This window comes from Suncus etruscus, chromosome 10, assembly GCF_024139225.1.
Source record: "Suncus etruscus isolate mSunEtr1 chromosome 10, mSunEtr1.pri.cur, whole genome shotgun sequence".
Taxonomy (NCBI): domain Eukaryota; kingdom Metazoa; phylum Chordata; class Mammalia; order Eulipotyphla; family Soricidae; genus Suncus; species Suncus etruscus.
The window spans coordinates 18,246,017-18,318,105 of NC_064857.1; the positions used below are offsets into that span (position 1 = coordinate 18,246,017).

Genomic DNA, 72,089 nt, shown 5'->3' on the forward strand with positions numbered 1-72,089 from the left:
CTACATGCCAGGATACCTGCTCCTCTCCTACGGGTATGGCCAATGGCCTCTTGGGCTGACCACCTAGTCCAGGAGACTAATATCTCCCCGTGCCAAACTGGTCTTCAGGGCCAGGTCTGCCAACTGGGCTCTAGGTGGAGGGGGCAGGAGGAAAACTCCCGTATTCATACTGGATTCCCTGCAACGGTGTCTTTTCTTACTAATACTCATTTTCATAACAAATATACTTTTAAGCATTATCTATAAATGTTCTTCATTCTAGACAGTTCCTAGGAAAGGAAATGGAATACCAAAGATTTGGATGATAACACTCAAATAGATCTTTAAAGTCAGTCTTTATGGACGTGACTTTCCGAACTGACTCCAAGCAGAAATCCCAAACAATTCATATATATGTATTGTATATAGCCCCTGTCATGTATTGCCTCTCCCCTATCCCTGTGTCCCTGTATCCCTCATTTTTCAATCCTGATCCATTATATTCCCCTAATTTAACCCTCTTTACCCTCAGTTCCTAACTCGGTAGGCATCAAGATTTACCTCCTGCCCCAACAGACCACCTTCCAGCTCCTCAGTGAAAGACACCCTCTGGGTCCTTGTTCTCATGCATTGGCAAAAAACTACAACCAGCACGCCTGCTGACTCATGCTTGATGGCCCCTCTCACCCCACCAAAGCGTGGACTGTTACACGATACAGGAATCGGCCTCAGCAAAACTCCCAGCTCAAAAACACTATATGGTCTCGTAATGCAGCAAAGCATCTCTCAAACTCAATTCCAAGGCCTGTGAATCGAAAAGTACCTTGGCTTTTACACCCCACAAGAATATATCAAAAGACTTAATTGGGAGTCTTATATTGCCTATGAAAGCTCAATACCTGTATAACAACACATCTTAAGATGTATATTCCTAAATATACAAGTAGCCTCCTCCACCACTTGTTTTATTCGAATACATTTTCTTTTTAACTCAGTTTTATTTATTTGTTCTATTTTAATATATACATTTTTTCTCTATCCTTACCATTTTTGGTGCTGCTTGGTACAAAAAGCCTTGACTGGGATAAAAGCTCAGAACAAAACCAGACGACAGAGACTGTGTGTGCAGCCTGTCATCATTACCCAGAATAGCACCAGCAACACAGTATGACACCATACGTTTTTGTATGGGCACAGTAAAAAAGGGGAAACCATAAACACAGAAATAAGATCTTATCTTCTAGGGATAAGAACTCACTTTTTTTTTAATTTTTTTTGGTTTTGGGGCCACACCTGGCAGTGCTCAGAGGTTACTCCTGGCTGTCTGCTCAGAAATAGCTCCTGGCAGGCACGGGGGACCATACGGGACACCGGGATTCGAACCAACCACCTTTGGTCCTGGATCGGCTGCTTGCAAGGCCAACGCCGCTGTACTATCTCTCCGGGCCCATAAGAACTCACTTTTTATAGCAGAAGGGTGCCTCCCATCCTGAACATGTGTCATGTGGATACAACCAGTCCCCAGGAGATTGGACAGTGTTAGTCCAATCCGAAACCCCAGATCCCCAACGTAGAAATGATACAGCTCCGGGCAACACCACCAGGAACTAAGCTCCACTGGGAGATTTAGAACATACTCTGACACCAACTTGTGCCAGTTTTGATATGACAACAGAGGAAAGGAAAACTTGACCTAAGACCAGGCTGTCCTATCACATCACCTAACACTAAATGGCAATCAGAAGAGCTATCGTCTTTTGAACGGTGAAAAATAAGAGCACCAACAACAGAAAACTGACTTTGACAACTGTGACTGAACAGAGCCTACCTTGGGACTAATAAGGAAAATCCTACCCTAGGCTGTAGTCCAGGACACATAAAAAACAACAACAACAACAAGATGTCTTATTGCAGAGGTCCAACTTGGACAACAGAGACTGAGCAGAACCTTTGGATCCATAATATCCTAGGCTTCGGCTTAGAGACTGAATGAAAACAGAAAGCAAGTGTTACAGAAGACTGAACACCACAACAATGATAGATAGGAACCTCTAGAACCTAGAGACTCTATCCTAGACCCTGAGCTATAACCTGCGCAAATACCAAAATTACTAGCTACTGGCTTGATTTTCTCACACACAACCTAGAGGAAACTTTCCTGGCATCACAAAAAAGCCTTTGGGATGGGGTAATGAGTATATATGGAGCCAGTATATATGGGTTGATCCCATGATGGTATGCTTCAAGGATGAAGAAACCCTGAATCTCTGAGGCCACGGGAATTCACTTTCTTCCCCAATGCTTACTGTGCCTATGCAAAAAAAAAAAAAAAAAAAAAAAAGTGGGGGGAATGCCAAACCCTACCACTCCAGCACCCATACTTTTTCTTGTTTTCTTTTGATTTGTTAATTTTTGACTTTATTTTCCTTCTCTTTTTTCTTCCACTCTTCTCTTTCTTTTTCACGCTTGTGGTTATTATTTAGAGATTTACTTTTATTTTTATTGCCGGGTCCATTTTTTTTTCTTTTTTTCTTCCATTTTTATTTCTTTTGTTTTTTCTCTCTCTTCTTTCTTTTTTTGGTAGTTGTCACCAAATTTTTTTCTCCCCTTTTTCTTATCCTTTTTATCTCCAATGACGGTGGAATGGATGCTCAATCTACAACAAGCTGTAAAGTGGAGACCAGTTGCACTAGCATACTGGGGGAGTAGAGGAGGAAGATATGGTATGCATACTGGGAACAGGGGTGGAGAGAGGACAGCACTGGTGGTGGGAATGCCCCTCATTCATTGTCACTATGTACCATAAATGATGCAGTGAAATATTTGTAATGCACTTTCATCACAATACAAATTAAAATAATAATAATAATTTAAAAACCTAGAGGGTTCGAGATAGAAGTAGAAATTTTCCTTGCATGAAGCCAGTAGGTTCAAAGAACTATATGTGGTTCTTTGAGCATGGCCAGAGTGATCCCTGAACATAGAATCAGGAGGAAGCCTGCACAATAATCAGGTTTGGTCCAAAATTGAAAGAAAATAAATTTTCTTTCTGAAATATTATGTCTTTCTTTTTTTTTTTTTTTTTTTTTTGGTTTTTGGGCCACACCCGGTAACGCTCAGGGGTTACTCCTAGCTATGCGCTCAGAAGTCGCTCCTGGCTTGGGGGACCATATGGGACGCCGGGGGATCGAACCGCGGTCCGTCTCCTAGGCTAGCGCAGGTAAGGCAGGCACCTTATCTCCAGCGCCACCGCCCGGCCCCATATTATGTCTTTCTAAAGGACTCTAAATATTATTTTCTAGGGAAATATGACCTTTGAGAGTTACATTGGAAAAGAAATTAGAATAGCAGGGAGTACTATAGTAATAATAATAAGTTATGGGAGTAAGAAAAAATGTTTGTGCTAGAGAGCAGACTTCCTAAATCATGATTTTACACTAGTATTTGTAACTTACATTTAGTCAACTAACACCTTCTAAGTTATAGGGAAAATCCCTGCTTTTAAGAAATGATGCAGAGCACAACCCAAAAAGTGGGTGAGGAGAGACCTAAATCAACAGAGATATGCAAGTAGAAAAGGAACATTTACTCTATTTCTGTCTCTTTGTCTCTGTTCCAAGTCTTTCACTTCCCCAATAATAGACAATGATGTAATACAAATAAGACATCACGTCCTATGCAAAAACAGAGAAGGATTCGTTATTGTTTCATAATGAAAACTCTAGTAACCACTCCTATTTTTAAAGGAGTGGCTAAAAAGTTGGACCCTTACTGCATCTAATAATACATTTGTATGGTCTTTTAACTGTGCGTTCATCATCTGAATAGCCCAATAAATTTTAAATCCTGTACCTATAGTATGAGGATTCCATACTAATAGACCCTCCAGTAATCTGGCAAAAGCAAATAAAAGTCTTCATTGGAGGAGGATGCCTATTATTCTAGATTTTTTTTCCTCTTTTGTTCTTTTAGGTTTTAGAGCCACACATAGCTGTATTCAGGTTTACTCCTGGCTCAGGGGTCCATACATGGTACAAGCCCTTCTGGGCTGTGTGCAAGATAATTACATTAACTGCACTACTATTTCTGCAGCTTCTAGTTGGATTTTAAATTATTCTTACTAATGGAATTTTTTTGGCCACACCCGGTGACGCTCAGGGGTTACTTCTGGCTATGCGCTCAGAAGTCGCTCCTGGCTTGGGGGACATTATGGGACGCCGGGGGATCGAACCGCAGTCCATCCAAGGCTAGTGCAGGCATGGCAGGCACCTTACCTCCAGTGCCACTGCCCAGCCCCACTAATGGAATTTTTAACTTTATGCCTATCACACATTTTATGACCATACAAATGCAGTAAGGACAAAAATTACATGTATTAAAACAAGTATAACTAAGAGAGAATAAGAATATCAACAAATATTTGATGTACAACACTCTGATCTTATCATAAATAAGTAAAATATGTCTATGAAACAAGCCTGTTTATTTTTTTAATAGACATAAAATATAATGCTTAAGTATTTAACAAGATACTATGTACCATAAACAGTGACAAGCACATTGGAAATAAATAAATGAAATAAAATGATCAAGACAAGAAAAAAAACTTAGTAACTTTAAGAAAAATGAAGGTCCTTTGGCACATATAATATTTTGATTGTAGAATGAGCAGGAATAGCACCCTACAAGTAGAACATAGAACAAGGCAGAAAAATTATTGAAGGAATAGAAAGATTTTCTAGAACTAATAAAACATCTCAAATCATATTTTTAAGAAGTTCCATTTTTTTCATGTGTTTTTTTGTCATTTGTATTTCTTCTTTGAGAAAGTGTTAATTTTTTCTCCCCATTTTTTGATGGGATTAGATTTTTCTCTTGTAAAGTTCTGTCAGTACCTTGTACATCATAAGTTTTTCTATAACCAAATAATTCCCAAAAATCTAAATAATGCAAATAAAAACAAGTATATGTGGAATAATTTTCTTATTTTAAAATTATTTGGAAGTAATAGGAGGTAAGAGAACTGTGGTAAAATCCTCAGTGCAACATTTTCAATGCAATACTATTAGTTAAATAAAAATGTATAAGAAATGTTTGACATACGAAATTGTTTTGTGTTTTAACCGAGTCACTTTTTTAAGTTGCTATTTCCTTATGTTTATAAATTATATAGCTTACACAATACAACTGCTATATATATCAATTGTATATAATGTATGCATATATGTATGTATGACTATAAATATACATGCAGTAAATAAACAATGCATGTACATATTTACTGTATATCTGGAAACTTAAAAACCTTATTTTAATTTTATAGTGTTATATATCTAGGTTATATGCGGTTAGTAATTCAGGTAAACTTCCCCAGACAGGAACTGTCCCTATACCCTTATATTACCTCTGCAACATGGCTATATTATATTAGACTATTGATATCAGATACATATAATTTAATCACAATAGTGCATTTTCTGTTCTGTATCTAAATTTCCGAGCGAGTCATTCCTCTGTATCTTAGTCATCCATTGTTAAGTATATATCTTTTTAAAAGATTAGAGAGTACATATGATGTTGAATAAGTGTGCTAAATTATTAGAAGTAAAGGCAGGACAGTTATCTGCTTTTTAGAAACTGAAAGCCTAGTACAACAGTCAAAGTAGTCTTCCATTTACTTGACTAACTCACATCGATCACCCAAAGCAAAATTAAGAATGTGGTGGACCCAAAAGAGAAACAATTCTGTTCCTAAGGGTCACATATTGTGGAGAGACAAATAATCAAAATAATTACAATATGTCTGGTAAACATCCCAAAGGAAATAAAATCTGAACTTAATTTGAAGGATGTGTTGAGAAAGAACACTTTAGGCTGACTTGTTCTTCAAGCCTGTGTTCTGCTTTGAACATATATCATACTTGCTTGTTTCTATGTTTTTTGGTTTGCTTATTTCCATTCTAGAGAAGCCCTACTTGCCTTTGGAACACACTACTTCTTCTTTTTTCTCCCCTTACATATTTCTAAATAAATCTCAAGTAAAAACTATCTTGCAGGACCAGAGTGTTAGTACAGTGGGGGTAGGGTCTGTGCCTCACATGCAACTGACCCAGGTTCAATCTCTTGTGGTCCCCCTGAGTCTGCTAGGAGTAACCCCTGAGAGCAGAGCCAATAGTGATCTCTGGGCACAGTGGGGTGTGGAAAAAAGAACACTTTAGGCTCAAAGGACAGAATGTACTAAGACAGCTGAGTTTGGAAATCTGAATGATTACAGGGTTCTTGATGCCTGTGGGATGTCTATGAAACTAGATGCAGGAGATGACATTAAATCAGGAAAACCTCATGGTCTCTGTAATCTGTCCATAGAGTCTCTCTCTCCATGACTAGAGGAAATAGGAAGCCACTGAAAACCTTTAAATACAGAAATGACATGATCTTCATAATACATTGTAAGATGTTGTAGTATAAAAATTGCAAACCTACTCTTTTTGTAGTCAGAAAGAGGAGCCAAATATATTCAGTAGCAATGAAATGAGTGAGGTCAGGTACAAGCAAGTAAATAAATTCAGTAGGATTTATTGATTCATGTTGTTATTCCTGTATTTCTAGTTTGTAAAATAAAAATCTTTAATTAAAGTACATATTCTGGAAAAAGAATGGAGAGACTATGACAGAAAATGAGCATGTATTTGCACATGCTGAGTTTGAGATTATCCTGAGAAACTTGGGTAAAGCTGCACAATAGTGTGACTACAGGATTGGAATTTAAGGTCAGGTAGGATGAAGATGGAAAGACCTATTGAAAACTGAGCATAAACTAGTGATTAAACATCTCAGCATGGAAAGGGACTCAGGAATTGAGTGTAGCACAGAGAAGGGAATCAGGGGCAAAACCATGAGGGATAGAAATATTCCAATGGACAGGCAGAGGAAGAAAATATAAAGAGTGAGATGGAAAAATTTGTCTGCAAACTAAAATTATGAGAATGATGTCAGTGGAAATGCAGAAGGGGAAAAATAAAGTAAGAAAGAGTGATTAAGTGTTAAATGAATAGCATGTCAAGTAGATTGTGATCCCTTGTGCCCAAAGTATCTTTGCAATACTTTGTCCAAACAAAGTAGGAAAAGAATATTGGTTGGGAAAAATATGGGTCATGTATATGTAATATAGCTGTTACATGACAAACAAAAACAGAAATAAAGGGTTTTCTTCTAGTATAAAGACATACCGTATTTGCCAGCATATAAGATGACCCTTCAACCCATGAAAAACTTCCTAAAAGTCTTAAAAGTAAGTTACTTCTTAAAAGTAAGAGGGGTGCGGATCACTCGTCCCTGAAGCTGGAACAAGTTTCAGCATGCCCTATACCAGCAAATAATATGACTCCCGACTTTTAGGAAGTTTTTCATGGGTTGAAGGGTCGTCTTACATACTTATTAGGCAAAGTGGCCTAAGAGAGGTAGAAGGGATAGAAATATTAGATGTAAAATTTCTGCATTGAAGTGTGGTAGGTTTTTTTATAGTTAAATTTAAAAATACCATTAAGGTCCAGAGGAATAAGCTTTGCAAGCTTGCATATAGTCATAAGGTCAAATCCCTGGAGTCCCATATGTGCTTAAGCATGATTCAGGTAACTGTCATTTGTGCTTGGTTTTCTGTGAATCCTTGTGCTAGAAGTGGGGGGAGGGCAATAGAAAGCTGAACCTACCATCTATTCACTTAGCAAAATAATGATGAAGGTTTTATGATTAGAAAAAACTTCATTTAAGTCACTTTAGAATATATTTTGATTTTATGAATCTCCTGAGAGGGATGCATTTAAGAAATAGAAATATGAAGATCATTTAAAGGTTTTTTTTTTTTTTAGAAATTACAGTGTTCATTCTCCATTGAACATGTGACTCACTTGCTTATCTCTGTTTTTCCATTCTGAAGAAGCATGTTTTTCTCTTGAAAGTGTACTTGTTCTTTTTCTGTCTCCTCACACATTTCTCAGTAATTTTTGTTCAATAAAACTATTTTCCTAAACAAAGAAAAATTATAGTGTCCACAATAATATTAATATTAATCTTTTGGAAAAACTTTTTTAAATGTGCATTTTAAATGTTAGTGGTATTAGGATTCAAAAATTTTAGTAAAAAAAACCCACAAAATTATACACTTAGAAATAAGAAATGAAGTGAAAAATGTCAAATTACAAAAATATAACTAAAAGGATCAAAATAAACCACTGCATTGCAAGGATCAATGAACACTTAATACCCTGATTTTGTTCTCTCGTATGCCAATATACAAAGGGAATCAAAGATCTCATGACATGAATAATTGGGGGTTGGTTTTGAATTAGATAAAAAAAATGCTTCTCCATTTTAGATAAGAGATAGAAATGTACTGAAATAAAATATTCACTGAAAATATAGTAAGAACAAGACATTATGTGTAATATAATCTCATTCAAGTCATATATCTATATAGACATTTGTACTTGTAGAGATAAATACAGACTGCTACTATGAAAAGTGTAGAGAGTAGATGGAGTCTTAATTTTCTTAATTTTGCCTCCATCATTAAATTTTGTTTCCATTATTAACTTTACAATTTTATAATTATAAAGGCAGTTTAAGAAATAATATCAATAACAACTAGTCAATGCACATACTGATGACCTAGGATATTGCAAGACAGAATCCTAAATGCAGTAGGGTGTCAAATTGGTGAAAGGAAACTAATTGTAAGCCACCCAAATGAGTCAAATTCATAAGAAAGGAAGGAGAAGAGAGAATAATCAAATGCAGATGACTCACATTTCTGCACATGTTTGTGCCACAGGGCTTTGGCACTGGATTTCCTCTCTAGAAGATACCAAAATATTGATATCATTCATTTAATCAACTCCTTCTAGTTTTTATTCAAATTTCTCATTCCAACTGAAGCCTATTTGTACTCATAGTATTCTGATTCATCTTTATATTCCCCTCCCTACATACGAATCCAATATCTTGATCCTACTCCTTCCAGAGAACTTAATAAAAATCTTAGATTTCATAAAACATATATATATGCATATGTTTTGGGGCCACATCTGGTGATGCTCAGGGGTTATTCCTGGCTATGCACTTTGAAATCGGTCCTGGTTTGGGAACCATATGGGACACCAGGGGTCGAATCCAGGTCTATCCTGGTTCAGCCATATGCAAGGCAAACAACCTACCACTATACTAGCACTCTGACCCCAGTAACTTATATTTTTAATATTATCTACTTCCTACACTACAGAATAAACTCAAATGAACAGAAATTAATTTTGTGTGCTTTTGTAGGCATGCATCTCAAGCACCTAAAACAACATTAATGATAATTTTGTATGAAGTTAAGAAAAGGGTTGGGAGATGATGGAGTATAATTATGGGATAACTTTATATTCCAGAAACACAAAGCAAACATTGTTTCTAGATTGTTATTATAAAATTTTATTTGTGTATGTGCATATATATGTTATATTTATTTATTTATTTTTTGGTTTTTGGGTCACATCTGATGGAGCTCAGGGGTTACTCCAGGCTCTGTGCTCAGAAATCGCTCCTGGCAGGCACAGGGGACCATACAGGATGCCGGGATTTGAACCATCATCCATCCTGGATTGGTTGCTTGCAAGGCAAACGTCTTACTGCTGTACTATCTCCAGCCTCTGTTATACGTTATTAATATACAAACAAAACCTGCTCAAGAAACTTTATAAGACAAATAAAAGACTGCAACTGATTACCTTTGTATACCTGTTGTTTGGCCTGCATCCCTAGTAATATAAGAAGTACAAAAGAGTAAACACCTATAAAAAGTTTTGTTGATCCAATTTTGGAGGAAGAAATGTATTGCCTTAGGAAAAAATATATATCAAAAATACCGTTAAGGGACTGGAGAGATAGCACAGCAGTAGGGCATTTGCCTTGCATGTGGCTGAGCTGGAATGAACCGGTTCAATTCCTGGTATCCCATATGGTCCCCCAAGCCAGGAGCTATTTCTGAGCACAGAGCTAGGAGTAAGCCTTGAGCATCGCTGGGTGTGGTCCAAATACCATTCAATTAATAAATAAATAATAAACTGCTAAAAATAGTTTAAGTTGATACTTTCTACCATGAAAAAGGTAAAAATCTAGTTAATACATTTATGGATACTGGGCTAAAGTATGAGCTGCTTTCAACTGCCCTCTCAGCAAACCCATTTCCACTCCTCAGATCCTCTGTTCGCTCTGCCAAGCAATTGTTTATATACTAAATCCTGAAGTCGGGTATTCATTCGTCACACCTCATGCTGCATGCATTCATATTTCCTGTCATTAGTGAAGACCAGGAAAACAAATAAAGGAGTAACAACCCACTCAGAGAATGAAAGCATAAAAGGAATTTCCTTCAGAAAAAAAGGAACGTGAACAAAAAATAAAAAAGCACCACTCATTGATAAAAAACTAAGCTATACTTAGAAGAAATAAAGGGGGGAAAGTCGGGCAAAAAATATCATTGACAATGAAATATGTTTTGCATGCAGAAGTCCCAGTTTGAATACTAAGCATCACCCAGGAATAAATATTGAGAAACAAGCCAGAAGAAGACTGACACCAAACAAAATGCACCTCATGAATTAAAAGTTATTACACATAAGTTATAATGTTTTTATTTGTTTTGGGCCACACCTGGCAGTGCTCAGGAATCATTCCTGGCAGTGCTTAAATGACCATATGGGACACCAGGAATGGAACCTGGGTCAACCGCATGCAAGGCAAATACTCTCCAACTTGTGTTATCTGTCAGGCCTCATAATTGTTAATATAATTATATAAACAAAACAAAACAAAAGGATAAATCTGCCATTTCTTAGAGAATATTACATAAGGAAATAGATATTTGATCATCTCCTTCTTCAATTGTCATAGGAAATAATTGTCAGATACTCCAAACTCAATAACTTAGTGCTTTATTTCTTGAAAACTTCCATTTTTATTCTCTTCTCACTGAGATTCAGATGGTTTATTTTGAGGTGAACATATTAAAGATAGTTCCAGGCATTTAGGTGAACATATATACATATACATATATATATACTTTTTATATATCAATAATAATTACAAATTTTGAGGATGCCAAGGAACTGGCACACTATCAGAATAAAGCTATGACTGATAACGTAGGAATTCAGGGAAGCAAAAATTTTAGACTGCTACTCATTGACTTCATTTCTATTCCAAGAAACTTCATGTCATATATGAGTTAATGGCTATTCTGAAAGTCTAATAATATTTCAAGCAATGATAAGTGTGCTTGAACAAGCTCAAACTTGCCTGAAGGAAAGCAGGCTGATCTAATTCTCTAACAAATATAAAAGGACTTAAATAGCCAACACAGACCTTCATGTTAGTTAAAGACATCTAAATATATACTAAAGGTGAGACTATGATAACATTACTATAATGTTAGACATATCAATGCCAGTCAGTATGTGGTATTGTAACATAGGTTCACCAGTAGTACTGGTTCTCTGGAATAACAGCAAGTCTAGACATGTGTACATGTGAAGACTTATTCGCAAGTCAATGAGTAGAATTTATAACTTGAATTCTTTGGCCTCTTAGAATCCCAGGCTCCTAAGAACAACTCAGTATCCTAAAATGGTACCTGGAAAATCTTACTATCTAGGCATTTTAAGTTGGTAAAGGAAAATATCTGTACAAATTCTTCAAATGATTTTCATAAAAAAATAGCCATTTCTGCTTATCTTCTCTCTTTAGCCTTCTTAAAAGAGAGAAGTTGAAAACATTATCCCTGCAGAATTGAATATATCAAAGAAACCCAATAACCACATATCTATTAACATACAGATGACTTAGATGATGAAGATTACATAAGCTCTCACTTAGAAAGGATGACTTGGAAAATAGTTTTTTAGGCTACCTATTACATAATTTTATGTATTAGAAATAGATCAGTGAGTGTCATAGGAAACATTTTATATGGGACATAGGCACAATCATAAGGAACATAAAATTGGTTAGAAAATAAGGGCTGAAATAAAAAAGGAGCAAGAAATTAAAAAATATATTAGATTATTTGATTGAATCTTTTCTTATTTCTTCAGAGGTGCCTAGTTTTATCACTTATCACAGAAAATGCACTTATATCTCATATTTTATTTATTTGTTTGTTTATTTATTTAATTTTCTTTTGGGGGGGCAACATCTGGTGATGCTCAGGGGTTACTCCTGGCTATGGGCTCAGAAATTGCTCCTGGCTTGGGGACCTTATGGGACACTGTTCTGTCCTAGGTTAGTACATGTAAGGCAAATGGCCTACCACTTGCACTACCACTCCTGCCACACCAGTTCCCTTAGAGCTTAGACCTAGCCAGGAAATTTCCCTAAGGACAGGGCCAGGATGAAACAAAAGTATTTTAGTTTGGGCTTTTACTTATTTCCATGAGTAAAGTAATCACTGGCGTGCTGTCATTAATATCTCTGAAAGGGTTACAGACTGATGTTTTGATATGATTATTTTGATAGTTATATACAATAGGGTTATTTTAACTTATAACGGTTAAAAGTATCAGCACCAGGTGGTTGTAGGGATAGAATAGCCCCAGGGAGGTAGAAAAACTATTGAGCACCTAAGGCTCTTGTCATGCACAAAGCCAACCTGGGCTCCTCATTAAGGTTCCCTTGGCCCAGCCAAGATTAAGCCCTGAACACTGCGGGGTGTGCCCTAATCCCTTAAAATAAACTATAAAAAGTAAGAGTCCATTTCATTCCTGAACTTCATCTTGTGAAATTAAATATGTTTCACTACTGACCTTTAGCCAGTCATCCGAATCAATATTTATGACGTTTACACATTAGAAAATACTAAAATTTTAAAAATTCTTTATGAAATGAAGATAATCTGGCAAAAAACAGTTCAAGCTTGGTTGAGAATAATATGAAGAATAAACATAAACCAACTGTAAATATAATTGCAAAACACTAAGTTAAATATTAGCTGCCTGAATTTGACATTATTGCAAATTTGAGCTTTTGTAGGAATGCCAGAAGGAAAGCATGACTTTGCACACAAGGATTCCACGATCATGTGATACAATTAAAAAAAAATCATTCTCAAACTCAGTTTTGAAAATTTAACACATATTTTTTAGGATTTAAAGTTTTTCACATAACTATTTTCCCAGTAAGTAAATAAATTAACACTTTTTGGATCCTACTTTCAGTAACTCTTAAGATCAGTCTAGAATTCCTTAAATCAATGATTTGAAATACAATTTATTCTTATAATATTCTTAATACTTGAAATGACACATATATTTTTATTTTTAAATTTTAAAATGATTTTTTGGCCACACCTGACAGTGCTCAGGGGTTACTTCTGTCTCTGCACTCAGAAATCGCTGCTGGCAGGATCAGGCACCCATTGAATCCTGGTTGACTGCATGCAAGACAAACTCCCTATTCGCTGTGTTATCACTCTGGTCCCCAAAATAACACATTTAATATTAATTTTACATACAAGAGTAAACCTATTTGAAGACTTGTATTGTTATCTATGATGCATAGACTAAGATACATGTGGGTGAAAATGGCCAATTACAGAACTTGAGGCTGAGTGCAAAGTAAAAATGAAAGTCGTATTATCAAAGAAGAAATAAAACATGAGTGGCGGCAGAAAATAAAACTAAGGATTGAGGCCATCAGGTTTCAGGCCATAATGAATATAGGCACTTGCCCTGCACATGACCAACTCAGTTTGTTCCCAACAACCCATATTGTCTTTCATGCTCAAACAGGATTAATCCCTAAGCACAAAGCCAAGAATAAACCCCGAGCAATGCTGGATGTGGCCTGGCCACAAAAATGAAAGAAAATTTGATGTAATAACTGAATAAAAGTTTCTGATTACTGATAATTACTTAAAGAATTAAAAAGAACAATAAAAGGAATAATAAAAATAAAAATAACAGTTAATTTTCTACATTTGACAGTGCTTTGTTCATTTATCCTGGCATATCAGTTGGGATTGTGTTTTATTCATTTTTCTATTGTATTCATTATAAATTCTCTCTTGATAATGGTGGCTTTATAATTCAAAAATACTCTATAAGCTATAACATCTGAATCTTATTTTTTTCACAATTCATTGAGTTTAAAGTTGAACATAATAGTAACCACCCTCTCTCCCTAATTCTCAAATATTAGCATGTGCAAATTCATAAAAGTGTTTTATTCTTGTCATTTGTCATGAAAATAAAATGCTCTTTATAAAAATATCAGCCAATAACTTAATATTTCCTCTTGTAATTTTTCCAAATGGCCTAAATTCTGTCATTAAAAGGAAAGAATAACTTGATGTACTTAAAATGTGCATATGGGATAAACATATTCAAAATTTCTCATGAATATTTTCTTCAGGGGGAGTCTTCATATCATATATGGGTCAAAGTTCATTGGGGAATTTGCTTCCTCTTCCACTAGTATAATGAGTAACTGTCCCGTAGGCGTCCCAAATGCTTGCTATGCATTTTTCTGTCAGGTTTTATGGTGATAACATGAAAAGGAAAATGGAGAATTTCCTCCTGTGCGTATCATTTGTAAATGTTCTTTTTTTGGTGAAGGGAGTAATTTCAGCCACTGCATTGCTATGCATTTAGAACAAGGACCATTCCAGAGTCATCCACATGCAGGGCAATCTCCTTAACCTCCTGTACTATTTCTACCCCTGGCTGCTTTCTTATATGTACTCCCCAATTTGTTAATGCAGTCTTCATGCTTACGGTAGTGCCACATATTTCAATTTTCAGAGTTGTGCTTAGTTCCACATCTCTTTCCTAGTTCAAGTCAAATGAAATATTTAGCCTTCAAACCAACCCTATTCTCTCACTTCATTTACTTCCTTCATTCTTTTCCTTTCTCCTGTTTCCTTTATGCCTTCGCATACTTTCACTCATGTGCTCACTCAGCCTTCTCAGTTGTTTTTTCCTTCGATCATTCAGCAGTACTTGAATCTTCACTGAAAGAGTCTTCACATATGGGTCCACTGTTTTATATGAAAGAAAGTTTGGGAGGACAGAGATCAAGATAGGATACAAGAGCTAGGCAGGGCACCAGAATCCTGATCAAGATCAGAAGACCTTGAAGGGCTGGTACAGAGTGGGAGTGACAAAAGGGTGAACACAAATAAACTGATACTCTGAGGAGAATGGCAGAGCTGTGCATATGAATGGAAGAAAGGTATTAGATCTCTTAGTAAAACTACAAATGTAATTTACCAAAGGCAATAGAGTAGATGCCTTTGATTCAATATTTATCTTATTTTAGTTCTAATTAATTAATTTTAATTGAATCACTGTGAGGTTCTGTTATAAAGTTGTTCATAATTGAGTTTCAGCCATATAATGTTCTAACACCCATTCCTTCACCAGTGCACATTTCCTGCCACCAAAGTCCCCAATTTCTGTAGTTTTCTTAACCAGAATTGACAGGACTAGCCTATGAAGGTGGAGTGAGACTAAAAAGAGACAGACAATTTGGGCTTGAATAACTCTCCGACTCTATTTCATTGTTCTCTTTTTAATGTCTGTCTCCCGACTCTGGATTTCTTCCTTTGCTTCAAAAGAATCAGAAAAACTCTACCTGTCCTCAACAGTTCCTGTTTGTTACTCGATGTAGAAGTCACACCTTCCAGCATCTTTCCTGTTGTTCTCATACTAGGGCAAGGGCCACACCCACATCACACACGTCACCGCTTTCCTCTTGGTATTAATTCTCCCAATCCTGCCTTTCTCACAAGGACTTTCAACACAGGAATTTCAAGCACGGCCTCTAAAGTAAAGCTAGCAGATTTTTTTTTATCCAGCCTCTGCTGTTACTTAGCCCAGGGAAACTTCAGCACATTACCTAGGTTTCACTCTTCACCTTCATCAAGTAAATAAGCCAACCACAGACCATTTTGCATGCATTACTTTATATAATCTGCTTAGCAAAACAAAACAAAACAAAAACGAGTGCAGATCCAGTGTTAGCTGGTAATACCTAAATCAATCGGTCTAGAAAAAAGTGAACTTCTCAGTAACACTGCCCAAAAGACTAGTTGGATTTATTAGCCACGTCGGGTAACGGCGCACTTGGCTAATTTAGTCAATCAGCGATTACAACTGGCCTCCATTTCTTTCACCCAATTTGGATTTTGATTTGGGAATAAAAAAAAAAGCCCCCCAAAAAAACAAAAAACAAAACACCACCACTTAACCCAATTGCATCCACCCACAGGTGCATATTTTCTTTTGCAGTCTCCCCTGAGCAGGCGCTTGTACAGAAAACACCTCAGGAAACTGAGTAATCCCAGCTGGTTGCAGGGGCGTGCCTATCTTAAATATTATTTACTTAAAAAAAAAAAAAGACAATTTGGCATCATCCACCATTCGCCGAGGAAACAATCCGACGCCTCTTCCATGCCTCTTTTTTTTGCAATCGCTTGTCTGACTCCCTAATAGTACATTTGTGGCTTCTAAGGGCTCTAACAGCTCCTAGAAATTGGAGTTGCCAGAAGCCTAGAAAGTCCCAAAAGAACTTCTAAAAAGTCTAGAAAACCTCCCAGGCCTGATTCCCGGTGGATTTGCATTGCAATTCCTACCTGCCTTCCTTCCAGGCTGCAGGTGGGCCCAGGTGTGCAGGAGGCTGCGAGGAGACGGGCGGCCTTGCAGAAAGGCGCAGACGGCGCAGACACCCCTTGGGCAGCGCCCGGGAGCCCCGAACTTGCGGACCAGGCTTGAAGGAGAAACTGAAAGTAAGCGGCGGGACGGTTCATCCCTACGGAAGTCATGGCCAAGGCGAAGAGCCCGGCCGGGCCGTGGAGTGTGCCGCCCCCATTCGGGATGGATGAGGCGCCAGGCGCGCCTTGAGCCACTGGGCACAGAGGCCGGGCAGCCTTGCACGGCGCACACAGCGGCCCCTCGGTGGCACAGCCGATGCTGGCAGAGGCGATGGGCATCCAGGACTCGAACCCGCGGCCTTAGCGACCACCATGCCCACGCCCGCCTCCTGCGGACCATGTTCCATGGTAAGCGCTCAGTGCCAACCCGGAGGCGCACCGGGTTGGCACTCTGGGGCAACTCATTCCAGGGGGTCCCCGTGCCCGGTGGCGCGTCCGGGAACCAATCTGGTTCTTTGCACTTTGGACTGACCCTGGCACAGAGCCCTGATATTGCACCTGGGGTGGCTGCACGCCTCCTTTGCCGGTTCCCAGATTTCAGTTCTGCAGCCTGCACTCCCCACTGCACACCCCACTGAAGTGCTGATTTGCAAGCTGGGCTCAGTCCTGAGTCTGCCCCTCTCTCCCCGGTGGACCTCCGGTGGCCTCTATCCATCACCTTGGCGTCCCTGACAACTTTTCCACCCAGGTTGCTGCTTGGCTGTTGCTGCTGCTACTGTGGCTGCTGGTGGCCTCTCCAGGTTGCTTGTCCATCTTGCAGCTCCCAAGTGCGCAGGGAATAATGAAAGCAAGCTCCCAACGGGAGCCCTTTTTAAACCCTTAGGGGAAGAGAATCTCCCTGGAAAATCCCGGTCCTTTTCTTTCAATCAACACCCCCATCATGCTGGAGTTTCCCTATGGAGCCCCATAGGAATTTTCTTATTTATTTATTTTGTTGCTGGGAACCCAGGTCTATCGACTGGTACTGGGAAAAGCCAGCTGGGTTTGTGCGCTCCTCAAGTGTTTCCTGGAAGGGTACTGCTTGATGCACATGGGAATAAATAGAATTAGAGCTCTCTGCAAGACTCTGCCTGAGACTTAAGGTGTTATCTGTGTGCGGAATAGGGATTTAAAACGGATCAAGGCAGAGTCGCGGTGAGTTGGATTCCCTTGGCAGAATTCTGGCCCGCATAAAACGAGTCAGCAAGGTTACTGGAGGTAAAAAGTGGGGAAAGGAGATATGAGAGAACAGGATGTGCTGGAGGAAATAATAATGTCACAATACATCCTTCCTCAAGTAAATGTGTGTGTAAGAGAATGGGGAGAAATATGGTTATTCCTTTGTTTGTTTATTTGATCTGGGCCACACCTGGCTGCGGTCCCGGTTACGCTTGGCTCTCTGTTGAGGAATCACACCTGGCAGTCTGGTGGGACCGTATGCGATCTCTGTATTAGCTAATATTGTCTGTATTATCTCTCTGGTCTTTGGGTTATTCATTTTTATGCTGGTCTTTATGCCTTTCCGGCTATCCCTTTAGGTCTAAAAGGCCCCCTCCCATCTCTTAAGCATTGAAGGATCAAGAATTGAGGTAGTTGGGGCCAGAGAGATGGCATGGAGGTAAGGCGTTTGCCTTGCGTGCAGAGGGTCAGTGGTTCGAATCCCGACATCCCATATCCCATATGGTCCCTCGAGCCTGCCAGGAGCGATTTCTGAGCACAGAGCCAGGAGAAGCTCCTGAGCGCTGCCGGGTGTGACCCAAAAACCAAAAACCAAAAAAAAAAAAAAAGAATTGAGGTAGTCAAGAAGCAACCCAATAACAAAATAAGGGGGTTTTAGAGGTTGTGATGGGAAATATTTGGAGTAGGCTCTATGTCCAAGAGATAGAGAATTAGAACTTAAAAAATTCTCATCCCCTTTTCCTTACACTGTGCCTTGGTCTCCTGCAATTTTTTTCTTGCATAACTCCAGGTTCTAGTCCTTGCATCACTTCTGATATACTCTGAAGTGGTAGAACCAGTAATGGAAGCTAATGTGTGTAATATTAGCAAAAGATTTTTATTTTCATAAGTGGATAGATAGGTGATAATGTTATCAATCAACACAAGAGTAGTCCTCCAAATTTTTTATAATAGTGATCGCAATAAATTGGTTTCTTTTGTTTTGTTCCAAATGTTCTAACTAGAAGTTTAATTAAGGATAAGGTTACTTAGTATTTTAGCTTTTTTCTCTTTTTTGCTTCTCTTGGAGGTTGAAGTAGTTTAATCTACTCTATGTCTAGATTGAGTAATTGATTCATATTTGAGAACAAAAATAAAGAATAGTCATAAAAACAGAATTAGAAACCATGAGTAAATCTAAAAATTACACATGTCACCATATCAATGTTAAAGAGCTTAAAATACAATTGAAAAACTACAATGAAATACAATTGAAATACTTCTTTCATGCCATATGTGCATGAGGTTATTTTATCCCTGCTTTTTCCTGTGATATACAACTTAGAAGAATAAGAACAGACATTAATGTGTCTCCTCCTCCTCCCTCGAAACAAGAGCCTGAGGTAGCTGATTTGATGCTTGGTCAGGCGGCTTATACCTAAGTGAGTTCCCTTTTGGGAGGCTTGTGTGTGTGTGTGTGTGTGTGTGTGTGTGTGTGTGTGTGTGTGTGTGTGTGTTTGTATGTGTGCGTGCGCTACAGAACACATACAGTTATGATATTTTTGTTTTGGGCCACACCTGGTGTACTCAGGAGTTACTACTCTTAGCTCTGCACTCAGGAATCACTCCCGGTAGGTTCCAGGGACCATATGGGATGTGGAAATCAAACTCAGGTTGGTTATGTACGTGCTGTCCTATCACTCTGAACCCTTCTGTTATGTTTTGTAGGAAGCAATGAAGTTCAGTAGCTAAACAACTGTTTCTAAATCTTTATTATAATTTTAAATTTTTACTTTGGAGCTCTCCTAAGCAATGTTCAGGGGGAAATACTGAGAAAACCAGGCCCTGCATTATTCAGTACTGTAGCTCTCCATCCAATGGTGCTGAGAGTCTTTGGGATCTTTCCCTGTAATATTGGGGAGAGGCCTTTACTATTAGGGTGCCAAGGCTTACTCAGAGATCTAATTGAGCTCACTAATCATTTCCTTGAATTCACTGGTCCCTGAATTATCTCTTCAACCCACTGAGTTTCTAAGCTTTTAATATGACAGCTGAAATTTAATCCTGGATTTTATTTTAGGCACTTTTTTTTTTCTCCTTTGGGCCACATTTAGTGGCACTCAGGGCAAATCCTGGCTCTCTGCTCGGAATCACTCCAGGCAGTGCTTGAGGGACTATACAAGATGTACAGAACTGAATACAGATTGACAGAATGCAAAGCAAACACCCTGACCACAGTACTATTTCCAACCCTTCTATGCATATTTTATATGGGAAAATTTCTTTATGTCTCAGACTCTCCATCTGCAGAGATATAACAGTATTTACCTCAGTAAGTAGGAATTTATTGTTAGTTGTTTTTTGTTTTTGTTTTGAGGGGTCACACTCAGTGGAGTTTTGGGTTTATTCCTGGCTCTGGACTCAGAGATCATTGCTGGCTATGTTAAAGGAACCTTTTACATTGCCAGGAAACGAAACCAGGCCTACCCTGTGCAAAGGCAAGCATCCTTCTTATGTACTATCCTCTTTAGTAGTTAGGAGATTAAATAAAATATATGCAAAATCACAGAGAAGGCTGAATAAATGTCCTCAGGTGTTCATTATTGGGATCTGTGAATAAAATTCACTCTTCATATTATTTGAGGCAGATATTAGATTACTTTAATCATGGTCAACATTTTGTAACCTTACAACTGATTTTTGTATATGTTTATTGTCCACTGTTTATTCATTTAACTTTTTCATTAGTCATCCATTTACTTATGCCAAGTGTTTATACTAAAGTCAAGTTTTATAGATTCAAATGTCTTCATCCTGAATGCCTCAAGCATGTTTGTAATATTTTAATTCCCAGAGAAATTAGACCTTAGCAATATTTAGAATATACACTCAATAAATACTTGTTGGTCTTGAAAGACTGATGAAAAAGTTGATAGACTATAAAAATAATATATTTATATTCACTTTGACCCCATAACTTGCACAGCAGAGGGTTGAGTGTATTATTTGGCTGAAAGTAAAAAACCAAAAGGAATTTTTAAACAGTCATCATTCTAGTTTAACCATATTCCCTACTGAAAACAAATCCTCCGGTTTCAATTCCTTCAGGACACATAAAGACAAGTTCATCTTTATGATTTGGGGGGATTGTTGTATTGGGGGAAGGGTGAGAGTATAATCTGAAACAAAAGTAAAAGCTGTGGCTTTTTCCACTGTGATTACAATGTCAAAAGCACTTTCTAGTCTATCAATTAATATCTTACTCTCTATCTTGCATGCAGTAGACTCAGGCTCCCTCCCTGGCCTGTGACCTCCAGTACTGATCTAGAGTTAAGTCCTAAACACCCTTTGGGACTCAAACCACTGTCCAGTGCTCCCTCAAGCAAGCAAACAAACAAAAATAATCAACAGTAATAAAATAATGTGCTTGAAATTGGAGAAACACTAATTTAAAAATTTGATTTTATGGAACAAACTTAATGAAGCTTAAAAGATGATCTATCCATTCAATCACAGTTTTTACTAACATAGATGTCTCCTTCATAAAAGCTGTAGCTGCAATTTCCTTAACTAATGGCAGATATATAGATGCATCTCACACAATTAAGTTCTCTCATGTACAAGTCGAATTTTATTTTAGAATTCAAAAATTAATTGGAACACACAGACACACAGACCCTTACACATAAGACTGAATTCCAACCAGACCATCAGTTGAGAGTATTAACAATATATGTATGTATGTATAAATATATATATAAATATATGTATGTATATATATATACACATTTTGTTTTGTGTGTATATATATACACATTTTGTTTGATGCTTAGGGTTTACTCCTGGCTCTGCACTCAGAAATCGCTCTTGACTTGAGGGACCATATGGGATGCCGGGGAATTGAACTTCAGTCTGTCCTAGGTTAGCATGTGCAAGGCAAATGCCCTACTGCTTGCACCACCGCTCCTGCCCCAGTGCTCATAGTATATTGAATAATTTAATTTACTAAACACTTAAAGGGTGGATGTTGGGAAAATATTCATGAATTTTTAAATAATGTCTCTATTTTCAGTCCTATATTTAATTTTATTTTATTCTCCTGAAAGCTTACTTAAAATATTATTCTGTACAGTTTTCACTTTTCAGTTGTTTTGTTTTGTTTTTTCCTAAATATCCCTTTCTGGACACCTGTTACAGTGACTGAGAAAATAAAGGGATTGTATCTATATTATCTGTGGAGATCTTTTTACAAAGTAGAGATTTAGTAAACAAGTAGCAACTGATCATTGTTTGGATGCTTAAGGAGAAAGGAATAATTATAATAGAGGATTGCAGAGTTCTGTAAAATTGTGTAGTGAGACATTTATTGGGAAGACCACTGTAGTATCAGAGCCCTTTGGATGCGCTTGGATGGAGGTGAATGGTGATGGAGGCCTTTGTCCTCCAACTCAGGACCATGTGGCTTCACCTTCTCCATCAGCCCTGGTGGGTCTGCCAGTTCAGGTGATTGTGGCAGGCAGAAAACTCACATATAGTTAGGCTTTCAGAGAGATAACATCTTTATTTGCCCTGGGCAACATGTGTGGCCTATAGTAACCATTTACGCTGCATTCTATTCAGCCCTGCATTGTACCTAGTCCCTCAGTCATCTCTTCTCCTGCCTCCTTCTCCATTCAGGTAAATCCTCCTTTTGACCTTGAGGCCAAACCTTTTATAACCTTCCAAAGACCCCCCCAATAAATGGGAGGGTCTTGCAGGTAAAGTTACATGTAGTATACAGGGTGGGGTCAAAGACCACTATGCTTACGTATTGCCAAAAATTATGGCCATTTGTAAAAAGAATAAATCCTGGTAAAGGATATTTCAAGCTCATAATAGAATACAAACATGACATCTAATATCTGTTTTACCAATAAATAAACAAATAAAAACCTTCAGGGCTCATTTTATAGTTTTGTATGGTACGAATAAGGCATCTACTAGTGTGTGGCACATATTTAAAAACTTAAAATTAAGTCTTATCTTCATCATTATTAATTGCCTGCACATTATGCATATAGACTTTAGTGGCAAGTTTATGAAACTATGAACAAACAGCTTTTCCATCTTAATCCTGGACTTTTGTTTCTATTACCTGCATCAGAGCTCACCAAAATAAGAAGATGTAGGACTTGACTTTGTTTTCATATCTGGTACCCAACCTGTCTTCTTTGTTTGTAAATGTAGCAGTTATCCATAGCACATAGTTTATTATGGGGAGTTACTAATTTTTAAGTGATAGATGATATTCAATGACAGTACACCAGGTGTTTAGCAGTCTTTGTGCTATTGTTGCAATGATAGTTATTTGATGTGTAAAGTTTGCTCTTAGTATGAGAAGGCATTTGAAAGAAATAACTTGTGGTGTGGGGGAAAATAGAAAGGGCATGCACTCAGCCCCAGTTTGATACCAGGTATCACATGGTACCCAGAGCACTTATTGCTTAGTATTGGTGAGTACTGAGTACTGAGTACTGATGGGGTAGTTCTGGTAGTTCCTGATACCATAGCTCCCAAACAACACTGCATTCATCAATTCTTTTTTTAATAATTTTTATTGTGACCAATGTGAATTACAAGTCTTTCATAGTTATATTTAAGGTACATATGACAGTGAATTAGGGCCATTCCCACTAGCAGTGTTGTCCTTCCTCCACCCTTGTTCTCATTATGCATCCCATACCTCACCCCCTTTCATCCTGGACTGCTAGTATAACAGGTCCCCTTTGTGTATAGCTTGTTGTAGATTGGATATCTTGATTCTGTTGTCGTTGACTTTGGTGTTTATGTTTGATCATTTTTTATTTCCACTCAATGTTCATGAGACTGTTTGCTCCTGGTATCATTCACTTTTTTCCCCTCTCAATTTATGAGGCAGAACAAGATAATTAGAGTTCTGTGGTTGTTGAAGAAAAAAGAACACACAAGCAATGACAAAAACAAAAACAAAAACAAACAAACAAAACAGAAACAAAAACAACAAGCTCTTATATTGAACCACTGGCCATTTGGCTAAGAATGACCAGGAGTGGCTCCTTTGCCCCCTGAGCAGAACTTGGTAGGATCTCCTTCAATAAAAATTTAATAATATAGGGGTCAGAGCGTTGGTACAGTGGTAGGGCGTTTGCCTTGCACATGGCTGACCCAGAAGGAACCTCGGTTTCATCCCCCTCAGTCCCATATGGTCCCCAAGCCAGGAGCTATCTCTGTGCAAATAGCCAGGAGTAACCTTTAAGTGTCACCAGGTGTGGCCCTCAAATAAAAAATATTAATAATATGCATTTAACCAGTATACTAAAAATTGATTTGGGAAATTCACAGGAAATATATTGTTACTGTAACTCAATAGTCTAGAGAAAAATTTATATGTGGTAGTTAATGAAGAAATTGATGCATAGGGCCGGAGTGATAGCACGCAGCTGATCCAGGACGGATCTCGGTTCAATTCCCGATATCCCATATGGTCCCTCAAGCCAGGAGTGATTCTAGCACATAGCCAGGAGTAACCCCTGAGCATCACAGGGTGTGGCCCAAAAACCAAAAACAAAAAACAAAAAAAGCAAAGAATGTGATGCCTAGATATTCAAGTGTTAATATCTCTGGAAATCTCTGGCTGACTTGCTTCCAGTATATTTTTTCTGTCCCATTTATCATTTCACTTTTTTGATTACAAAACTCCTAATTGATAGGCATTATGGGAAAATGTATAAACCATATAATTTATGTTGAATAAATTAATTTATTGTGTTTTTGTAACATCAAGATGATGGACAGAGCTATATTTTAAATTATGGAATCTTGGACTTTAGAGAGAGAGAGAAGATACTGAAAGGAAAGGTAAAGGAGTCACAAAAGAGCTTTGTCATGGTTTTGGAAAGAGTAAACCCTTTATGAATCATTACTAAAATTAAAAAAAATAATGGATGAAGAGAGTACAGGGACTCAAGGGCATACCTTGCACATACCCAACTCTGATTCCACTCCCAATATCACAGTTCCCTGCCCCCTTATTATTACAACATCACCATGTACAGCTCTAGGTCCCCAGAGCACTGTAGGTGTGGCCCTTAGGGCACTGAGCATTGCAGTATGTAGCTCTGAAGACCCATAGCACTGGCATCACAGAATTCATGTACCCCAACATCTGGTCCATTAAACCTTCAACCTTGAACGGTCTAGCATCTAGGGAACTTCCCCCTCATATTATGAAAATAAATGAACTTAATCACAGTACCACATCAAAGAGAAACTTGCAATGCTACATCCAGTATCTATCTGACTAGAGTCTCGGGGGAGGGGTGAATCACATTCTACACTAATATACAATCATATGCCATAGATGATAAAACCAAAATTAAGCAAATTTTCTTCAGCTGTAATTTTCCTGTTAACCTATACGTTCCTTTTCTTACAGATATCTGAAATACAAGTAAAACACTAAATAAACTATGTGGAGAAATCTATTAAAATAAATCAATTTCTTTTGGTTCAAAAAAAAAAAAAACTAAATAAACTGTAATGCATTGAAAAAAGCCTAAAGTGCAGGTGTATTTTAGAAGCAAGGAGATGGCTCTCATTGTACCTTGTCTATCCTTTCCTAAAGAATAATTTCCAAATACAAAGTGGAAAAATCTGAGTTGTAAAACACAACTCCATTTGGTTTATAGAATAGTGGCTATTTTTAGAATTTTTCCCCAAACTAAAAACTGAAATGCTTTTTAAAATGTATTAGAAATAAGCCAATTGAAACACCATAACCTCGTATGATATTACTTATAATATTATGCTTTTCTTACTTATTCTTAAATTTAGTTTCTTTTAGGTACATCTTTGGAATTCCTTCCTTGATCCTTGTTCTGTTGCCAGTTGCATCATCTGATTGTGAAATTAAAGGTAAAGGCGGAAAAGAATATGTGAATATTCTAAGAGTCAGCTTCGATTACGTGGTATGTTTTTGTTTTGTTTTACACACATTTTATTAACTGAGAAAAGATTCTCTATTCAGATGGTATGCGATTTTATATTTAAACGCAATCCATATTCCTTTAAAGGAAAGTGAAATAAGAATAAAAGGTGGGAGACCTAAGAGATAGTACAGCGGGTAGGGCATTTCCCTTGTACATGTCTGGCCCTAGTTTGAAACGTGGTATCTTACCTATATGGTTCCTTGTGCATTGTCAGGAGTGATTCCTGCCCCCAAACAAACCAATTTTGATCAGCCACTCACTATTTGTTATAGATAGCATCATAATATCTTTTAGAAAAGTATTTCTTATTAGATTTTATTTCAGTCCTGGTTCTCTCCACCATCACATTCCTGTATGCATAATTTAACATAACTATCTGTGTTTCCTCTTGTCCTATTGATAGTCTCTATTAAAAAAGCATTATATCAATAGAGGAAAGAAATTTTTTCAAAATTTTGAAAATGGATGTAAAGTTATTTTACCTGAATATGAGTGCATAATTAAAAGTGTGTTTAGGGCCGGAGAGGTGGTGCAGCAGTAGGGTGTTTGCCTTGCAGGCATCTAGCCCAGGACTGACTTCTGTTATCCTCATTGTCCCATATGGTTTCCCGAGCCTGCCAGGAGTGATTTCTGAGTGCATATCCAGGAGTAACCCCTGAGCATCACTGGGGGTGACCCAAAACCCTAAAAATAAAGCGTGTTTAGTGTTTAGACGTATATGTATGTATATAATTTGCTGAGATTATTTTTATTTACTAAAGCATTTATGATAATGAATGCATTCTATAAGTTATTCTGAAAGAATAATTTAGCAAAAAAATATAGAGCATTCTCATACAGTTCCCTCACGGTTCAGTTCCTTTTATTATTAATATTTTGCATTTGAATGTCACACGTGTTACATTTGATGGGCCAACATTGATATGTTATCAAGGTAGACATTAAAGTTTTCTTTTTTGTGCTATATAATTCAATGAGTTTTTGATAAATGTGAATGTCATGTATTCACTAGTAGAATATCCTAAGAATAATTTCATTAAATCTAACCATTTCCAGTGTTCCACTGGTTCTTCTCTTCCTTTTGTCCCTGAACTCATGGTAGCCACTCAAATTAGTTTACAGTCTCTTTAGTTTTGCCTTTCAAGAATGTCATCAATTGAATGTAATAATGTAGATTTTCAGATTGCATTCTTTCTTACAAATGTGTGTAAGTTTCCTCTGACTTTTCTATAATTTTATCACGTATAATCTATAAAATTACAATTTTATAGATTTTATAATTTCACTTCTCATGCCAAATAATGTTCCCCTGAATGAATTAACCACACTTGTTTATCCATTCATTGCTTGAAGGGTCTCTTTGTTCTAATTTTGGAACAATTATAAATAAAGCATTTAAAATATTCATGTGCAAGTTTTTGTTTGTCCATGCATTTTCAATTTATTTTGATAGAATTATAAATCTAAATTATGTGTAATGCTGCATTTAGTTTTTGGTAGCTTTCTAACAAATGCCACTGGCTTCCAAAATGAATGTGTCATTTTGCATTCTTACCTGTAGTGAATGAGAGTTCCTGATGTATTTTAGCTTCCTTTTTTTATTAATAATTTTTATTTTGACCAAAGTGGATTACAAATCATTCACAGTGGTATTTCAGGTAAATAGTGACATTGAATCATGGGCATTCCCACCACCAATGTTGTCCTCCCTCTGCCCCAGTTTCCAGCATGCATCCCATATAGCCCCTCCTTTGCCCCCCAGGCTGCTAGTATAAGTGGCCCCTCCTGTGTCTAGCCTGTTGTAGATTGGGTATCTGTTGTAGTTGGTTTTGGATTTGGTGTTCAAGTCTGATCATTTTTTAATTTTACTCAATGTTCATAGAACTGTTTGGTCTTGGTGCCCTCCATTATTTCCCCCTCAGTTTGTGAGGCAGAACAAGATGGTTCAAGTACTTCCTTTTGCCTTCTCTCAAGTTATTTACAAATAACTTTCTTGAGATTGCCATTGTACTGTTCAGTTGGATTAATGAGGTCATACACACAGCTCTTCAGAATCTCCTTTAGAAAACTAATCATTTTTTCTTTGATTTAATTGATGCTGATTTTGCTGTTCTTGCTCTTCTGTGTTTTATTACAAAATGTCCTCCATAGTTATATAAGAAATGTACACTTTATTTCCACTGCTCGGTTTTTATCTCCAAAGCATAAAAATACTAATCAGAAAAGACATATTTACATATGTTCACTTGTGTTTATTTCCAATAAGCAAAATCTGGAAACAACCTACTCACTGTATACTATCCTCAGCCCCTGTATATTTCTTCTTGTGCTTGTCACATGTGTTTGTGAAATATTTAAATATATGTAGTTGGTATCAAACAGAATAGAGATATTCCTCAGACAATAGTTTTCCTTGAAATATATTTCTAGATAGCTAGAGAATCAGGTGACATTGTGTTGTTACACTGTGATAGTTAGTACAAAGAACTTCTCAAATTTTTCTTAGGCACCAGGAAGTCATTGAGGAGTTTGAAGGGAAACGAAGATATCATTAAGTATAATTAAGATATAAGTACCCAAAGGATATAAATATTTTGGCTCTGTCTTCATTATTGTACCCAAAAGGGTCATATGAATAAAGCTCTCAACTGTTCGATTAACAAATAAAGAATGCTGACACCATAAAGGAAAATGAACTAAGTACTGAAGATGTAAATAGTTATTACCTTTGTTTTAGCAAGAACTTTGATTTTAGGTATCTTATTTGTCCTCCTTAGTCCTCTTCAATAAACTCAAATGTAAAAGTAGAATCACTGTGGTGTTTCCAATAGCAATCACATTTTCTGAGAGATAGGAAATATTTCATGTCTTCTGTCAATTTTTTCTCTCTGACTTTCTTCAGTGTCAGCCTGTATTACATATTTTTCTTCTTATATAAATATTTATTCATTCTGACTATGAGCAATGCTATTTGTCATACAAGAGGAAGAGCGAGAAGATGAAGGAAGAAAAAGAGGAAGAAAGAAGAGGAAGAAGCAGCAGAGAAAGAAAGAGGGAGGTAGAAAAAGGAGAGGCATGTATAAAGAAGAAAAAGAGAAATATAAAGGAAAGAAGGGAAAAGGAAGAGAGAAAGGAAGAGGGAAAAAGAAACAGGAAACTAATATTCACATTTAAACAAGGAAATTTACTTTAATATTTAAGTGAGTAAGCAAGTGTTATAATACCTTTTCATCTATTGAATTATATTTCGGTTCTTGTGAAAAATATGAGCTTAGGTGATATGGTTTAATTCTGGACTCATCAATTCTATTCCATTCCCAAAAATCCTGACAGTGCCATACTGTCTTTATTATCTTTGCTTTGGGGTTTGGAAAGCAAGAAATGGGCCTTTTTCTTTTTTTTGGTTTTTGGGCCACACCCGGCAGTGCTCAGGGGTTACTCCTGGCTGTCTGCTCAGAAATAGCTCCTGGCAGGCACGGGGGACCATGTGGGACACCGGGATTTGAACCAACCACCTTTGGTCCTTGATAGGCTGCTTGCAAGGCAAACGCCGCTGTGCTATCTCTCCGGCCCAATGAGCCTTTTTCTTAAGGTGGCGAGTTTTTTGGAGTGTTTGGGGCACAGCTAGTGGTGCTCAGGATTTCCTCCTTGCTTTGCATTTAGGAATCACTCCTCATGGGCTCAGGAGACCATATGGGATCCTGGGGGTTGAAGTCAAATCGATCACTTGAAGGGGAAGCAACATACTAAATTTTATTGAGGTGTGGCCCCAAATGTAATTCCTTTCATTTGATCATTTATTTTATTAACTATTTCACCTCCTTGTAATTCTATCATAAATTTTAGAATTAGGATATAAATTTCAAGGGAGCAAGGTTGGACATTTGATAGAAATACTTATGTTCCTAATATCAACTAGAAAATGTTTTTTTCAACATAGCAATGCTTTTGATCCATGAATATCATAAAAATTGCATTTATTTAGGTTCTACAGTGATGGTTTGTAGTTTTCAGGCTCTTAAATTTTACAATTCTTTTGTTAGTTTGTTCCTAAGCGTAATATGTGTGTTTGATGATATTACAAATATATTATCTTTTTTAAAAATCTTTATTTAAGCACCATAATTACAAGCATGATTGTAGTTGGGTTTCAGGCATAAATAGAACACCCCCCCTACAGCAGTGCAACATTCCCACAAAGATATTATCTTAATTTAACTGTAAGGATTTCTTTTATTTTTAACTTTGTAGTATTTATTTTATACTATATTAATCTATAATCATCTTTTTATGGTTAGGGTTAGAGCTAGGGCTTAATGAGTTAGGCTTAGGTTAGGTTAGTGTTAGTATTAAGGTTAGAGTTAGGTTTAGGGTTAATTTTAGAGTTAGTATTAGATTAGGGTTAGTGTAAGTGTTACTATTAGGTTTAGGGTTACTATTAGGTTAGAGTAAGATATAGGGTTCGTGTTAAATTTAGTGTTAGGTTAGGGATTGGGGTAGGATTAGGATTTTTAAATTTATTTGATTTTATTTATTATTTAAACACCGAGTTTACAAACATTTTCCTAATGAGGTTTCAGTCATAGAATATACACCACCCTTTACCAGTGCAATTTTCCCATTTCCCACCTTCACTCCAACACCCTGCCTGCCTCTCTCATCCCACTATCATTTTTATGGTAGATTTTATTGTGGTTTGTGTTCCAGCTGCACTCACCACTATCTGTGCTAAGCTTTAATTCATGATCTAGTCCTCCCAGCATTCAGCATTATTGACTCTGGATATAATTTTAATACTATTTTATTTGTCTTTTATCCTGCAGGTGAGTGAGACTATGCTAATCTTTTCTCTCTCCCTCTGGCTCATTTCACTCAGCATTAAAATCTCCATATCCATCCATGTATAGGCAAATTTTATGACTTTATTTTTTTCTATTAGTTGCGTAGTATTCCATTGTGTAAATGTACTACAGTTTCTTTATCTGCTAATCTATTGGGCATCTGAGTTGTTTCTAAATTCTGACCATTGTAAATAGTGGTGGAATAAACAGGTGTACAGAGGCTATTTTGTGCTGTATTTTTGTTTTCCTAGGGTATATCCCTAGGCATGATATTACTGGATTATATGCGAGCTAAATTTCAAGATCTTTGAGGAATATCTGTATTGTTTACCAGAAAGGTGGAATTAGACAGAATTACCATAAGCAATGAGTGAGAGTTCCTTTCTCCCTGTATCCTTGCCAGCATTATTTGTTCTTGTTCTTTGTGATGTGTGCCAGTCTCTGTGGCTTTAGATGATACCACATTGTTTAGATTTGCATCTCCCCAATGATTATTGAGATGAAGCATTTTTATGTGTGCCTTTTGGTCATCTGCATTTTTGAGAAAATGTCTGTTCTTTTCTTCTCCTCATTTTTGATGGGGTTAGATGATTTGTTTTCTTGTTAAATTTTGTTAGCACATTGTATATCTTGAATATTAGCCCCTTCTCAGTTAGGTTTTGAGTGAATAGATTTTCCCATTCCATGGATGGAGTTTGTATTCAAGTCAGTGTTTCCTTTGTGGTGCAGAAGCTTCTCAATTTAATGTAGTCCCATTTGTTTGTAACTGCTTCCACTTTTTTTGGACAGTGGTATTTCCTTTTTGAAGATGCCTTTAAGCTCAATGTCATGGAGTGTTTTGAAAATGTTTCCTTGTTGTCTTCAATGTACATTATTGTTTCAGATATATATCATGGTCTTTAATACAATTTGGTTTGATATGCTTTCATGGTGTTAGATAATAGTCTGAAATCTCTGATTTTGCATGTGGTTAACCAGTTGTCCCAAAAACATTTGTTGGAGAGGCTTTACTTGCTCTATTTTTTTTCTTTTTTGCCCTATGCCAAAGATTGACTATATGTCTGGGGCTCATTTATTGAATACTCAAGTATATTCCATAGATCTGAGGTCTGTTTTTATTCCAAAATCATTCTGTTTGGATGACTATTGCTTTGTAATACAGTTTAAAGTTTGGAAATTTTATGCCTCCCATCTTTTTTCTAAAGGATTGTGTTAGCAATTCTTCAGAATTTTTTCTTCGAAATGAATTTCAGGAGTGTTTGATTCAGTTCTTTGTAGAATATCATGGGTATTCTCAGAGGCATTGCATTAAACATGTACAATACTTTGGGGGGTATTGCCATTTTAATAATGTTGATCCATGAGCAGCCTATATTCCTCCATTTCCTTGTGCCTTTTTTTCTTGTAGTGTTTTCTAGTATATTTCTTTGTATAGGTCATTCACTTCTTTAGTTAAATTGACACCATTGAAGAGGGGTGTTCTTTACATGACAGAAACCCAATTACAATCGTATTTGTAATCAAGGTGTTTAAGATATTAATATATATTAAAAATAAAAAGTGAAATAATGTAACAATTATAATTTAGTTTCTATTTAGCTAAATATAATACCCAATTTTGTTGAATATAAAGCTCTTTAAATATAAATACATGCATATACTAAAATTAAATATGACTTTTATATATGTTAATAGTGATCAAAAATTGGAATAGCAATATTTATAAGACGATGCTCATTTTAAAGAAAGGGAGGGGGGCGGGCGGTGGCGCTAGAGGTAAGGTGCCTGCCTTGCCTGCGCTAGCCTAGGACGGACCGCGGTTCGATCCCCCGGTGTCCCATATGGTCCCCCAAGCCAGGAGCAACTTCTGAGCGCATAGCCAGGAGTAACCCTTGAGCGTCACCGGGTGTGGCCCAAAAACCAAAAAAAAAAAAAAAAAAAAAGAAAGGGAGATCACTAATGTTAGGAAGAATATTTATAATAATAATAAAAGGGTCAATTTTCCTAGAAGCATAAAAATCTTCATTGTATATGTATCTAAAAACTTTAGAATCTGAAGAGAAAGCTGGAAAAAAATCTACAGTTACAATTGGAAACTTAAATGTCCTTCTCAGTAAGTAATACATAGATTTGTAAGCTAGAAAATGAATAAGGATGTCATTGATTCAGTAAACACCGAATTTTTAACTGAACTAAAATATTTTAAAATACTTTTTTATAATGAATAATTTTTTCTTTATTTAAACATCTTGATTACAAATATAATTGTGATTAGGTTTCAGTCATGTAAAGAACACCCCCGGTTTACCAGTGCAACATTCCCACCACCAATGTCCCAAATCTCCCTCCATCCCACCCCACCCCCACCTGTACTCCAGACAGGCTTTCCAGTTTCCTCGTTCATTCACATGATTATGGTATGCCTGGCTGTGCTCTAGTGTGACCAAAACAATGATATGGAATGTCAAAAGATCCATAGCACCATAGCAAGATCATAGCAATGAGCTACTGGAAAAAAAAAAAAACCAAATGCAAAGTACATAAATTATTTAAACTTATGGTTTATTATAAAACTAGATTAATACAAACAGCTGGATATTAGTGTGAAAAAAATCAGAGGAGAATGGAGACTAAATAGACCAATACAGATCTCTAATCATTGATTAACAAAAGTTAAAAACTAATTTATTCGGATGGGGCCTGAGCGATAGTACAGCAGTAGGCATTTGCCTTACAAGCAGCTGACCCAGGATGAACCTCATTCGATTCCTGGCATCCAGAATGGTCCCCATGCCAGGAGCGATTTCTGAGCACATAGTCAGGAGTAACCCCTGAGCATCACTGGGTGGAGCCCCCCCAAAAAACTAATTTATTGTAGAAAATAATCTTTTCAACAAATAAAGTGAAACATAACCCCCTCAAAATAGGCCCACAACTTTCACAAAATGATTAAAAAATATGCAAAATACCTATAATATAAAATACAAAATATATGCAAAATATAAAACTATAAATCTTGTATTAAAAATGGAGAGAATATAAGTAACCCTAAGTATATTTATATACTAACCAATAATAGTATAATTCATTAAAATGAACTGAATCTAGAATTCATGAAAATGAGAAATCTTCTAGGAAACTTTGAGATACTAGAATAATTATAATTATAATATTTACTATATTATAAGAGATGAATGCCTTCACTAATTTTAATTTCCCAATATTCTATGTAATGTAAACATTTCAGGCCTCTCTTGTCTCAAGTAACTGAAACTACAGGCCCATAGAGAGAAATAGTTTTCACAATCAGCAATGTGATTATTAGATTAAGGTTCTCTCTTCTAAGACTGAACCCCAGACTGTGGGTATTTTTCTTGTATTTTTGTCTCTTACTATAGCATCAGGTCAGACACATAGAAGACATGAGAAAAAATGAGTTGAATTGAATTCATTAGTAGTGATAACATGAAAAACTTTTGTGTCTTAATTTAAAATGTAATGAAATGCTTACTCATGACGGTTACTTTTTATTTCAGTGTGCTATTGAAGTGCAATATTAATATGTGAAAGAGTATCTTTTACAGTTATTATAAGCTCTTTATGACAGCTAGCTGTTTACTTGTTTTCAGTTATATATGAGTTAGGAGGGTAAATTACTGGCTTGAATACTTGCTCAGAGGATGAAAAGAAATGCCACAGTCTAGAAAGAATTTTTTATACAGTAATTATGTTCAAAGATGTTTTATAAAATGTTAAAAAATTCAGGAAATAGAGACAGTAGAGAGAAAGGCACTTGCCTTGTACATGGCTGATTTCACATCACATATGATTTCCAAAGCTCCATTGGTCCCCAAGAACAGAGCCAAGAGTAAGCCCTGAATCTAGCTGAGTTTTCCCTCACCCCACCTCCCAAAAAAGGAACAATCCAATTAAAATGAGGAACAATCCAATTAAAATTTACAGATAATTCAAAACACATATATGTCAATAAAGATATACACATAGCAAATAGACATATTAAAATATACTCATGATCACATAGTCCCTGAGTATAGAGCCCAGAGTAAGCCCTGAACACAGCTGGGTGTTTCCCACCACCCCCAAATAAACATCTGAATAATATGAGGAACAGTTCAATTAAAATGTACAAGACAGAGGCTGGAGTGATGATGCAAGCGGTAGGGCATGCTGCTGACCCAGGACGGACCTTGGTTCAGTCCCCTGGCATCCCATATGGTCCCCCAAGCCAGGAGCGATTTCTGAGTGCATAGCCAGGAGTAACCCCTGAGCATCATCGGGTGTGGCCCACAAACAAAAGCAAAACAATGCATAAGACATCTAAACAGATAATTCACAAAAAAATAAGCACAGATAGAAAATAAAAAAATTAAAGGATGCTCACTATCATATGTATAAAGAATTGTAAACTGAAATGAGATAGTGATAGTGATGCAGACATTTAAACACTCGAAACACCAAATGTTAGCAAAGAGGTAGAACAAGAAGGTGCTCTCAGTGATTGCCAGTGAGAATGCAAAATCAAATAACTAGTTTGGCAATTTCTCACAAAACTAATCACAGTATTATACAATCATATCTTTAAGTATTGACCCAAATGAGTTAAAAGCTAAAGTTCATACTAAAATTTTAAAAGAAAAATACTCATTAAAGCTTTATTATTATTATTATTATTAATATTATAGGCTTTAGCACTATATAAGCTCAGAGCTTACTCCTGACTCTGCAATCAGACACCAATCTTGGGCAGCTTAAGGAGCATATGAGTTTGGAGGGAGGGAAATCAGCTGTGTACAAAGCAAGTGCCTTGCCAGCTGTACTATCAAGTCTTATTCAAGCTTTGTTTTATCAAAATTGTCAATAATAAATGCATGGAAGGCAACCTTCAACAAATGGCTAAACTAGTACAAATACAACCATTCAGAGGAATAAAACCAATGATTAATGAAAATCCCTATCAAGCCACAAAGGATATGGGTGAATCTATTTGAAATATATATTGTGAGATAGAATATAGTCTCTTTTGAGGGTGGGATGATTTTGGGACCACCTCTGATAGTGCTCAATGGTTATTCCAGTCTTTGTGCTCAGGAATTACTTCTGGCAAGCTTGGAGAACCATATGGAATGCCAGGGAGTTAACCTGAGACAGAGATGTGAAAAATAAGTGCCTTGACCACTTTATTATTATTCTAGCCCCCAAGAATTTAATCTTGAGGAGATACTGTATTATTCCTATGATATAATAGCCTAGATATGGCAACAATCCAGAGAAGTGAAAAATAGCGCTATTTTCAGTTTTTAGGAAAAAGGGTGGAAGAAATGAATAGGTAATACATAAGGTAATTTTAGGATAATAAAATTATTTCATATCACACAATCAGGTGGATATATGACATGATATATTTCTCAAAATCAGTATGATTTTATGGTGCTAAGAGTGAACTATGACTTACTTTAATAAGTAACATAATTAGCATAAAATAGTCATACTAAAGTGAGACAATACTAGTAAAATAAAGTAGATAGAGTGTTGGGCATATATTTAAGTACTATTTTCTTTTTTCTAGTTTCATTGTAAAACAACACATTTTATAAAGTTATCAAGAAGCAAAATAAGGGGCCAGAGCGGTGACACAAGCAGTAGGCATCTGCCTTGCCTGAATCAACCACAATTTGATCCCCTGGCATCCCATATGGTCCCCAAGCCAAGAGCAATTTCTGAGCGCATAGTCAGGAGTAAGCCCTGAGTATCACCGGGTGTGGCCCAAAATAAACAAAACAAAACAAAAAAAGCAAAATACTGACAAAGCAATTTGAAAATAAAAGGAAACTACTCTGTATTCATAAATTCTCCAAATTTATCAGTTGGTATGCATAACCACATTTTTGATAGGTTCCTAGACTGATCAAAATTAGAATGAGATTATTAGGACAATACGTAAACTTTTTTTTATTATTTGTTAAAAGCAACAACAAATTGTTTCCTATTGAAATTCAATGAAAGTGGTAATTGATAACAAGACAAGGCAATTTTGATTGGCACTTTATCTCAACACTAAGGTGCAGATGGTATCCTGAAAAAAATAGTGTGAAGATTGGTATAACCTTCAGTTATAAATATCCTGTTTTGGAAATAGTCTTGTTGGAGTTGATGCTGCACATATGAGTATAAATTAAATAACTACAAATGTGAAACCTCAGGTCTGTGCACTTTTATAACTTATATACATATCTGAACCAAATCAAGTTGCACTGGATTTCTGTGTTGCTATCTTTTAGCTAAAATCAAAACAAGAAGCAAAGAAAAAGCCCATCACCCAAAATTTGTTCATAAACAGTACTATATAGTTGTTTTGAATCTACATAAGTTTTTGGAACAAAATGAGTTTTATTATATTGAATTCAATGAACACTTTTGGTCAATTCAAAAGACATTGTGACATTCTTATTAGTCTAAGGTGTAGCATACAAAAATTATGGAGATCCTAAAATTCCTCGTAAACTTAGATTATCACAGAACAAAATTTAAAGGTATATGTTTCATTGTTATTCATTGTAAAGCTGGTATATTATTTCTTTTTTTTTTGTTTTTTTGTTTTTGTTTTTGGGCCACACCCGGCGTTGCTCAGGGGTTACTCCTGGCTGTCTGCTCAGAAATAGCTCCTGGCAGGCACGGGGGACCATATGGGACACCGGGATTCGAACCAACCACCTTTGGTCCTGGATCGGCTGCTTGCAAGGCAAACACTGCTGTTCTATCTCTCTGGGCCCAAAGCTGGTATATTATAACACATAGATTTGTATTCAAATGTTTTTAGTAAAAATAGGTATATAAAGACTCTATAAAGGTAAAAAAATAGAGACTAAGGATCAGAGGGGACCACGTATTCTAGCAGCCCCAGGATTGAGGGAGGAAGATATCGGAGGGAAGATGGGAACAGAGGTGTAGGGAGGATAATTTGGTGATGGAAATCCCCCTGATATTATGTTGATATGTACCTAAAATATTATTGTCAACAATGTGTAAACCACTATGATCAAAATAAAAATTATATTAAAAAAAGAAAAAGAAAAGAAACCAATAATGATAATTAATGTAATTAATAAAAATAATATAAGTACTATATATAATATAATTAATCAAAATAAAATAAACCAAATAATAATAATAATAATTAATATAATATAATAGTATAGATTATATAGGAAGTTTACTGATATAATCCAAACACATCCACCTAGAATCTGTAATGTGACCATTTCTGTAAAATGTGTCCTTACATATATAAAGTTTTTAAAAAAATGTATTATGATGCCATATTTTTATTTATCAATTTGTTCATTATACAGTCATTTCAAGCATTAAATGTTCAAATATCAATCCCACCATCAGTGTGACATCCAGCTCACCAGTGTCCCCAATCTCCCATCAACCACCTTTTTATAGATACAAATTTAATTCTTAATGCCTGTTATAATACAAATACAATTATCAAAACTTAAATCAACACAGGCCAATTTTAAATATAGTTTTATTGGGTTTTGAGGGGTGTTCCTTTGGGGGAATTATTTGGACCACACCCAGTGGCACTCAGGGCGTTACTCCTGGCTCTGCACTCAGAAATCACTCCTGGTAGACTTGGGAGACCATATGGGATGCTCTGGATCAAACCCATGTCCATCCTGGGTAAGCTGCGTGCAAGGTAAATGCCCTATCGTTGTGCTACCACTCTGAAATAATTGTTTATATATCTTATAAATTTAGTAACTAGGGATTTACTTGTTTGTGATACATGCTAGTTTAGCCTTCTTTGTTTTTTTTAAATATATTTTTTATTTAAGTAACATGATCATAGTTGGGTTACAGTCATAACCATAACACCCCCCTTCACCAGCGTAACATTACCCACCCCCTGTATCCCCTGCCTGTATTTGAGACAGGCATTCTACTACAGTTATTTGTTTTTAAGTTCAGTAAGTTGTATTTTTTTCCTTAAAGGATAAGAGTAAAAAATTATAATAAAGGTGTGATAGTGGCAATCGCCGTTGTTTGCATAGGTCCAGAAAAATGGGGAAAATGGAAAAAAATCCTTGACCTGATTACAAAAAGGCCTCACCCCAGAAGTTTATTGGCATAAGACCGACTCTGGGTTCCAGGCATACCAACCCGAGTCATTCTCCGTGGTTCCGGTGAAACTTTTATTTATTTTTTTTTATTTTTCTTTATTTTTTTTGATTTTTGGGCCACACCCGGTAATGCTCAGGGGTTACTCCTGGCTATGTGCTCAGAAGTTGCTCCTGGCTTGGGGGACCATATGGGACACCAGGGGATCGAACCCTGTCCGTCCAGGGCTAGCGCAGGGAAGGCAGGCACCTTACCTTTAGCGCCACCGCCTGGCCCCCCGGTGAAACTTTTTCACATTTTAGCTATTGTTGGTACCAGATTCTTATATTTAAAGACTGGATTCTGTGCATTTCTTTCATTGATGTCAGGCTGATGTGGAGCATCCTCTAGTTTCAGCATGCCATTAAATGCCGAGCGATCTGCCCTACATGCAGACTGTTGCTGAGTCGTCTGGGTGTTGAGAGCACTCTTTGGAGTTAAGTCAATGCGAAAGCAGTGGTAGGTCTTCCCTGGTTAGAGGCTTGGATCCTGGTAATGTTATAGACAATTGTGGTTGTTCCATAGATGGTATCCATTGTTCAGGTGTGTGTGGGCGATGTCCATTCTTCTGAGGTCTAAGCCAAATCAAATCATTATGCCAATGTTCAGGGTAAAAGGCCTAATTACATTACCAAATTTGTGTTCCCATCTCTATTAGATAAGAACTTGTTTGCATATGTATTATTTCCCCCATTTTAATGTGCCTATGCAAAAGAGAAACAATGCCACAAGATATTGTTGGTGCCTCTGGGGGCCGACGAATAAAGTCCAACATTCCCCGTAACTAGGTTCAAACATGAAATCTATACAGAGATTCTCTTCTACCAGTATTGCTTATAAAACAGATCTCAAAGGGGGAAAATCAAACAATCAAATAACAAATCCAGTGGGCAAAACTGTCACTATATGAGGATGTTCGAAAAGAGTTATAGATGTTAAGGGAACACATCTGAGATATACAAAGAATATACACGTGTTCCTTTTATGTTTTAGAAATAGTTAAGAGGGAGGGAGTGTTTCCGAGACACCACTTTGGTCTGTGATTTGGACAAGCGAAGAGCACATGGAGCCATGTTCTCCCCTTGTTGCCTGCTGAAGCTTCCGACTCCCCGAAAGGTGTTTGCTTCCTAATTGCTGGAAGTTGAAAGTTCACCAGTCCCCTCCCAGCCCCTTGCAGGGACAAGGAAGCGTGGGGTCTCTTTTAATTGCACCTCGCCGGAACCCACTTGCTGGGACCCTGAGCAGGTGTCCAGGAATAACCCTGGGGACGGGGAGGAAGGAGGGAGAAGGCTGTGGAGGGCAGCCGAGGCTGCATCTTCACTTTATCTTGGCCAAAAAGCCTACAGCATGGAACCTTGCTGTCACGTGTTACTGTTCAGACTCACTGAACTGCATAACTATAATGTTAAGAAACGTTAGATGAGATCGGCACAGATTGGGTATGTCCTAATTCTAATCTCAAATACCCTTATGAAATAAAGACAAGAGGGAAACAGGCATAGAGGAAAAAAAAAAAGTGAAGACAGATACCTTCTGGATTTAGGCTGTGAAAACCCAAGAGAGCCATTAGCCCCTAAACAGACATTGGAACCAAGATAGCACCTTGACTGTCTTGGTTCACAGAACTATGAGAAAAGTAAATCTCTGTTTTAAGACAATTCAGCAACTCAGTCTGTGAAAATTTTTTATGGAAGCCAAAAATGCTCTGACCATGGTAAACAAAATTCTAAAAAAAAAAAAAAAAAAAAAAAAAAAAGAGGCAATACTATACTTTAGAGAGTAGTGCAAATGTCTGCTGAAGAAAAGCAAATAAAATTGACAAATAATCATTGGAGTTTTACGTTCTATTAAAAATTGTTTTTAACTGGAAGGAGATATTCAAAGCATCTCACCAAGCCACACAGTGAGCTTGGGAAACAATTAAAAAAAGAAATTAATGAATACCATCCTTGTTCATGGAAAAAATTGACACCATAAGGATGTTCTGTTTCCTCTTTGCTACTATACTACCATGTCTACATTCCCCTTCCATCCACATTTGTTCCGTTGGTTTCATAACTGTCAAGAGAACAAGTGAAGTAAAGACAGCATTCCTGTATTTTGTTTACTTAGAGGTGTGCACATTCTGGCTGCTTGAGGTACTCCAGACTTAGTTCTCAGGTGTTGCTTCTGGTAATGCCTTAGAAAGCAAATGACTGCTGAAATCATATCTTGCATGCAAAACAGGCACTCAGTCTGGGAACTATCTCAGTTTCCATAATGGTTTCTTTAAAAGAAGATATCAAATGCAAGTATAAAGTAATCTATGATATATTTATAAAAAAAAGTCTCCACGTAATTTAAAAAGTAGAAATAGTAAAAGGAAAAGGGCATATCATGTGAAGCCACAGCCTCATGCCCCAAATCCAGATCATTGGAAAAACATGGGTCTGGAAGCAAAAGGCAACACAGAAAATAATCCACACATTGTTATGGGGAATAAAACAGATTCAGGGACTCCCACATGCAAGGCTACTGCTCCTGAGAAGCATATAGCTCTATGGTAGAAAATTGAAATCCAAAGTAGTTTTTCCCTAAGATCCATGGTCTTTATTAGCTAGTGACAGATGACACCCTGGGGTGAAAAGCAGGTGGTCTAAGGCACCAATCCAAAGGATGCTTCCATCCAAAGGTGCTTGTGACAAATGAGTAAAGAACTTATCCAGAATAAGATGGAACCCAGTTAACACAATATCAAGTACTATAAATTGTAGATATAGGGACTAAAATGATAGTACAGCAGGTAGGGTGTTCGCTTGTATTCTGCCAACCCAGGTTTAAACCCAGAACTCCTCTGGTCCCCTGAGCCTACCAGGAGTGATCACTGAACACAGGACCAAGAGTAAGCTCTGAACATCTTTTGGTTTAGACCAAACACACCCTCAAAAAGTAGATATGGGATGCAAGCTGGGAATGGGGGTGGAGGGAGGACAACTTTGGTGATGATTTCCCTGATTCAATGTTAATATGTACCTAAAATATTACTGTGAAAGTTATCTAATTCCCTTTGGTCAAAATATAAATTATTATTAAAATAATAATCATATATAAAAACGTAGATTAAAAGTAGTGTTCTATAAACTATATCTTATTGAAAACCATATGTTTATGAACAAAATTAAATCTTGCTAACCATAATCTTCTAATTCAAAATGAAATAGAAGCTCTAAAATCTGAGATAAGTAGACTGGAGAGATAATGCAGGGGGTAAGTGCATGCCTCAAACCTGGCTGACAGGGTTTGGTCCCTGGCATCCCATATGGTCCCTATTTGCTATTATCTTACTGTTTTTTCTTAAAATCCACATATGGAGATAATCATTCTGTACATCAACAACTCTAGTTTACAATCACATGTTTTTTGATATACAAAAATGGGCAATATATGATAAATAAATAAAAGTTATCAACCTTTCTGGTCCCATTTTTTTAAAAGTGACTTAAACCCAGGATCTAAGAAATATATTTAGTAAAATCTAATATTAAAATACTTTGGTTAAACTTTTGTAAAGGATTGACTTATTACATTTTGTTATTTATTTATTTGTCTTTATTTATAATTTTGGACTATACCTGGAAATACTCCACTCTTCTTCTTATTTTATGCTCATTTCCTGTGAGACACAGAAGACCATGCGGTGCTGAAGCTAAATCCAGAACTCTTCAATGAAAACAAATATTCCACTCTTAATTCTGTTTCTCTAGCTCTAATTACTGTTCTATTTATTTTGTGGTGCCAGAGATTGAACCCAGGTCTTATGCATGCAAGGCACTCACTTTGCCAATGGACTATAATTTTGCCAATTTGCCAATTGACCATAATTTTTCTATAGTAAGACCTCAATAATAAACCTTGAACTAATTTCCTATCCTATTTTCATGATATATTCTTTAATAATTTGTTTATTTAAACACTATGGTTACAAAATTGTTCATACTTGAGTTTCAGTCATGGATTATATACATCACATTTTACCAGTGCACTTTTCCCACCACCAATGTTGCTGGTTCCTCTCATATTCAACCCCACCTATCTCTGGGACAGGGCATTTTGCTTCTTCCTATCTATATCTATTTTTCTTTTTGACACTTAGGTTTGTACCACCATGCATATTAGGTTATCCCCTTTCAGCACCCAGTTCTCCTCCAGAGTTATAAGTTTCAACTAACTTTGTCATGGTGGCCCTCTCTCTACTCTAACTGCATTCTCTACTCTTTATGGCAAGCTTCCTACCATGAATTGGTCCTACTGGCATTTATCTCTATGGTCTCTGGATATTATAACCATACTGCCTTTCGTTTTTCTTATATCCCACAAATGAGTGTGGTTATTCTGTGTCTATCCCTCTCACTCTGACTCATTTGTTTCATCATAATAATCACCATATCCATCCATGTATAAGCCAATTTCATGACTTAATTTTCCTCATGGCTGCATAATATTCCATTGTGCAGAGGTACAATAGTTTCTTTAGCCAAACTGTTTATGGGCACTTAGGTTTTTTCCAGATTATGGCTACTGTAAATAGTGTTGCTACAAACATTCCTATTCAGAGGGATTTTCTGCATGGTGTTTTTGGATTTCTAGGATATATTCCTAGGTGTGGTGTTGCTGGATCATATGGGACCTCAATTTCTAGTTTTTGGAGGAATATCCATATTGTTTTTCAGAAAGGCTGGACTAGTTGGCATTCCCACAACAGTGAATAAAATTTTCTTTCTCCCTGCATGTACAACAGCACTGATTGTCTTGTTCTTTGTGATGTGTGCCAGTCTCTGTGGTGTAACTTGGTACCTCATTATTGTTTTTCTATTTTAATTTTTTGTTTTGTTTTGTTTTGGGGCCACACCGGTGATGCTCAGAGGTCACTCCTGGCTATAAGCTCAGAAATTGCTCCTGGTGTGGGGGACTATATGAGATGCCGGGGGATCGAACCATGGTCTGTCCTAGGCTAGTGCAGGCAAGGCAGATGCTTTACCACTTGCGCCACTGCTCCTGCCCCTCATTATTGTTTTGATTTGCATCTCCTTGATTATTAGTGATGTGGAGCTTTTTTAATGTACTTTTTGGCCATCTTTATTTCTTGCTTGCAGAAATGTCTCTTTATTTATACTCTCATCTATACTCATCATTTTTGAATGGTATTTGATGTATTTAAATTTTTAATATATTTTTCTTGCTAAGTTTTCTATCAATGCCTTATATATCTTAGATATTAGTCCCTTATCTGATGGATTTTAGGTGAATAGTTTCTCCCATTCCATAGGTAGTAGCCTTTACATCCTACTCACTATTTCCTTTAAAGTGCAGAAGCCTCTCAGTTTAATACAGTCCTCATTTATTTATATTTGCTTCCATTTGCTTGGACAGTTTTTTTTTCCTTGAAGATGCCTTTAGTTTCAGTGTCATAGAGTGTATTGCCTATATTTTCTTCCATGTACCTTATGGTTCCGGGTCTGATGTCAAGGTATGTATTCCATTTTGCTTTGACCTTTGTGCATGGAGTTAAAGAGAGGTTTTGTTGCCCCATTTGTTGGGTTCCATTTTCACCTTTGTCGATTGTTTGAGTATCCGCAAAGAGCTCCCAAAATGAGAAATTGATTCCCATCTCCTTCTTCCCTTTTAAGGGGAGATCTTGGTAATATTTATCCGCAGCAAATAATTCACACAGACAGGAGGGTTAAGGTTTAAAAGGTTGGGTGAGGAGAGCCCTTTGTCAGCCTGCTGCTAGTTCCAAAACACCTGGAGCCAGCCAGCTAACTCTGGCAAAAGACCTCCAACACCAGGAACCTAAGCTATTTATTTGGCTCTCAGCAGCGCCCTCACCTGGAGGGTCAAGGTGGGACAACAGGTAAAGGATAACATGGAAATATTTTCATATACAACAATTTCCCCTTTTCTGTAAAGAAACTCTAATAATGTACAGAAGTAAATGATATTTTGTATAATTGTAAAAAGGAACAACTAAGCAATAAAAAAGAATGGCTGTTTGCATAAGCGCATCACAGAAAAAAATTAGAGAAATACTTCTAACCTAAATACAGGGTGTCCAGGAATACAGGTGTGTCAAGGAATCAACTACAAGCTCCAGAGATGATAAATCTACGGCGTTGAAGATGAAAAATTCTGAGTAAGTTCTTCCAAGGAAAAGCAGATGTAGAATTCGACATTCAATGATCAAGGATCTAGTAGACCATGGGGAGCTCCCGGGGCAAACACAAAGCCCGAGAGTAATCCCGAGACAGAAATCCTTCGAAGAGATGGTAACAAGGCTGTGTATCAGGCGAGATGAAGCCAATTTTTCATTCATGTTCAGGTTGAGCAGATGAAAGCCCATCTTTGTGGGTAGTGAATTAGGCCCCTATTTTGCAGGAAGAGGCACTCACCCCCCTGCACAGAGGGGGCCAATATACTGATAATCCATAGGTATCTAAACTTAATCCAAGTTAAATTCTAGTCCAGTCAGAAGATCATATGAGGTCCGAGATGAGCCACGAAATTGATGTTGCTGTGGAAATATTACCCGCCTTTGGCTAAAGGCAGAAGTTAGGAAAACAAAAGAGAACCCTTGCTTTTGTTTTGAAAAAGAAAAGGGGCAGATTGTTGCCACACCCCCAATCCTCCTTGTAACCTGACCTACAAGAAGAGCCTCCCATTTCTGGGATGAGTCTTGGAAAGTTATAAAAGGTTTTGCCTGAGGGGCAAAAGGGATTTTTGCCTGCATGGGGGATTTACCTGGATGGAGAAGTAGCAGGAGACAAGATGGCTGAAAGAAGTTAAGACGCAGGGCAAGTTAAGAATGACATGTGCTTAAATAGTTTTATGATATAGGCCACACACGTTGGCAAGGGCAAATAAAGCTGATATTTCTTGGAACCTATGTGGATGATTTATTCGCCTCTACCAGAACCTGCTGACCCGCTAGCTGGAGGGGGATGCAGCCAGGTGGTCCTGAGCTGGAGGAGAAAGGCCTCCATTCTATCCATCACCATCCAAGCTCATCCAAAGGGCTTTAATGCTACAAGGTTTGAATTTATTTTTTTCATGTAGTTGACAGTTATGTCATACCACTTGTTGAAGAGCCTTCCCCTGGTCCACTTCATATTTTTGCCCCCTTATCAAATATTAATTGAATTTATACCTGGAGGTCAGTCTGAAAATCCTCAAGACTATTACATTGGTCTGAGGTTCTGTCTTTATTCTAATACCATGCTATTTTAATGAGTATTGCTTTATAGTATAGTGTAAAGTTGGGTAAAGTGATGCATCCCATCTTCTATTTCCTAAGGATTGCTTTAGCTATTCATGGATGTTTATTGTTTCCAATGAATTTCAGGAGCATTTGATCTACTTCTTTGAAAAATGTCATGAGTATTTTTATAGGGATTGCATTAAATGTGTACAATGCTTTGGGAAGTATATCAATTTGAGTTACATTAATTCTCACAATACATGAACAAGGTATATATTTTTTATTTCCTTTTGTTCTCTTTATTTTGTGGAAAAGTGTTTTGTAGATTTTCACCCTTTTAGTTAAGCTGACTTCGAGGTACTTGATTTCTGTGGCAGAATTGTGAACGGGATTGTTTTTTTTAATATCTCTTTCTGCTCCCTCTTTATTTGTATATAAAGCCATGGAATTCTTGCGGGTTAATTTTGTAGCCTGCCTCTATTGTTTCTAGAAGCTTTTGGTAGAGTTTTTAGGATTTTCTAAATATAGTATCAAATTATCTGTAAACAGTGAGAGCTTGACTTCCTTTTCAATCTGGATGCCCTTGATATCTTTTTCTTGCCTGATTGTTACAAGTACTTCCAGTATTATATTGAATAGAAGTGGCAAGAAGGGGCAAACTTGTATTGTACCGGATCTTAGAGGAAAGGTTTTTAGATTTTCTCCTTTGAGTATAATTTTTGCCATGAGCTTTGACTATCTTGCATTATCTAAATCCCACTTTTAATATCCCAGATCATCTGTTAGCCAGTGCTTTAGGAATAGTACTTGACTTGATATAAACATACTTGTTTCAAGGACCATGGATCTAAATCAGGTGTCATTGGTACATATGCAAGCATACAGTTTTATCCCCATATATGTCCTCCTCTCAACCACCATTAGGGCCCATTATTGAATCATTGTCCGGTTAGCTGAATATTATAGAGGTGAGCCTCATCTCCTAAGTACTACTTAAGAACTTCTTCCCTAAATACTTGCTTTCAAGGCCCACTTTGTCATTTTAGCTTTGGAGAAATCAACTAACTGCTGAAAAGTCTCATAAAATTTATGAAACCTCATATTATATTGCATAATCATAGGTTGATTACTGTGAAAAGTAATAGAATGCCTTTTGTAGGAATATTGGAACATGCTTATATCTATCTCTATTTCAATGTTGTTTTGTACTGATAAAGGATTATAGTTTATGTTTAAGGACAGAGAATTAATGACCTGCATTAAAATTTTATAGTTACTAGTAACATTTCTACATTACCAGAGGAGTGTATTTTTAACTTTGCCACATATGGCATCCTACCAAGATCCTACATGTGCTGACAGAGTTCAGAATGATCAGTAGTCGTATTTGAATTTAATATTGTATTTTGGAAAATCTGAAAATTGTTGAATCATACAATTCTTGGAACTTCATTTTTGTAATACCAAATGTGTATACTACTACACCTTGATTAACACAATAAACAAAGGAAAAGTTATAGAGATAGGATGTATTGACAACTTAGAAAAGTTATAGTGGAGCTGTAACTCTAATACAGCAGGTAAGGAATTTGCCTTGCAAGCAGCAGACCCAGGTCAGATCATCGCATGCCATATGGTCTCCCAAGGTCTACAAGAAGTTATTTCTGAATGTAGGGCAAGGAGTAACACCTAAGCATTTCTGAGTGTGGGCAAAAATAACATTGTATAAGTAAAAAATATATACCTCCAGAAATACATAGGTATTCAATATAAATATAATACTACTAAGATAACAGGTTACAATTAAGATTTTTTAGCTTATTTTCTTTGGGGGAAGTAATTATTTTTGTATTCATTATAAAAATTGTATTTTATTGAAGCAAAATAATTGGTTGTTTCTGGTTTGGGGTTTGACATTTAGTGATATTTAGGATATTCATCTCTGAGGCATAATGTTTCCTGAGGGCACAATATGTGGTGCTGAGATGGAACCAAAGTTGTCTGTATGCAAGACAAGTGCCTTATCCCAAATATATCTCTTCATTTCCAAAACAGTTTTGAGGGAAAATTGAAAGATAAGAGTGCCAGTATTGTAAAAGAAAATTATAATTTTACACCCTGAGTAGAGAATGTGGGTGATATCAGAATAAAATGTTTCATAAATTATTTCAGATGAGTTGTACTGATGTTTTCTAAATTGAGTCTCACTAAAGTAATTCCATAAGGATATTTTCACAAGTGAAAATTTACATTCAATATATTTTATGGGGATGTAATGATAGTACATCAAATAGGGTATTTGCCTTTTGCACTGCTGATTTAGGTTCAGTTTCAGGAATCACGTATGGTTCCATAATGCTAGCCAGAGTAATTTCAGCTAATCCCCGAGCATCGCTGGGTGTGTCCCAGCCCTATATACTTTTCTAGTATTTACGCACACACACAAACACACACACACACACACACACACACACACACACACACACACGATTCCTTTGAGGCATTTTCATGTTATTTAAAAATTCGTACCTGAGAATCTAATCATTTTCAATGTTTTCAAACTGGTAGTCTTTGCTTTCATTTCTAGCATGTCTTTACAAGTTACGAGTTAAGTGGGTTAACTAATAGAATATAAATTCAGGGATTAGGACAGCATCTCAAAGAACTAGTGGTCATTGCACAAGAGAAGCCCAGTTTCAAATCTGGTCCCAAAGTACTTCCAGAAGTAACTCTGAGCACCAATGAATATGAACCCCAAGCACTTATATACTATCTATCTATCTATCTATCTATCTATCTATCTATCTATCTATCTATCTATCTATCTATCTATCTATCTATCTATCTCTATCTATCTATCTATCTATCTCTATCTATCTATCTTTCTATCTATCATCTATCTTTATCATCTATCTATCTATCTATCTACCTATCTATCTATCTACCTATCATCTATCTATATTATATATAACCTATTACATATAAAATGAGGATAACTCCAGAGATAATTTTTGCTTTTTCCTGGTGACAAGAGTGGATAATATTTTTTCAGTCATAGGAATATCATAAAATCATAACAAAATCTTGCCATTATTCTGCTTCTTAGATAATATCAGTAGCATCATATGGGCTAAGATGGCTAAAACTGCTTCTAGAAGTGTAGATAACAAGCAACCGCTAATTTGGTAAACTGGGCTAGTCCAATTCTGTATTAAATGGAATCCTTTGTAAGTTCTTCTTTATATAGCAACTAAATTCTTTCACTAGTTAATCCCTTACCTTCTAATGCAAACTTCCTTAAAGTGAAAAATGAGCATCTACCCACTTTTAAGTTTCTTACATTTACATTTATAAAACAAACACATCCCATTGCTTCTCAGCACAATAAAAAAAAGTCTTAACTCAATCTGTTACAAATTCAACTTTTTTCTCACTATCATGAGGATTTTCCTTCACCTCAATATAAATTTCCTTTGTTGCTGTATAAGAGTGATAGAAAATTGGAATAAACCTTTTAATGCACTTCAAAATGTAATACTTTGCCTGTAGAGTATTACTTCTAAAATAAGTTCTTTCATTTCCCTAAAATCTGCCAAATCCCATGATTTCTGGGATTACATTATGGAGTTGAAAGGGGGAGTTTTAAAGATGCAGAGATTTGTATGGATATATACAAGGATAGAATTAAAGGATTTCTATATATTCTCCAACTTTAGAAAATTTCTTCATGCATAGTTAGTGAGCAAGGCTAATGCTATTTAACCAAAAAATGTACCTACAAATACAAAGTGTTCTAGCTACCATTTTTATAATCACAAACTCTTAGAAAAGTCCCAGTTTAACTATATCATATTATATTATTTATTACAGAACAACGAGACACACAATGGCAGTAGTTGCCTGAATAATGAATCCAACTTTTTTAAAAAACACTCATGTGATGATAATAAGGTAATTATGGTCATTCTGATTTTGTAAGTAATTAGAACTTGGTTTTTACTTAATGCAATTCTTGTTTATTTTATAGTTATATTGATTATATTAATAACATGCTTTATTGGTTTTAAGAAATTTCTATTGGTCTATAAGTCATCACAGTCTTTTATACTTTCATTTTTACAAACACCTCTAGGCTGTGATATGCTTTTCTATTTTAGCATTTCATTTTTCACCTTAAAAATACTAAATTTCGGGCCCGGAGAGATAGCACAGTGGTGTTTGCCTTGCAAGCAGCCGATCCAGGACCTAAGGTGGCTGGTTCGAATCCCGGTGTCCCATATGGTCCCCCGTGCGTGCCAGGAGCTATTTCTGAGCAGACAGCCAGGAGTAACCCCTGAGCACCACCGGGTGTGGGCCCCCCCCCCCAAAAAAAAAACAAAAAAAAGAAAAAACAAAAGAAAAAAAAACAAACTAAATTTCGGGGCCGGCGAGGTGGCGCTAGTGGTAAGGTGTCTGCCTTGCAAGTGCGAGTCAAGGAAGGACCGTGGTTTGATACCCCAGCGTCCCATATGGTCCCCCCAAGCCAGGGACAATTTCTGAGCGCTTAGCCAGGAGTAACCCCTGAGCATCAAACGAGTGTGGCCCGAAAAACCAAAAAAAAAAAAAAAAAAAACTAGATTTTTTGAATTCAAAATATACGCCTCTAAAATTTCTGAAATTCAAAAAAAAAAAAAGAAATTCCATGCTAGATTGAACGTGTGCATACTCAAATACCAGTCATGAACAAAATTTAGTCGTAGACACTTTGAAATGTTTTCCTTCACTATTTCACAATATATATTTCATATATAAAAAAGTGTAAATTATTTTCAAACCATTGCTATCTATCATAGGTATAATTTCATTTCTTTCTACAGAAACTTAATGAGCTTTATGGAAGTCCTTTTAAAACTTAGAAAAGTTTAGTTAACTTCATGGAAACTCATACTATAATTTTTTTAAGTTATATGGAACCCTGGCAGATTTGTTAGGTTAATTTATTTCCATAGAGCCAGCATTCATGACAGCTCAAGTGGAATAAAAATAGCAGCAATAATTAAAAATATGCATGCTTTTCATTATAGTTACTTCATAAGTCATCTCCTTATGTTCCCTTATGATTGGCCTGTGCATAAGTAATAAGGTCATTGTCTAAAATGCAGAAAAGAGACTGTAAATGTCAGATATAGTTAAAACATATCCATAGATACACATGGAAAGTAAACTGTTTCCATTTAGTTACTTACCAATCTTGCAATAAATGGAAAAGAAAAGTAGGGATGGAGGCGTGGGGGACATTATTTAGCAATACGGTTCTGAATTTAGGTTCCTGGAAACTTTTCATTTAATATTTCATATAAACCACAACCATTCTGACGTTTTCCTATAATAGGAAGCTATGTTTTTATTTCGTGCTGCTCGCAAGTTGAAGCAACTCGAGAGAATGAATAACACCGAGAATTTCAAAATCCATTTATTAAGAATTTCAGACGGCACATTAGCACTGTTGAACTGCACCATTAAGGTAAGCTGAAGACACTTTACTCTGAATAAAAATATAAGCTATTCCCATTACAGAAAACTGTAGTTCCATGAAGGCCTCTATTACCATAGTATTTTAATTGCTTGCTGTCATTTTTATTCAACTCTAGAAGAAATCTCAACTCAAAAAGTTCCTACTCATGTATACTTTAGAAAATAGAATTGTATTTTTAATAAGGTGTTTACATAAAGATATTAATAAAATAGAAAATAAAGGTAAAATATAATTATGTTTGCTTAATTGATAAAAATAACCTTCAAGGAATCAGTTGTGATGAGCGCAGATAGTAAATTTTATTTATAAATTATTTAAATACTACCCATATATGAAGTATGTATAATAACTCAGAGCTAATAAAAAATCAGCAACTTTAACAAACCTATTTATTTGGCTGATCAAGGGCTAGCTATCCAATAGCCTTCTATATTTTGTCAGTAAATTTGATACACAAAGGGCTACTTTTTCCTATTTTTGAGTTAGCAATTATGAAAGATGAATTATCAATTTGGAAGACAATGTTTTGAGACTAAATAGTTTCTTCATTTGTAAAACAAACAAAAATATAGTAGCTGTTAGTGTTGAAATGGCTCAATTATATAATTAATATGTTATTAGTCTAAATACTTTAATACATTTTTTATTATCATCATGACTATTATTATTACTCTGTGCCTCTCTTCAGGAGTTTTACTAAATGTCATCCAAAGTCAAAAAGTTCTTATGGGTATTTAAGTAGAAAAGAATCTGAGTTATTTTTTGATTCATGCAGTTTCTCACAAAAGTTAGTTAAAATGTATATTATCTAAGGACCCTATAAGGATGAAAATAAAGATGATGTCAGATTACTACTTCATCTATTGATGTGACTCAGTCTCTGCTCGGGATCCAGGAATAGCATGCTTATTACATATCACTTCCATATGTATGTTAGCCCCTCTAATAAAATTTTCACTTTTCTCTTTTCTAAAAATCTGATCTGTTCTGTTCAGCCCTCAAGCTAAGCTGAAGATTTAGAAAGATTTTACATCATAGTTTATCTGTTAGAATAATTCCAAAAATTACTCTTAAATAGTAACTTTAAAGTAGAGTCTCATGCAGGAATGATAGTTTTCATGTTACTTACAGGTAAGTGGTGGAAAGTTTAGACAAATCAGGATTCAAGTAGAAAAACTAGTATACTAGGGGCTGGAGTGATAGCACAGCAGTAGGGCATTTGCCATGCATGTGGCTGACCCAGGTCGGACCTGGGTTCTATACCAGGTATCACACATGGTCCCCCAAGCCAGGAATGATTTCTGAGCACATAGCCAGGAGTAACCCCTGAGCGTCATTGGGTGTGGTCAAAAAAAGTAAAAGAAATAGAAAAAAGAAAGAGAAACTAGCATAACAAACTAGTGACACAACCTCATGGCCTAGGAAGAAATCAGAACTTTGCATTTTGCTATGTATTTGCAATTCCTTCTGCCATGTATTATTGAGATTCACCCGGATTCATTCCAAAAATAAACTGCTGAAGAAGAAATATTGGAAATTTATATATTGAAATCTTGAAATTTATATACAATTAATTTAATTTATATAATTTATAAATTATAATTTATAAAAATATAAGCTTATAATTTATATAATTAATTATATATATTGAAATCTTGAAAGTTATATACAATTAATTTATAAATTAACTAATCTCAGACAGTCCACCTTTATCTTGAAGTGATAGGCAAAATATTAAAGATCCTGAACTGCATTGAATTATCTTCCTGAATCAGCCAGATGCAGAACAAGCGTTTTTAATCCTATTTCATTTTGCCTCTGATAGGTAAAATTTAACAGTCTTATTGTCAATATTTAAGAATTTAGGAGTACCTTTATTTTCACCCTAATTAAAATTTTAGTTTTAGGAAATTGAGCATTAGTAGAGCAGGTAACACTTTTCTTGCAGCAGTGTACTAGAGATTTTGTTTCTGGCATCCCATATGTTTCCCTGAACACTGCCAGGAGTGATTCCTGAATGCAGAACAGGAGCTGGGTATGATCCCCTCTCCTTTTTTCTTTATTTTTGGGCCGCACCCTGTGAAGCTGAGGGGTCACTCCTGGCTATGTGCTCAGAAATTGCTCCTGGCTTGGGTGACCATATGGGACACAAGGGGATTGAACCATGGTCCCTCCTTTGTCAGCACATGCCAGGCAAATCCCTACTGCTTGTGCCACCACTCCAGCCCCATGATCCCTATTTTTTAAATAAATAAAATATAATTCTAGTTTCAACTCTGCAATTATAGTTTGTTCTAATTCTTAGTAATTAATGACACTGCACTGAGGATATCTGCAACATTTTTGTATCCAGATTTTCAGAAGACAACCTCTCCTACTTCTCCCTTCCCTCTAGCACTCAATACATTACATTAATATTATGCCATAATAATAATAATGAAAAGTAATTTTAATTTGAGTCTCAAACATATTAGAGATCTTAAGAGTATATGAAAAAATGATCATTTTACTACAGAAGAAAAAAGTTTATTTTTCAATACTGGAAATTTGACTTTGTTTTTAAGGTGAAAGAAAGAAAACCACCATCCCAAGGTGAAGCCCAGACCACTAGGAATTTGGTGAGATAAATTTTATGTATTTCTTTTGTATGAGTTTTTACTCAAGTTAATTTCTTGATAGATCTTTTTGTATTTTTTTCTATAGTTAAATTGGGAATATTAATCTAATATTAATATTTGGAGAAGGGCTAACTTAAATTGAATATCATTTTTAAAAGAATTTTTTGCTAGAGAGCTAGTACAGCAGATAGGGTCCTTGCCTTGCAGATGGCCAACCCAAGTTTTATTCCCAGCATCCCACATGGTCCCCCAAATGCCCCCACAAGAGTAATTCCTTAGAGCAGAGCCAGGAGTAGCCTGTGAGCACCATCAGGAAGGATGCCCCAATTTTTTAAAAAATAATTACTTTTAAAGCAGTAAAGTAATAGTAGTAAAATATTGATTGGCCATTCTTTTAGTAAAGAACTACAAACTAAATATGAGCCATTTATGGGTGGCAGAGAGACAATACATCAAGTAGACATTTTTCTTATGTATGGGAAACCAATGTTTGATTTTTGGAATTTCCAGAGCACCAGGAATAATACCTGAACACATAGCTAAAAGTAAACCTGAACACCACTCAATGGATATGGCCCCAAAACAAAAGCATATAAATAAAAATGAGCCATTTTATACCATTTTTACTAGTATTAAAGTACACACTATCCTAGGCATGTATGCATACATAATACTATGCATCTACTGCATAACTATTCTGTACTATATTTGTGTACTATTTGTTTTTGTATATTAGTAAGATATTCCACATCTGTTATTTTTTGTTCATATGTTTCTGTAACATTTTAATGATATATATAGCATTATTACAATACCTACAAATTAAAATTGTAGGCTATTTCATTAAATTAGGATAAATATTAAAATAATATAAAATTAACTAGGATGGGACACATGGTTCCTCAGAGCGATGGATCCTCTTTCATCATTCCATTATTTTCAGCATTATTATAATGTTTGAATAACAGAGATGGAAGCACAGACATTCCCTACTCTTAGAGGAGCAGGCAGTGTGTGCACATGCTGAGACTCAGAAACCCTGGAAATTACACTTGAAGTGGAAAAGTTAAAATGAATACACAGTAGTAGAGGTACCTCAAGGCTTTGTCTTAGAAGAAAAGCAAGAGAACATCTGTGTTCCCAAGATCAAAGAGGTAAAATAATGGTTGTTTGTTTTTGGCTTATGAATGGATGTTCAATCTTGGTCTCTAAGTAAAATTTACACAATCTATCTCTGACATCTACATGTGTCATTTTTAAAGATGTCCTGGGAGCCTCAATAAAAAGAACTCTAGAAATCATTTATTATCTTTAAAATGTTCTCTAGTCTTTTTAATATATCAAAGAATATATATTGGGAGGCAGAGATAGCACAGTGGTAGGGCATTTGCTTTGCATGCGGTCAACCTGGGATGAACTCGAGTTCGGTTCCTGGCATTCCATATGGTCTACCGAGCCTGCCAGGGTGATTTCTGAGCACAGAGCCAGGAGTGGCTCCTGAGCACTGCATGGTGTGGCCCAACTGCGCCAAATAAATAAAGAAACAAAAGTATATTTCTAATAAAAAGCATATGTATTAATATGAATACACAGCTACAGGAGATTCAGATGTATTACTAAATTAAAAACAGTACTAGTAAACAAAAGACACAATATAGTTACTTAAAATATGGCTTTATTTTTTTTATCTTCTTTTGATATCAGTTTCCTTACCAATAAAGCGAGATGAAATCACATTTCAGAGTTCTATTAAAAACATGAGGTGATACATGCAATGCACTATGCAGAGTATCTGATCCCAAAATAATAATTGGTTATTATTTATTTTTAATTTAAAATTTTTAGTTTGTTATTTAGGGAAAATATTTATATTTACTTTTCTCAATACTAAATCTGCTTCCCAAATGAAAGAACTTAACTAATTTAGTGGTAGTGTTGTTACAAAGAATGAAGATGAAAATTTGTCAAAATAATCTTAAATTGTTCTGTAGTAATTATTCCTTTCATATAAAATACATTTTTCCATGTGATAAATCTGAACTTTCTGAATTTTTTGATATTTGTACTTCATATGGGTACCACAGGCTCCACTTGAACCCTGCACACAGAACCTGAATCATTATATTGTGTGATATATAAAAGCAACTAAATAAATCAAACTTAAAAATCATCTACAATAGCCACTTGACGTAACTTTGATATCCTAAATTTTTTTTTGGTGGGAGATCACACTCGGCAGTGCTCAGCGGTTACTCCTGGCTCTGCACTCAGAAATGGCTCCTTGCAGGCTCAGGGACCAGATGGGATGCTGGTGATCAAACCCTGGTCCATCCCAGGTTGGCCACATGCAAGGCAAATGCCTTACTGCTGTGCTATTTTCCAGCCCTTGATATCTTAAATCTTAAACTTCAGAAACTTTGATTACTATATATCAACTATCACAATTATTATTAGAAATCATAGCTTCAAATATCTTTTTTTATTTATATATATAAACCCTTCACTATATAAACCCTTCACCAATGCAACATTCCCATCACCAATATCCCAAGTATCCCTCCTCCCCACCCCACAACAGCCTGTACTCTAAACAGGCTTTCTACTTCCCTCATTCAGTCACATTTTGTTATGATAGTTCTCAGTGTAATTATTTCTGTGACTGCATGAAACAGTCTCTGTGGTGAGCTTCATGTCGGGAGTTGGACCCTCCAGTCCTCCTCGATTTTGTCTCTGAAAATCATTACACAAATGTTTTTCATTTTTCTCAAAACCCATAGGAGTGAGACCATTCTGTGTTTATCTCTCTCCCTCTGACTTATTTCACTCAGCATAATAGATTCCACATACATCCCATAATACATTCCATATATATTCCATATATATTTGAGTTTCAAATATCTTGAAAGTAGCTGGAAATATAGTACAGTGGGTAAAGTGCACACAACTGACCTGGGTTCGATCTTCAGAATACTACATCATCACCATACATACATACACCATACATCATCAGAGTGATCCTGAGTCAGAGATAGGAATTCTCACAGAGCATTGCCAGGTGTGGCCCCCAAGACCCCAAATAATGAGAGATTATCTTTCTAGCATTATATTTTTACCTTAACTATATGGTTTGGGGGCCACACCAAGCTACGCTCAGGATTTGCTCCTGGCTCTGTGCTTAGGGGAGGGAGTACAACTCTAACTATTTAGCTACAAACAAGGCATGTGCCCTATACCTATACTATTTCTCCAGCTGACACTGGAGATTATATTAAATTATATTAAATTTTAATATAAACATATAATACAAATGAGACTGAAACTTTAAAATGCATATATTTACAAAAATGTGACCTTAACACTTTAAAAATGTATCATTTCTCTAGGAAGAGAATAAGCAAAGGTGCCTTCTAATTACACTCGTGGACAAGATACAAACTTGCTGGAATAAAGTTTTTGCGGGCCAGTAAAGGACAGAGTAAAATAGAGAATGGAATACGAAAACATAAACTTTATTCATACGCTCCAAGAATCCATCAGCTCATGAAATTGTGGTGAGTTGAATGTCTCCATGAAGTTACTGAAAAATGTCTGGTAAAAAGAGAATATAGCCATTGAAGATGAATCCATACTAGAATGCTAGAAGATTGACATAAAGAAGAGAAACCAAGTGTTGCCATCAACAAACTGTTTTATTTGTGGAAGAATATAAATCCATTACTAGTAATTCTGGGCTGATTTTTTTAAGACAGTTAATTTCAAGCATTTGCTAAAAAAAAAAAAACAAAAAAACAACCAAAAAACATTTTAAGCAGTTTAAAGTCTTCACAGCACCTCTGTGAAATGCATAAAGGTAACAGAACTAAACATTTACATCACTTCATTATTCAAATAATTCATGGTTCACCATGTAGCAATATACTGACTCAGAACTGAGTGCAAATCATTATTATCTGTTCTAGAAATATTTTCAGTTACCACGAGATACGGATAATATCTATGAGAACAGAAGTCCTAAATACCTCGATAAAACAGCAGCAAAAATGAGTTCAAAATTCTTGAGACCCAAAGATGACATTAAATATAATATTTAACACAGGGCCTTCATAAGTGATATAAATGTTTAACTGAAGATGAATAATAATTTCACTAAGTAGAAAACCCCCAATTTAAGGATTATAACAATAGTACTGTTACTTTTTGTCATTTATGTACAATAAAATTTGTCCAAAAAGTTTGCAATTTGGGAATCATATATAAATGCATATATATATATATAAAACTGTGTGTATATATTATCAAATCACCTTGTGAGGCATAGAGTTAAAAAGTTGTTGATGGCTGAATTTTGGTCATACAATGTTTCAACACCCATTCCTTCTCCAGTGTACATTTCCCACCACCAATGGGAAATTATATTTTAAGAGAATAATATATAATGTCTTTTCAATTAATGGAATGTGTATATTTAATTTTATCTGTATATAAAATATTTTCATACAGTATTATAAATTGCTTACTTTGAATAACTTTCTCCTTTGATAATAAATTGCCTATGTATAAACATTGTCATATTTGTTAACGAGTGCCAGAGGATTTATTTTATTTTTTAATTGAATTTCCATGAGATGCACAGTTACAAGGTTGTTCATGATTTAGTTTCAGTTATACAACTTACCATAGCCATTTCTTCATGAGTATACATTTCCCAACACCAATGTCCCAGGTTTCCCTCTACACCCCTTGCCTTCCCTCCTGCTCTACCCCATGCCTGTCTGAAGCAGAAATTTTTCTTCTAAGGGTATATTTTAAAAGAGATTTCTACTATTGTCCCAATTTGGTCCTCCACCTTTCATTGAATTTGTAACTATTAGAGCTTAATTATCGAGAAGACCTGAGCCCAAATCTATGTAAGAACAAGGTCACTGTTTTATTAGTCTTTTGTTTTGTTTTGTTTTGTGGCCACACCCAGTGATGCTTAGGGGTTACTCCAGGCTATGCGCTTAGAAATGGATCCTGGCTTGGGGGACCATATGGGATGCTGCTGGATCGAACTATGGTCCTTAGCGCGTGCAAGGCAGACACCCTACCTCTTGCACCACTGCTCCGGCCCTCTTTATCAGTCTTTTAAAAAGAAAATTTTGGATATACATAGCTTCATTTAGAAGTCTGTAAATAATCTTCATGTAATTATAAAAAGAAAAGAATATGTGTTGGCAAACCAGATTCCAAATATGGTTACCAGTGAGCTATCAACTGGACTCACATCTCTCATCCTCTTGTACAGCCTCATTAAAATCTGGTTAAGTTGGTTTATTTAACTAATATGGCAGCCATTGTGTGGTGGTTAAGACTTTGCATTAATATTAGTCTCCCACTCCTTATTCTTCCTCACTCATATGGAGTCTCAGACTCATTTGTACAGATAGCCGGACAGAACTGTATAGACAATTGTATAGAAATAATTATAATGCTCTAGTAAAGAGAGGCTGAATCAAGTATATTTTTGTTCGGCTTTCATTGTCATCTTCAGAAAAGGGAGTTGACTAACACCTTTTTTTTTTTAAATAAATTTTTATTGTGACCAAAGTGCATTACAAATCTTTCACAGAATTATTTATGGTACATAGTGACAATGAATAGGGGCATTCCCAACACCAGTGCTGTCCTCCCTCCACCCCTGTTCCCAGCATGTATCCCATATCTCTCTTCTTTACCCCCCAGAATACTAGTGTATCTGGTCTCCACTTTACAGCTTGTTGTAGATTGGGTATCTATTCTGTTGTCGTTGGAGATAAAAAGGATAAGAATAAGGGAAGAAAAAAATTGGTAGCAACAACCAAAAAAAGAAAGAAGAGGAAAAAAGAAAAAAGAAAGAGGGAAAAAGAGGGAAGAAAAAAAATGCAACTAGCAAAGAAAAAAAAACTCCAAATAATAACCATAAGGGGGAACACCAAACTCTGCCACTGCAGACCCCTTCTTTTTCTTGTTTTGTTTTGATATGTTAGTTTTTGACTTTATTTTCCTTCTCTTTTTTCTTCCACTTTTTTCTTTCTTTGACTAACACCTTTTAAAAGCAAATATTTCTGGGCCAGAGAGATAGCACAGCAGTAGGACATTGCCTTGCAAGCAGCTGACCCACCCAGGACCAACAGTGGTTCGAATCCCAGCATCCCATATAATCAATCCCGTGCATGCCAGGAGTGATTTGTAAGCAGAGAGTCAGAAAAAAACCCCTAAGCACAGCTGGGTGTGGCCCAATCCCCCAAGCATACTTCTTTCTTCAGATGGACATTTTCATCTAGGATATTTCCATCTGCATCCTTCCATCATGTAACATGGTTAGCTTTGTGGCAATCATTCCCCCTGAAGATTTGGTGCTGTTGGGAAACGAGGAAAACATGTTTCCAATTTTTTTTGACCACTTCCAGTGGATGGCACTCGGGTTATTCACAGCTCTGCACTCTTAAATATCTCCTGGCAGGCTCAGGGGACCATATAGGATGCTGGTGACAAACCTGGGTGGGCTACATGCAAGGTGAACATACCCTACCTGCTGTGCTATCACTCCAGGCCCCCCAAATAAATTTTTTAATTGTCCCTGACTTATTTTCCAAGAAGGTTGTCTATAATATTCTTAAGAGCACTGAATCAATGTATGAAACTTTAATAAATAAATAAATGACTAATTCTTTTTTTTATTATTTTTATTTTTTTAATATAATTTTTATTTTGATCATAGTGTCTTACATATTGTTGACAATAACATTTTAGGTACATATTTACATAAAATCAGGGGGGATTCCCATCACCAAATTGTCCTCCCTACCCCTCCGTTTTTGTCCTACCTCCCATTTCCTCTTCCCTCACCCCCAGGGCGGCTAGAATATGTGGTCCCCTCTGTATCCAACCCACTACTTAGTAGTCTTGCACCTGTTTGGTCTTGATGCCTCCCTTATCTCCCCCTCTAACTGTAGGCAGGACTAGCTAGTTCAAGTTGCGTGGTTTTGTCTAAAAAAGAGAAGACAAATAAACTGGGGTAAGAGTCTAATACTCCAAAAATGGGTGGAATCCTTCTAGAGGCTCTCATCATCGATTTGGGAGATGAAGGAGAGAAAGAAGGTGAAACACTCCACCAGTACCAAAAAAAAAGTGTCAATTATCCAGTGAGGACTCCAGCTATATCGATAAGCACCACAAAAAACAGACGAAAAACAAAGCAAAACAAAACAAAACAAAAACAAAAAAAACAAACAAACCAAAAACACGCCATGGTCTTGAAAAAAGAAACATGGCATAGACTAATTCTTTTTTATAAAACCATTGTGACTTACAAAGTTATTCATAGTTGGGTTTCAGACATATAATGTTTCAGTACCAATCCCACTACCATTGTGAATCTTCATCCACCAACGTTCCCAGTGTTCATTTTATGTCACCACCAACCTGCCTATTAGCATAACAAACCCATTTTTTATTTTGTTTGTTAAAGTTTGGGTCTTATGTCTTTATTGTTGTTGACTCTGGCTTGGATTTTTAGATCCATCATTTCTTAAACACACTAATACATGTGAGACCCCCAGTTCAATTCCTCAAGATTACATATTATACCCTGAGCTCCACCTCGAGTCAGTCCTGAGTAAAGATAGTTCAAAATACCTTTAATAAAATAAAATAAAAATGCTGTTTGCTTATTTGAAATTGAGTAAAAGTCGTTTAGACATAGACATTCAGGGTTAGATCCCAGGCACCCTATATGGTCCTCTGGTCCTTGGTTCAGACTCCTCAAACAAATCTTACGTAATTATAAGATAAATTATTTAGTGTAATTGTTTTCTAAGAGATGAGTGTTAAGAAAATTTAATTATAACAATATTTCTGGACATTTTAGTCCGGAATGGAAACAACTCTTTTCTCTTTTCTTTTTCTAACTTCAAGGACAAATATATCTGCTCATATATTTTGGGGTATGTTCAGGGGGTGTTGGGGAGAAGGCACACCCAGTGTTGCTCAGGGCTTACTCCTAGCTCTGCACTTAGGTATCATTCCTGATGGGCTCAAGGGATTTATTGTGGTGCCAGAGATTAACTCAGCTGTGTAGAATGCAAATGTCCTATCTTCTGTACTATTGCTCTGGCATTTTATTTTTTATTCAGTTATTTAAAATTTATTTTATTGATGTAATTCTGGAATATAATAATGTAGATTAAATGTTTATAAGTTTTAGGGGTACATGGTTTTCACACACATCCACCATAAAAGTTGCAATATCCCTGCACCACATTGTATGATAATAATTGTTGGTCATTCTACTCCCTTATACATACTATTTTACACACAAAAGTCAATTTGTGAAACAATGGAATATTATGCAGCTGCACAGAATGATGAAATCATGCAATTTTCTGAAACTTTGATGGAACTGGAAGATACCATGTTAAGTGAAATAAGAAAGAAACATAGTATTATCTCACTTATTTGCAGTATATAGAATAACTGAATGAGAAATAAAGTAATGTAGTAGTAAGGGGTGCAGGTGTCTAGATCACAAATGACCCCAGAGTTTAGGGAAGAGAAGTACAAAGAAGGAAATAAATCAAGGCAGGAAGGAAGATGAAAAAGGTAAGTAGGAGCTGGAGCATTGGCGCAGTGATAGGGCATTTGCCTTGCATGTGGATGACCTAGGATGGACTGCGGTTTGATCCCTTGGTGTCTCATATGGTCCCCCAAGTCAGGAGCGATTTCTGACTGCATAGTCAGGAGTAACTCCTGAGCATCACTGGGTGTGGACCAATAACTGAAAAAAAAAGGTAAGTAATGGAGGAACAGAATATGAGACTTATGCTATATTAGTGATATAGGAAAGTGGTATATTTAAATTGCCAATGCACTGATTCACAACACTGAAAACATGAGACCTAAGCTACAAACACCAAACTTTGTAACATGCCTGTCAAGGTTGTAGGAAGGGAATGAAGAAGGGGAGGTGGGGGAATGAATTGGTAATGGGAGTTGACTCTGCTGGTGGGTTGGCATTGTTATACAATATGACTAAAATGCAATTATCAGTAACTTTTTAAATCATGGTTCTTTTTTTGTTTGTTGTTTTTGAAGCCATATCTGTCAGTACTCAGGAATTACTCTGGCTATGTGCTCAGAAAATACCAATGGCAGGCTCTAGGGCCATATGAAATGCCCAGATTGAACTTGAGTCAGTCACATGCTAGGCAAATGCCCTACCCACTGTGCTATCATTCCAGCCTAATCACAATTTTTTTTAAAAACAAAAACAATTATTTTTAAGAATCAAGTTCTTTGTCACTAAAAACAAATTCAATTCGTGGAATTAAATCAGTTTATAATTATCTTACACCAGAAATGGGATGAGGAAAGATAGGCTTATTTCAACACACATTGGCAATTTTGTCCTACTGAACACAATATTAAGTGCCTCTAGAAAGACAAGATTACTGTAAAAGATTATATACAAGGTCAAAAATTTAACACTGAAGTGTTTCTGAGTGCAAATAATACCGAGTTGAGTTGAAGCAAAAGGGGATTTATTAAAAGTCTGTTGACTGACTTGAAATTATCTCTGAAATAGACAGCTAAAGAAATCAAATGATTTATTTTAGTAAGTTACAATACACAAATTATAGTCAAGGATTACTCCAATGGAGGGCCTAAATTAATGTGCCATCATAAAAATGTAGGGCTTTAAATGTTAAAGTTAAAATGGAAACAAATGCAAATCGTTTAGTCCTGAGACTAACTTAAATTTGAAGTTCTCTACCAATGTTCTAGTGCTACTATCAATAATTCAAACATGTAAAAATAGATTTCCCATATTCCCTTGAAATAGTTATCATTCATCTCCTACACTGACATTTTAATATTTCATTACTTTAGTCCATTTTCATATATTTAATTTATTTAAATGAATCTGTCTTTTTTCCCCACTTTTCCAATTGACACAGTTGCTGAGAGCTAAACATAGATATCCCTTGGGGAAATTTTTAATTACTGTTTTAATTTCCCTACTTGTTATTGATCTGTTCAGGTTTTTTACTTTCTCCTGATTTAGTCTTAGAATATTGTAATGAGTCTAAAAATACATTCATTTCTGTTAGTTTCTCAAGTTCATTGGTAGTTCAAATTAAGCCAGTATGTATCTTTATTTCAGCCTTGATCTGTTTTTGGTTTTCTCTTTTTCCTTGATCTGCTTTTTCTTTCTCTCTCTCTTTTTTCTTGTCAGTCTAGTAAGGATTCCCTTTGTAATAATAGTTAATTTTTGCTCCCAGTGGGAAACCCCAGACTCTGTAGCAGCACGTATCTCATCATCCCTAGAGCCAATCAAGAAGTCATCAGTTTTAAGATCTGTCTTCCCTCTTATCCTCAAACCGTGCAGACACAGTATATATCTCCTATTTTCAGGCAGGTGGCCCTTAGTACTTCAGTCTCTTCTACAGTATACAGTCTCAAACTCAGTTGAGCCAACAAAGTAATTAGTAAAACTTCTTAGCACAGTTATGAGATTAACCTGAAAGGCAAATATATTAGTAGCCACCATTTGAATAATCAATTCAATACCTATAAAAGTAACGGAACCTGAAACTCCACCATTGAGACCCACAATCTTCAAAGAAAATGAAAATACTATGGAGGTCTAATGCAGTTATAGAGAGTGAGAAAAACCTAGGAAAATCTTCAAGTGCATCAAAACATGTAAGTCTGGTTTATGAGGACCTAAAATTAACACATATTGCATTAGCAACAGAAATCAAGGATACAATAATCAGGAAAATTAAGGAATCAGGAGATAAGAAATTCATCAAAACAAAGAACTCTTTTAGAAGATCAGAAAAATCCCTACAAATGGAATTTCAGGAACTAAAGAACATGTTAGCAAGCAAGAGTAACAATGCACAGGAGGAGAAGTGTATAAACAAACCTGAAGACAAATTTTAAGCCAGCACTGCTAAAGAAGTGAATGAGAGAGAAAGAGAAAGAGAGAGAGAGAGAAGAACAAAAGAAAATTCAAGGTACTTAATATGTAAAAGACAAAAGATTTGCTCTTTGAATTATAGGAATACCAGAAGGGGAGAAAAAGAAGAAGGGAAGAACCAATTTATGGGAAAATAATAGCCAAGAATTTCTCTATTCTCTGGCAAGAACAGCTGCACACATCCAACAAAAAGATAAAAGTCTGCCAAAAGATAATAGACTCAAACAAAATAACACCAAAATACAATGGAGTTATGGCATAATTCAAAGAGAGAGAGATGAACTCTTAAAGTAGTAAGGGAGAAAAAAATCTTTAAATATAAAGGAAAAAACATAAAATCACACCAGATCTCTCAATTGAAATGATCAAGTCTATTAAAGAGTAGAATGCCATATTCAAATTAATGAATGAAGAAAATTTCAACCTAGAATCCACTATCCAGAAAAGATCTCACTTATATGGTAGGAACAGTCATACTTATATCAAACAAAATTACATTCAACCTCAAAAAATAATTAGACAGAGATGTATGATAGTTATTGATCAGGAGATCAATAGACACAGATCTACTAACTCTAACCAACATGTAAGTCTAACTTACAAACAATCGTAAGCATAAGAATCATACCAAACATCCTATCAGACCACAGGTCACAGAGATGAAGATTGACTATAAAAAGCAGATATAGATAAATTCTAACACCTGGAAACTGATTAACATGTACTTAATACCAGTTGAATCAAAAAGGAAATCAAGGAAGAAATAAAGAGATTCTATGAGACTAATAATAATGAAGCAACAAGTTATTAAAATCTATGGTCACAGTAAAAGCAATAATTAGGGGGAAACTCACTATGACTCTGTGTCATAGTGACACCAGCCTACATAAGGAAAAAAAAAATAAAATCACTAATCCAAACACACGTTAAGCATCTTGAAAACAAACAATAAAGTAACCCAAACACAAGTAGAAAATAAAAATCATGATAATCAATGATATAGAAACCAAGAAAAAAATACAATGAATGAATCTATTCAGGACTTGTTTTTTTGTTTGTTTGTTTGTTTGAAAGAATAATAAACCCACTGGCAAGACTCACAGAGAAAAGAAGAGAAAGTACTCCAATAAATCAAGTCAGAAATGAAAGGGGAGAAATTACAACCTAGATCCAGGACACCAGGATATCATGAAAGTTTACTATGAACAACTGCACTCTGTAAAACTTGGAAACCTAGAACAAATAGATCTTTGGAAACATGTAACCTTCCAAAACTAAATGAACTGGATGAAGATTAAGTAGATAGTCTAAAAGACCAATAACAAGTAAAGAAATTGAGACAATAATTAAGAAACTCCCCAAGAACTAAAGTGTTAAACTTGCTAGATGAAAAAAGTCTATGCTAAATCAGAAGATTTTAGTTCCTAAGGACTTGGATGTGACAATTGTACTTAGATTCCCAGCACCACATGTTCCCAGACTGAGCATTATTGACCCCTCAAGTACTGCACTGTGTCCAGCCAATCTCTGTACCACAAGTTTAATCAGCATCATATCCTTGTGAGGAGGTCACCATTTCACCCCAGACCTCCTGAGAAAGGTTTTTGGAATCTCACAGATACCTGCTCGCTAGCAATTTTATATTCTAAAGTATCCAAAAATTTGTGGACAGATCTGTGGTATGGGGGATCCAGAAGAAAGACAGGCAAGGGGCAGAAGAGAAGGGAAATGTGGGACATTGTGGCAAGAAAGTTGCACTGGTGAAGAGAGGCTGTACATTTTTTGATTGAATCCAACCATGAACATGTCTTTAGCAATAGTCTTTAAATAAAGAAATTATTTAAAAAAATAATCTCCCCAAGAATTAAAGTTCAAGTTCAGACGAATTTATGTTAAATTTTATTATTCACACAAGCATTACTGCCACTGATCCTTAAACTCTTCCAAATATTGAAGAAACAGGAACTGTCCCTAACATCTTACATGAAGCCATAGTGATCAAAACAGCATGATATTGGAACAAACTTTTAGACCAAAGGGTCAGAACAAAATATTCAGTGACAAACCCCAAAGTGTATGGTCAGCTAATCTTTGACAATGGAGCTGAGAACATGAAATAAAGACTGCCTTTTTAATAAGTGGTACTGAGACAATTGGATAACCACATGTAAAAAATAATATATCAACCTTACACAAGAATCAACTCAAAGCAGGTAAAAAACCTTCATATAATACATGAATTCATAGAGTGCACTGAGAAAAACACAAGCAAAACACACAAAGATTTAGACTTCAAAAGAGTGTTCAATGATATGATGCCTAATGCAAAGGCTGCAGAATCAAATTTGAATATATTTGATTAAACAATACATCAAACTTAGTACATCAATCTAAAAGGTTTCTGTATGGCAATAGAGACATGAACATAAACTAAAAGACAGCTAACGTAGTGGGAGAAAAAATTTTCATTCAACACATCAGATTAAAGGGTTGATATCTGGAATTATACAAACACAAAACTCATTAAAGGGTCTAGGATATACAAAATGCTCCCATAACATAAAACCTAAATCACAAAATGGAAAGAGGTAATGACAGACACCTCTTTGAGGAAGAACAACAGATGGCCAAAGGCAGATAAATAATGTTCATCATCACTTACTAGGGAAATTCAAATCAAAACAATGAAATATCATCTTACATCTGTGAGCACATATGAAATACAAGTAACAATTTGTGTTGGCAGGGATATGGTGAAAAAAAAAAACACCTCTTATTCACTACTGGTGGAAATATTGTTTGTTTTAACCCCTATGGAAAACAGTATGGAGGCTTCAGCAATTCCACTTTTGGGTATCTATACCCCAAACAGAAAATCAAGCATCCAAAAGTACATACGCATACCACTTTTGATGAAAGCACTCATTACAGTAGCTGACAGTTGGAATAACTTAGATGTCCAACAAAATATGAGTGGATCATGAAATGTGGTACAAATATATAATAGGATACAACATAGCTCTTAGCAATGATACACTCAGGTAGTTCAATTCACTGCAACAAGGAAGGATAATATGTCAAATGAAATAAGCCAGAAGGATAAATACAGAATGATGTCACTTATAGGTAGTATCTAGAATAACTGCATGAAAGAATGCAATGGTTTAAATGGGGGTATCCACAGCACTTTTGGCCACAGAATATAGTGAAGAAGAAAAGCACAAGAGTTGGAGAGGAGAAAGACTTGAAACAATGGCCAAGGGGATTTAGTTGCATTGGTGTTAAAGGAAGACAGGATTAATTAATATCCAAGCCGTGGAGTAAACAACAGTTAAATCATGAGATCCAAACCTTATAAATCTAACTTAAAAATGTGCCTATGATGATGGTGTGCTGGGCTGAGGAGATAGGTTATCACTAGGGATATATAGATCTGAAATTTCATATACATTATACATACATATGAAAACAAAATACAATCCTCAACAACAGAATGACCAAATGCCTCAAATACATAGACCAGGTTTCAATTTTATCTTATTCTCCATAAAGCTAAATTCAATTACTTTATTTTTTAGACTCATCAAATCATAAGCAGGTTATTAAGCTTTTAAAAGGATTAGAGATAGTTATATTCTAATAATCTTTGATTAAATTTCAGAAAAATCAAGTTCATTAAAACTATGTCATTGTGAAAAAAATAATAACTGTTGAAAAATATAGCTTTCAGTCACAATGGCAATATTAGAAACAAATTAGATCACAGTAACATTTGTGAATGTTAAAAAATGTGAAGATGAAGTGCAGATTTACTTCTTAATCATATTTTAAGGGTACAACAGTTTTGCAAAGCACCTTACCCCAGAACACTTCTTAGTGTGTCCTCCCAGATTACATTGTAAATAATAAGACTAATATGTATATTTATTAAAAATTGACATTATAAACTGTCAATAAAAAACATCAGTTACCTTTTTTTGTATGTTTGTTTTGGGCCACACCTGGTGATGCTCAGGAGATACTCCTGGCTATGTGCTTAGAAATCGCTCCTGGCTTGGGGAACCATATGGGACACCAGTCTGTCCTAGGTCAGCCACTTGGAAAGCAAATGCCCTATTGTGCCACTGCTTTGGTCCCATTTATCTTAATATAAAAACATATTGAATATATTTCATATATTTTCATTGTGCATTATATAATTAAAATCATACTTTATACAAACATATTTAGGCTTGTTTTGAAAATAAGGTATGAAATATAATATTGGTATTATATTAAAAAGTAATTGAGTTTTATAATTTACTACTTTAATTTTATCACTAAAAATAGTAATAAAAGCATTATGCAAATCTCTTCTATTTCATAATACTCCTTAAAAAAGTACAATGCAAAGGCCCAGATAGTACAGGAGTTAAGGCACTTGTCTTACCTGTGTCTGACCCAGTTCAATCCCAGCACTAACTATGGTCCCTTCAGCACTGACAGGACTGATCCCTGAGCAGCCACCAAAGCAACACCAGGCAAAATTACACGTACACCCCCCCCAAATAATATATATATAATTGATTTAATACATTAAAATCAGCATTTCATTAAACTATATTAAAGAATATTCACCGTTACTCAGAGCCATTGACAACCTCCTAACAATCTCTCATACACTGAGAATAAGTATAGAAACAAAAGTGTTTGGGCAGTGATAATGTAAGTGAAGTAGCTATTCGAGATTAGACTAAGGTGGGAAGGGCCAGAGTAATAAAACAGAGGTAGAGCTACTGGCTTTGCATGTGGCCAACCTGGGTTTAACCCCCAACATCTCATATGTTCCCCTGAGTACACCAATGAGCAATTCTTACTTGAGCACTACCAGGAGTAATTCCTGAGAGCAGAGTCAGGAATAACCCGAGTATTGCCAGGTGTGGCCCCAAAACATACTAAGCAGATGAAATTATCACAAGCTGTAGTCAAATTTAACTCTACTTCAGTAGAGAAATCATTTGTGTTTTATAGGTCCAAGAAAATCCACTGCACACACATCCATTCTACTGTCACTTGCATTTTCTTCACTCATGGTAGTGTAGTTTTCCCTCATGTTCTACCAGGTTACCTCCTAAGGATTGCGACAGGGATATTTAAGTATGAAATGGTCAGCTGCATAATTGTGGTGATAAGAAATCTCTTCAACATCTCTGCAATATGCTGTTAGTATCTTTAGAACAAAGTTCCATTAAAACTCACCTTTCTTTTTATCCTAAGTTGTAATTATTAGTATACATATCACCTTCTTATATCAACATAAAGCAGGAATTCAGTTTTACACTTTCTTTTGATTACTAGCATTTCATAAACTAAAAACAAAAAGTCTTTTATCTTTAAAAAGCATTCATATAAATGTATAAAATGTACTTCTTGTATTATTTGATTCACTAGGACTCCAACTTATATTCATATTAACGATATTAGACAATTTTAAAAAGTACTTTGATCTTAGGACTAATAATACAATGCATACGGTCACTGACCCAGATACATTCCTTGCTACATTTGGTCCCCAGAGCCAGTCAGGAGTAAGCCCTGAAAACCACTGAGTGAGGCAAAAAATAATAAAGAAGTTACTATCCCCCACCTTTTTGTTTTGTTTTGTTTTTGAGTCACATCTGGTGATAGGGATATCTCCTTGTTTTGCACTTTAGGAATTACTGCCAGTACTGTCAGTGCCTGGGGGACCATATGGGATGCCAGGGATCAAAGCCTGGTTGGTCACATGCATGGCAAGTGCTTTACTTGCTGTACTAACTCTTTGACCCCGAGTACCCTTATTTTAAAGAAGTGTCACTGTGTAACATGGAAGAAGCAATATAAAGTAACAGGACAAGGAGTTTTCAATAATGCACACAGGTATTATGCTTGCATTGTGTAATTGTTTCAAACAAAAGTACTATAAGGTCTAAATTTAAATATTTCTATAAATTCTATCACAAGGAGGACCAACACAAGCTAGATTGTTTCTATATAGTCAGGTGTAGACTAAAATATTGCTTCGCACAAATCTATAATTTAATGTCATCAAATTTTAAGTGTAATATTGCTAAGAAGTCTTTAAAATAATTGAAAGCTGGTGATTTAAAATTATCCAAAAGCACCCTCTAGTGGCATAGGGGCAATTCACATTAAAAACCAAACAAAATCTACTACATAAATCAATTTCCTGATATTTAAATGAAAACTTCTAGGGCTGCAACAGCAGATGAGTGGCTAAGAAACTGTGGTACATTTACACAATGGAATCCTATGCAGCCATCAGGAAAAATGAAGTCATGAAATTTTCCTATACGTGGATGAACATGATTTTATTATCCTGGGTGAAATGAGTCAGAGGGAGAGGAATAGACATAGAAACGTCTCATTATTAAATAAAATTAAAACATATAAAAGAGAGCATGGTAAGATGAGGGCAGAAAGGAGCAGACCATGATATGAAGATTTCAACAATGAACAGTGAGTGCGGCTGTAGCAGTAAATGCACTGATAACAACCATGAAAATGGTACTGAGAGAGAAGCAGAATGCCTGTCCAGTGACAGGTGCAAGGAGAATGGTGTGGGGGCATTGTGGTGGGAAAATTGCACTGAAGAGAGGTGTTCATTCTATGACTGAAACCCAACTACGAACATTTCTGTTACCACGGTACTTAAATTATTAAAGAAAAAAGTAAAACCTATTTCTGCAGATAAAATATTTCTAAGGCTGGAGAGTTAGTACAGTTGCTGTGTGCAGTTAAAAATAAGCCCTAAGCACTGCTGGGTATAGGCAGCCCCCAAACAAAAAAGATA

General features: G+C 36.0%; 1 protein-coding gene across 1 annotated transcript; it reads left to right on the forward strand.

The window, feature by feature from the left end:
- The first annotated feature begins 16,877 nt into the window (after positions 1-16,877).
- Positions 16,878-57,722, forward strand: IL7 (interleukin 7). Its single transcript, XM_049782034.1, has 6 exons — positions 16,878-17,071; positions 25,712-25,845; positions 49,993-50,073; positions 51,494-51,625; positions 54,202-54,255; positions 57,639-57,722. Exons 1-6 carry the CDS (start codon positions 16,891-16,893, stop codon positions 57,720-57,722), a joined length of 666 nt encoding a protein of 221 aa, XP_049637991.1. The 5' UTR covers positions 16,878-16,890.
- Positions 57,723-72,089: the final 14,367 nt, after the last annotated feature.

Bases quoted from the DNA above. Each gene is read 5' to 3' on its own strand.
- IL7 (XM_049782034.1), top strand. From the start codon at position 16,891: ATGAGGCGCCAGGCGCGCCTTGAGCCACTGGGCACAGAGGCCGGGCAG. The intron at 51,626-54,201 runs GTAAGCTGAAGA...TTTGTTTTTAAG, and splicing joins TGTTGAACTGCACCATTAAG to GTGAAAGAAAGAAAACCACC. The intron at 54,256-57,638 runs GTGAGATAAATT...TCATTTCTCTAG, and splicing joins CCCAGACCACTAGGAATTTG to GAAGAGAATAAGCAAAGGTG.